The sequence below is a fragment of the Manis pentadactyla genome, chromosome 8, assembly GCF_030020395.1.
Source record: "Manis pentadactyla isolate mManPen7 chromosome 8, mManPen7.hap1, whole genome shotgun sequence".
NCBI lineage: Eukaryota > Metazoa > Chordata > Mammalia > Pholidota > Manidae > Manis > Manis pentadactyla.
The window spans coordinates 81,892,796-81,964,884 of NC_080026.1; the positions used below are offsets into that span (position 1 = coordinate 81,892,796).

The 72,089-nt window shown below is 39.1% G+C and overlaps 1 pseudogene; it reads left to right on the plus strand.

Moving 5' to 3' along the window:
- Window positions 1-39,811: 39,811 nt before the first annotated feature.
- On the plus strand, window positions 39,812-40,387 carry LOC118917377 (60S ribosomal protein L9-like; annotated as a pseudogene).
- Window positions 40,388-72,089: the final 31,702 nt, after the last annotated feature.

Here is a 72,089-nt window from a genome sequence, read left to right on the forward strand (position 1 = left end):
GTCACTCTTTTTATGATTGAGTTCTAAGAGAATATCTTAGAGATAAAGAGTTCAAAGTAACAGTCATAAATATGCTCACATATCTGCAGAAAAGTGTTGAAGCTCTCAGGGTGGACTTCAACAGAGATACAAAAGCTGATAAAGAGTCACTCAGCACTGAAGAATACAGTAACTGAAATGAAATATACAATGGAGGGAATGAATAACAGCTGCAAGTAGAGGGGACAATTGATGAGATGGACATCAGAGAACAGGAAAACAACAAAGCTGAGGAACAGAAAGAAAAAAGAATCTCTAGGAATGAAAAACGCTAAGAGAGCTGTGTGACAACTCCAAATGAAACAATATTTGCTTATTAGTGCCCAGAGGAGGAGAAAGATCCAAAGAGATAGAAACTTTCTTTCCCCAAGTCTGTGGGAACTTGCTTTGTTTTTTGTTTTCCTAACAGTGCTTTTTCAAGAGAAGTTTTTAATTTTTGTTTAATCCAATTTATAGGTTTTCCTATTAGAGTGCATGTATTTCATAGCATATTTAAATCTTTGCAAACCCAAGGTCACTAAGACTTTCTCCTATGTTTTCTTCTATAAGTTTCGCAGTTTTACATTTGAAATTTGGTCTACAATACACTTTGAGTTTATTTTTATATATGGATGAAAGTTCTCTTTTTTTGGCATATGAATATTTGACTATTTCAGCACCATTTCTTGAATCATCCTTTCCCAATTTGATTGTCATGGTATCATTATCAAAAATCAGTTTATATGTATTGATTATTTCTGTATTCTCTTTTGTTCCATTGACCTATTTATCATAACACTCATACCATACTGCTTTGGTTATGGTAGCTATATAATAAGTCTTGAAATCAGGTATTGTCAGCCATTCAATGTTCTTATTTTTCTAATTTGTTTTGATTATTTAAAGTCTTCTGCATCTCCATATAGATTTTCAAATCAGTCTGCTAATGTCTACAAAAAGACTTCTGGGATTTCCATTTGAATGTGTTGGATCTATAGATCATTTTGGTGAGAACTGACAGCTTAACAATATTGAGTTTTTTAATATATAATGATGATTTTCCCCAACTATTTAGGTCTTCTTCAATTTCTCTCAGCAATGTTTTGTAATTTTTAGTGTGCATATCCTGCACATCTTTGTGTCAAGTTTATTCCTAAGTATTTTTTTGTTTTGATATTACTAGAGATGATGTTTTAATTTTCAATATTCATTGCTAGTCTATAGAAATATGATTAATTTTTGATCACTGACCTTTATATCCTGCAACCTTGATAAACTCATTTATTATAGTAGCTTTTTATTAGATTCCTTAGAGTTTTCTACATAAATCACATCATCTGCAGGCATAAAAAAGTTTTACCTTCTTCCTTTCCAGTGTGGCTGCTTTTAATTTATTTACTTTCTAAGCAGCTTTACTCTGAACTGACAAAAATGTATGAAGTATCATGGATCAAGTAGACATCACTCAAGTAGCTAAGCTTGAATCACCTTTCCAGGAGCCACCTGGAAGTCTCCACTACAAAAGGAAATCACGGTAGCAGTAGGATATGAAGGACAAGGAACGGCCGAGAGCAGAGGCTGGGAGCAGAGTGAGGGGAAGAAGGTGAATCAGAGGCACAGAACCAGCACTGGGAGGTTTCCCCCTTGAGGCCTCTTGCAGCATTTATACACCTGCAACGCAACAGAATCAGTGGCCAGGCGGTCGGTGTGGCCAGAAAAGCATCAATAGCTGACAAGAGAGAACACAACCAGGGAGTTAAGCAAGGGACTCTTGTCCTTGTTTTCCCTCCTCCCTGTTCCAGCACAGTGAAGGGTTGGAGCCCAGAAGAGAGAGAGGAGGAAGCTAAGCAAGCTCACTCTGTCCCCCAATGTGAGCATACAGAGTAAAAGATCAGGTCATACCCCCTCACATACACACCACAGTCCTATAATAAGAACTATGATAAGGGAATCACATATGAGACTGAAGTTTCAAAGCAATCAGACTTCTAATAACCAGGATATTGTGGGTTTTTTTCTTAGGGTGCCATTAAGGAGTCTGATATCCAGGAAGGAAGGGAGATTTAACATAGCTTAATGGGGAATGTGACAACCGAAAATTGAGACAGGTCAATAAAGCAGATATACCTGAGTTAAAGATGTTTCTCTATTAAATTCATTGATTGAATATGAATAATGAATTTATCTGGATAAAACCTATTAGAAAAACCTTCCTATTTGATGCTAGAACATCAGAAGTATTCTAGTGGATCCCATCACTTGGGACCCTTTGAGCAGAAGGAAGCCCCTGCAAAAAAGCTCTCAAAGCAAGTGGTCTTACCGAAGGAGGTCCATTTAAATGTATTTGTTGGATCACTCCTTGACAGTAAAGTGAAAAAGACTGAACTAAATTCCTCTGATCCTCTTAGCTACACTTTCTTGGCTTTTCCAAAATGGCTAATTCATATTTTCCTTTTGCTTCTAAATATTTAGGATTTATCTCAGAAAGAATTATCTATCTATTCCTCAAACACACTATGCCTGTGGATGCCTATGAACTTCTAATATGTTGCTCCCTCAGCCTAGAATGCCTCTTTCCCTCTTACACCTGTAAAACACCCCCTCATCCTTCAAGACCAGCTTTTGTGAATCCCTCTCTCTTATTCCCCAGGCAAGAATGATTGCCTGCCCTTCTCTGACTCTTACTAAACTTTATTTATTCCTCCACGAGAAAAATTTTTAAAAAGATACTGAGTTGTATGTGCTTTATTTTCCTTAACCCATCTCTCCTTTAAGGAGAAACCCCATCTTCTGGCCAGTTCCCAGGCAAGTCTTCACACAAAACTTGAGTAATGGAAGAACAAGAAAAGTGAAAGCAATCAGAGGTGAGGCCAATCTATATAAAAAGGAGATGAACCTGAGAAGGAATGGAGAACAACAAGCATGACTTGTGGACACCTTTCTGAGAGTTTGGGGGAGCATGAAGTGAAAGAGAGCAGAGAGCTTTTGACAAGTGGTGCTAGAATAATGCAAAAACAGTACGCATGTGCCTATTGTAGCTATTGAAGGTGCAAGATACGTGGTGAGGGGAGGAAGCAGATGTTTTGTTTTCCTATACAAATGGGATTGCCTTTGGCATTCTTAAAGAATCTTCCATAGAGTTTAAATTGTTTTTTAATCATTCTAGTCAAGCTGTTGTGTCTTTCAACATGACAGTGTAGTGAGGCTAGGGCTTTATGCTAGTGACACCTGTCTTGTAAGTCTTAACAACTCATAATTATATTTTGACGCCTGTTTTTTCTCTCATTTACCCCCAAGCCCCATTGCCATACTCTCCTTGAGAGCAAGGACTGGGCCTTATTTATTCATTTCCTCTGCCCTTATGAATGAATGATTCACCTAGTAAAAGGAGACTGTCTCAAGAACCCTTCACACAGTGCCCAGGCAGATGCATACAAGCAGATACACAGAGAAGGCTTACGAGTTCTGGGATCAGACAGGTTTGGATTTTAATCCCAGCTCCACCACTTACTAACAACCTAAATCTCCATTCCTTCCACTATAAAATGGTGAAGACACTGCACCTGTTACATAGAGGTGTTATGAGGATTAAATGAGATAACATATGTTAAATAGTGTTCAACACATACATATTATAGAGAGATACATAGACACAGCATATCTAAATATATTCAAACATACAGACGTATTCAGCTTCCACTACGAACCTTCCTTTTGAAATATCCTTATCTCTTAGATATGTATATATTAAATCTGGAATTTTCTAAACAGGAAAAACACATCAACACTAACACTATCACAATTATTATATTTAATTGACTGGAAGAGAGAATTGTACACAGGAAACCTGAATGTATATATCACTTTAAACTATTTAATTCATTTTGCACCATACACATATTTGTCAGGCAAAGGTTAATAGAAAGTTTATGAAATGTGGAATGCAATTAAGTCTCACAGGAATCTCAGTTGGAGGCTATGCTAGTTTCTATGGCAACCAAAGGCTCAGGCAAAAAGTGGGGGGAGGGGAGTTAATTTAAAGGCAAGATAAGCACATAAATAGAGCTCTTGTCTACCTTTTCTTCTGAGCTCCAATAAGCAATCCCTGCTGCATTTAAATTATTATACAAATGAAAGTATAAAACAGATTGGTTTTTCATTTCCTAGAATTAATACATTTTTGCAGCATATTTAAAGGTGATACCAGTTTTTTAAATATGTATCATTTCTCTAGATATCTAGTTTATGAAGTGTCGGGTACGAGTCTCAAATTCCCCAGGAAAAAGTAGGAAAGGAGATTAAATGAACAGAACAAGATATCCAGGATGATTAGAATACAATGTGAATACCTTCTCAATACCAACTAATTAGGTTTTTCTTAAGCTCACAGAATTTGCAATCAGGCCAAAGAAGAAATGTGTACTCAGGCAGAACTAGTTTTCCTGTCACAAATTTCACAATGTTGTTGAATTAAAGGAGACTTTACTGATCACCTAGTAAAGAACACTTACCTTGAGAAATGAACATAGCTCCATAATTTAGTGGAGGGAGCTAGATGCTAGCATAGCCATGGCTGGAATCTGAGACCACTGCAGTTCACTCTGCATTCTGTGAACCACTTTCTTCTCCTACATTTTTTTCTTACATGCAAAATTTCCGAACGTTCTTAACCATTTCCTTTCCCAAGTAGTTCCCAACTGTTGAATTTCCGGATTGGTAAGTTACTGCACATGGTCTGATTTGTTTTGTAAAATCAAACCTATTTTGATACACTTCACCTAACCTCTTAATTTGGTTCAAATTTGACAAGCAACTTCAGATTTGCCATGAACATTGCTTTTTATGGAGTTCTGCTATTATTTACCAGGTGAGCAGCTCTAATTTTACTGACAACAATATGCACCCATATGTGTCCTAGGCAGTCTGAGTATGGACAGCCCAAAAGAGGAAGAGGCCAGAGAAATACACACAGGAGCCATGAGATAAACATAAAAAGCAGACATCATGGTTGTTCTAAATCCAAGTCTCTAAAGGGAAATCTTGCAGGTGGACATCTTTTCCATACTTTTAAAACTGTATTTGGACTGTATTTGTTGTGATGTGGTAAAAGCCTCGAAGACTTTGATATATTAAAGGAGATGCTTTCTCAGAATCTCTCCCTGCTGTGTATGGTTGATCAGTGCTGGCGAGGCTGGGATGGCTAAAAAACGTTTTGCTCTTGAGAGACCAGATTAAAGATGGCGGTATGAGATGTGAGACAGAGGCCTCCTCCCAAAATCACATTCAATATGAAAATATAGTTAATACAACTAATTCTGAAAGAGCAACAGGAAAGAAGGCGGCACCATACTACATACAACTGGAGAAAAGAATAGACCTCACAGAACAGGGTAATGTACCAAATTCACAATCTTGTGGGACCCAAGCTCTTCCCCCACCCCAGCTCACTAGTAGGAGGAAGAGAAATGGAGGAGGGAGGGAGTAGAGTCCTAGGACTGCTGAACACCCAGCCCTGGAGATCTGCACTGGGAGCACAAACCTACATTGCATGGTGCTCTGGAGATTAGTGGGGTTGGAAAGCTAAGACAGGAGGAATACTTGGGAGACTGAGATTCAAGCCACTTGTGGAAAACAGGGATCCACATCCAGCTGCTCTGGGATAAAAAACAAAGATGGGAAGTCTGAGAGACTTCCTAACAGTGAGAAGGCTGCTAAAAGGGCAAGGATTTCACAGAGCTTGCTGCTCAGGAGAAATGACAGGTGGATAAAATTGTCCAGATGCACTCTGCGCAGCACGTTGGGAACTTTCAGGAACTGCAGTCACTCCATACTCCCAGCTAGCTACACAGGTCCAAGGCCCCCCACCATGATACGCAGCCTGTTGCACCTTCCTCCCAGCCAGCTGGCACCAGATCACAAACCAGCAGCCCCTGCCCTGGTGTCAGGTCAGCCCAAGGAAGGCCCCACCTATGGCAGCTACAAATGCAAAGCATACAGGCTTACACCTTTGTGCTCAGCCCACTGGTTCTGGCAGAGGAGACACAGCAGCCAGGAAGCAGGAAACAGCTCTTTCCTCCCCCCAGGCACCAGCACAACTCCACTGTGACCCCCAGCATACATCACTCCAGGGGCTGAGCAGCTCCACAGAGTAGAGCTTCTGGCCACTAGAGGGTGCCACATAAAAATATGAAACATCAAAGAAACCTGGTTCAAATCAAAATCCCACAAACACCAGAAAAAGGGCCAAGTGAAACTGAACTGATTAATATTCCTGAAAGAGATTTCAAAATAAAAATCATAAACATGCTCATGGAGGTATAGAAAAATATTCAAGAACTAAGGGACTTATTCAGGACTGAGATTTCAATCATTAAGTTATTCAATATCTGAAATGAAACATACAATGGAGAGATTTAAAAGTAGATTAGTAGAAGAGATGGTAAATGTAAAAGAAATTAGAGAAGAGGAATACAAAGAAGCTGAAGCACAGAGAGAAAAAGGCCATGCTAAGAGGGAAGTATATAGCAATACAGGCCTACCTCACAAATGAAGAACAATCCCAAATGAACAGTATAAACCCACAATTAATGAAACAAGAAAAAGAAGAACAAATGAGGCCAAAAGTCAGTAGAAGGAGGAACATAATAAAGATTAGAGCAGAAATAAATAAAATCTAGAAGAAAAAAACAATAGAAAGAATCAATGAAAGCAGGAGCTGGTTCTTTGAAAAAATAAGCAGAATAGATAAACCCCCTAGCCAGAATTATCAAGAAAAAAAGAGAGTCTACACATACAAACAGAATCAGAAATGAGAAAGGAATAATCACTACAGACACAACAGAAATACAAAGAATTATTAGAGAATATGATGAAAAATTATATGCTAACAAACTCAATAACCTAGAAGAAATGGACAACCTTCTAGAAAAACACAACCTTCCAAGGCTGACCCAGGAAGAAACAGAAAATCTGAACAGACCAAGTACCAACAAAGAAATTGAATTGGTAATCAAAAAACTACCCAAGAACAAAATCACTCAACCAGTGAAAACCTAATACCCACCCTCCTTAAAGTTTTCCAAAAAGTAGAAAAGGAGGGAATACTTCCAAACTCATTCTATGAGGCCATCATCACTCTAATACCAAAACCATCAAAGACACCACAAAAAAAGAATATTACAGACCAAATCCTTGATGAACATAAATGCAAAAATACTCAACAAAATATTAGCAAACCAAATTCAAAAATACATCAAAAAGATCATCCATCATGATCAAGTAGGATTTATTCTAAAGATGCAAGGATGGCACAATATTAGAAAATCCTTCAACATCATCCATCAGATCAACAAAAAGGACAAAAACCACGTGATCATCTCTGTAGATGCTGAAAATGCACTTGACAAAATTCAACATCCATTCATGATAAAAACTCCCAACAAAATGGGTATAGAGGGCAAGTACCTCAACGTAATAAAGGCCAAATATGACAAAACCACAGCCAACACCATACTTAACAGCAAGAAGCTAACTTTTCCTTTAAGATTGGGAACAAGACAAGGATGCCCACTCTCCCCACCTTTATTCCACATAGTTCTGGAGGTCCAAGTCAAGGCAATCAGACAACACAAAGAAATAAAAGTCATCCCGATTGGTAAAGAAGAAGTTAAACTGTCACTGTTTGCATATGACATTAACTTGTACATAAAAAACCATAAAGAATCCACTCCCAAACTACTAGATGTAATATCTGAATTCAACAAAGTTTCAGGATACAAAATTAATATACAGAAATATATTGCATTCCTCTACCCTAACAATGAACTAGAAGAAAGAGAAATCAAGAAAACAATTCCTTCACAATGGCACCAAAAAGAATAAAATATCTAGGAATAAACCTAACAAAGGAAGTAAAAACCTATACCCTGAAAACTACAAGACACTCATGAATGAAAGTAAAGATACCAATAAATGGAAATACATTCTGTGCTCATTGATAGGAAGAATTAATATTGTAAAAAAGGTCATCCTGCCTAAAGCAATCTACAGATTCAATGCAATCCCTGTCAAAATACCAACAGCATTCTTCAACACACTACAGCAAATAGCTCTAAAATTCATATGGAACCACAAAAGACCCTGAATGGCCAAAGCAATCCTGAGAAGGAAGAATAAAGCTGAGGGGATTATGCTACTTGACTTCAAACTCTACTACAAAGCTACAGCAATCAAGACAATTTGGTACTGGCACAAGAACAGACCCATAGACTAATGGAACAGACTAGAGAGCCCAGATATAAACCAAAGCATGTATGGTCAATTAATATATGATAAAGGAGCCATGGATATACAATGGGGAAATGACTGTTCAACAACTGATGTTGGCAAAACTGGACTGCTACATGCAAGAGAATGAAACTGGATTATTATCTAACACCATACACTAATGGATCAAACACCTGAATGTAAGTCATGAAACCATAAAACTCTTAGAAGATAGGCAAAAATCTCTTGAATATAAACATGAGTGACATTTTCCTGAATGCATCTCCTCGGGCAAGGGAAACAAAAGCAAAAATGAACAAATGGGACTACATCAAGCTAAAAGGCTTCTGTACAGCAAAGGACACCATCAGCAGAGCAAAAAGTCATCCTACAGTATGGGAGAATATATTTATAAATGACATATCCAACAAGAGCTTAACATCCAAAATATATAAAGAAATCATATGCCTTAACACCCAAAAAGCAAATAATCCTATTAAAAAATGGGTGGAGGATATGAACAGACAATTCTCCAAAGAAGAAATTCAGATGGCTAACAGGCACATGAAAAGGTGCTCCACATCACTAATTATCAGGAAAATGCAAATTAAAACCACAATGAGATATCACTTCACACCAATTACGATGGCCAACATCCAAAAGACAAACAAATGCTGGCAAGGATGTTGAGAAAGGGGAACCCTCCTACACTGCTGGTGGGAATGTAAATTAGTTCAGCATTGTGGAAAGCAATATGGAGGTTCCTCAAAAGACTAAAAATAGAAATAACATTTGACCTGGGAATTCCACTCCTAGGAATTTACCCTAAGAAAATAGGATCACAGATTTAAAAAGACATATGCACCCCTATGTTTATCACAGCACTATTTACAATAGCCAAGATATGGAAGCAACCTAAGTGTCCATCAGTAGATGATTGGATAAAGACGAGGTGGTACATGTACACAATGGAATACTATGCAACCATAAGAAAGAAATCCTACCATTTGCAACAACATGGGTGGAGCTAGAGGGTGTTATGCTCAGTGAAATAAGCCAGGCAGAGAAAGACAAATACCAAATGATCTCCCTCATTTGTGGAGTACAACACAAAGTGAAACTGAAGGAACAAAACAGCAGCAGACTCACAAACTCCAAGAAGGGACTAGCGGTTACCAAAGGAGAGGGGTTGTGGAGGGCACATGGGGAGGGAGGGAGAAGGGGATTAAGGAGTATTATAATTAGTACCCATGGTATGGGGGGGATCATGGGGAAGACAGTGCAGCGCAAAGACAAGTAGTGACTCCGTGGCATCTTACTACACTGATGGACAATGACTGCGATGGGGTATGCGGGGGACTCAATAATATGGGTGAATGTAGTAACCACATTGTTTTTCATGTGAAAACTTCGTAAGAGTGTATATCAATGATACCTTAATTTAAATAAAGGAGGTTTTGCTCTTTGCATTAGCAGCAACATCACGGAATGTTTCAGATTGCTTTGGGGTCTTGGTTGGGATGAACTAACCACTACCCCCCACCTCCCCTCCCTCCTGTCTCCCACCCAGCTAAACTGAGAGTCTAGAACACATAACAGCTAAAGACTCTTTAGAAACTCAGAAAAATCCTATTGCATAGCCTCAAATTTTCGTTCGGTGAACTCAAGTTATTTATTTGTAAAGGGAAGAGAAAATGGGACAAGGAAAACTAGAATAACATTATAATTCAACCAGCTTTGTTAAAACAGTGAACTCCTGCTACTCTAACAAAGTTTGAATTAAATATAACCTGAAGTTTCTAATTTTGTTTCAAATAAATATAATAGGTAAGTTCCATAGTGTACAGCTCATGGTGACCTCTCTGGGTCTCTGCATACATGTAAAAAGGTGCTTGGTGCAAGTGAAGGGACAGATGGTCAGACTAGGATCTAATTCTCCTCTCTAATATTCTGAGATTGAGAAAGGATATTAAAAGTACAGATAATATACTTTGCTTATCTCTATCAACCACACTCTCTCTGAACTTCTGACTTCTCAATCATAAAATGGAGATAATCCCTGCCAAACTAAATTGCAATATTATTATTGAATAATTAGTGGATAAAATGAGATCATAATTGAAAGTTTTGATTTGCTGTGAAACATTCCTTGGTTGTAGGAGCCACTGTGCTTGCCCTGCCTCCTTCTATGGGCCACTTCCCCACCCACAGCATCTACCAAATAGGCAGCTATGTCTTTTCATGACAACAAAAGATTTTAAAGGCATATACAGAAGGTTACATAGTTGTGAACAAAACTTAGCTCTTTTAATATTGAAAAGACTGGATTTTCTCCAATCAGAGCAATCAGAGACCTGATAAAGACAATGTGAAGCACAATAAGTAATTTTCATAAGACACAAAATGTTTCCTTTCCAGGAAGATAACCAGAAAAGTAAAAAAACACCTTTCACAATCGCATATCAAGATAAGACCAATAGTCCAAGAAATCTTTGTCCTTTTAACAGAGAGAAAACCAAAATTCTAATTTTTCACCAATGTACATTTGATATTAAAACTAATTATTTAAAAACTTAAATCCATGACAGTTTTAGTCAGCTTGACACACACAAAATTCATTTTCCAAGATTTCTTTTTCCACAAACCTTTTACAATGTTTTAAATATTGATTTAGCTTTTATTCTGGTTTTTCCTCTTTGTGGAACAACTGGTAAGCCAACTTTCTTACCTATTTTTCTATATAGTTGTTTCCTTTCACCTTTATTCTTTCTGAATAGTTTTAATTACATATATTGATTAAAACCCTTAACCCTTAAAATGCTTTATTCTTAGTGAAAACTAACAAGTAAGCAATGGTGGACTGTCTGTTACATTAGCATTCTATGGATTGGCAAATTTATAAATACATTTCACAATTTCTAGAAGAATATTTTTCCTCATTGTAATTTTTTCAATGTGACACAAAGTATGTTTACTAATAGACCCCAATATATTTAGCTCCTCTGTAAAAGGAAGTCAAAAGTGGATAAACCTATGTTTAGTAATTAGTGTTTCAATATTTTATCTTACTTGGAAATGATAAGTTAATGGATCTCTGTCACTTAACTTAGTATAATTTTAAGTTTCTGGTTCTCAAAAATATTTTGAAAATTATTTTTAAGCAAACATACCATAATGCAAATTATTATTGAGAAGTTCATTTATAAACTTTTTTCTTAATTTACATTGATTTAATTCACCTATTCTTAGCAATTATGTTTAGATTACTCATGAAAATTTCATGAGACATTTAAAAGCTAATCATCATCTTAAATTATCTTTCTTGCTGACAAATTTTTTAACAGAGATAACATGAGTTTATTTGACTTTTAGTAAACCAAGGTAGAATAAAAGTATTATATGTGATGCTGATAACTCAAAAGACATGCCTAATTTAATTCCATCAACAAACTTAAACTAGCTTTTATTTACCAAAGGTTATCCTAGATCACATGAACTTGAAAAACTTATAGTTTCTATATTCCTAAGAGAATACCTCATTTATAGTAGTGCTTGTTTGTCTTTAAGCTAATTAAGCAGAAGTCTTTACAAATTAATTTTGGCAATACCTTTCAGAGGTAAAAAAAGATCACACATATATACCATAGATGTACATAAACATACAGACCCAGCAATCTTATAGTTTTAGCCATGAAACAGGTATGATAACTGCTCTAGTTTATAAAAGAATAGTTGGGTGCAAATTGTTTCTGGCAGATAGAGTAAGTTAAGGTTACCTGTTCAGATGACTAAAGCTTTTACTAATATTTGTGTTAATGACTTTTAAGATTTTTCATTCGCCTAATGTCCAAAGATCTTCTCTTTTTATTTTTTCTTTTCTGAAAAGAAGTACCTCCCTGAAGTTTGCATTTCAAGGAATGGCTCTGGTTTCCTCAAGAAGGCCAGGTAGAACATTTACATTTCAAAGGTACAGAAAATGGATGTAAGCTTCTCCAAGAAAGACTTCTGTTCACTAAGTCCAGATCTTTTACACTATCTGCAAGCCTTCTGAGATGAATAGGGAAGATTTGGGGATTGGTAAAAAGAATAGGTGGGCTTTCAACTAGAGTTTCATCTCTGTTCTTGTGAAGACTCAATTTGTAAGACAAGTACAGTTGTTTTCAATTTCTCAAAGAGTTTGTTACAAACCTGAATGATATCAAGACAGTGACATAGCCATCCAACTACCTTGTCCTCAGTTTGCTTCTTTATACTGGGGAGAAGATCTTCAACTAATCTTCTAGATTTAGAGCTGCACTTCTTTGGCATGTTTTAGTAAATCCTTCCACAGTGGTTTTCCAGAATGTTTTTCTTTTCCTTTTGCCATAGTTTCATTTTAGCTTAGGAGAGAAGGCCAAAAAAAAAAAAAATTTGCCTATCAGGCTCTGAATATCAACTTCCAATCTGGCCAACTTCTGACCACAGAGCTACTTAAAAAATACCCTTTCAAATACCTTGTCAGGTTTCAGCTAGCACAAACAGTGAATATTTCTGGCAGTAATAAACAACCCTATGGACAAAAGGGGGGTCCCCAAAGAAAGTTCAAAAGATACTACTCTCCCAAGATCCAGAGCCACTCCCAATGATAACCGAAAGAAAAATTAAGACAATTCTCCTGAGAGGTGGCAATAGGTAGTAGGACCCTAGCCACAAATGGAGTGTAGCCTACACTCTGTCCAGCCATATCTAGCTGCAAACGGGGTACAACCATATAACTCTCCAGCCATATTTTGGGGTCCCCCAACCTGATGGTTGCCAAGTCAAGTTCTCAGGACACAAAAGGCTAACAAGAAGGCAACAGCTGTCCCTGGGAAGGATGGATAACCAATATTTTTTCCTGCCAATACAAATTTGTAAAGGAAGGGACAGTGTGAAATTTTACCTTCCTCTCTCAACCAGGCATCATAGATAAAGATCTGGGAAAGTTGCCTTTGGTAAGAATTCCTATCCTTACTGCCACCTTCTGCCAGTTTACCCAAGATGCCATCTGCAGGCTCTGGAGTGAGTGGGGTATCTCAGCAGGTTTCATCCTGGTCACCAGAAACCATAAAGGAGGGAAAGTAATTTTCCCTCTACCCTTTATGGTCGGTACCTGAGAACCCTTTTTCTCTAGGGTACCTCATACATGGATAAGCTTATCTAGGTTAGAAGTTCTCCACTATGACCACTGTAATTCAAGATTACCTTTAGTAAGGCTATACCCTACTTATTAATAAGCCTTAACACAAAATTTTATTCACCTGAGGTCTCACAATGGACACAGTCCAGCTTCTAAGTTGGACCCAGCTATCCATAGACCCACTCTGGCTTCTAAGTCAGAGCCAGTCCAACTACAACTGGTTCTTGGACCCGGATCAGAAAAAAAAAATGCTCAAATAGTCTGAAAGCTCATAACACAAAAGCTGTGGAGCTAGGATCAAGGATCTGAGAGGGATTTATCCATGACCTCCACCCGCAGTAAGAAAGCCCCAGGCTCAAGAGGCTTAACAGGTGGTACCTATGTCTGCTTGTTCGATGACATGCTCCTGAGGCTTGTCAGGGTTTTTCAGTTCCCTCTTCTGATACTAGAACTGTTAAAAGATAAATTGAGGCATATTAAAAATTTTAAGAGTTATTTCTACAAAAATCTATTTGAATTGGGCAGTAGAAAACCAGAAATGGTTAGAAGCATTCCTCAACATCAATTCTTAAACCTCCTTTACATGAGCTAGTTAGAGGGTCTCTGCAACCCGAATCTTACAAGTGCATGATGGTTAACCTTCACCTTTGGCTTGCAAAAAGTGCTTCACTGAAGTGTTTCAGTTCACACTTGATTTGACCACTCAGACTTGTAATTTTGTTCACCTACAAGCAACACACACACAAACGTGTGCACACACATGCACACACACACACACATACCTGTACTATTGCTTGGAATTTCCAGGATTAACATGTCTTATGTTGGACAAGGTATTTTTTTCCCATTTAGGTAGGTGACACATTAGTTGGCTAATCCATTAGAGAGGATTTGCTTATATGAACAGACCTTTTCCTGTCTATTAAAACATAATAGTTATCAAATAGCAACTTGTGGGTGGAGGAGTCACTCGGTGAGGTTAAAGGGAGTTTTGAGAGCAGCTGAACTGCCCAACAACCATACATAAAGACCCCAAGACAGCAGAAGGCTGATTTTTATTTGTGCAAAGATTTTCCCACAAGGCACAGAAGAAAGCATCACCGAATGTTAGAATCAGACAAGACCTCTGAGTCATCTATTCTACCCCATGCCATGGCCAAAAAATGGGCACAACAGGCAGGTCACATGACTTGTCCAAGACATACCACTGTAAGCAGCAGCCTCACAAGTAGAACTCAGGTCCATTTTCTTCCCTGGCTGGGACTTCCTGGTGCCACACAACTCTTGCCAACACCCAGCTCCATTTTGCCGTCTCAACTGACCACTGAGAGGTTCTATCAAAATCCTAAATACCAATACTTTAGAAATAAGCCTTGCTGACATAACTGTGTCTCATTAACATGAGCACAGTGATATTTCCAAAGCAGAAGTTGATTGAGAGACTAATCAAGACTCACAGAGCTTCTGTAATGCCAGGTTTCCCAGCCTGACCTTTCACAAGCAGGGGCACCATCCAGGGTTATTTGCAAGTGTTGACTTATGTTTACATTTCAATAAAGGATAGTGAACAAATATGCTCGTTTATTTTCCAGAGTTTCTACTTCTCTAGCTCTGAGCAAAGCTGCTTCTATCATATCTTATTTTTAGTTTGAAAAAAAAGGAGATGATGAATGTGAACTTTCTGATTTTCTACTACTTGACTTTCTATTTGAACATCCTACTCAGTCTCTATTGATACACTGATATTCTTGGAATTGGGCTTTTTTTTTTTCCTGCTTTCATTCTTCATTACTCACAGGATGGTGACTTTCCCACTGCTACGTCCATTTCCCTGCCTTCTCTGCCTCACATAGCACACAAATAAACACTGGCTTGGCTCTGCAGGTACAGGTTTTCCAGCAATTGGGTCCCTAAGAAAATTTTCTGAGTATTTCAGGATACTTTCCAGATGACTGTAATTCATACTGTTAACTATTAACATTTTTCATTGTTCCAAGCTTCTCTACAAAAATTTTTTAAGAATAATCCTCCAAACTCTGAGTTACAACAGCATAATAATTACAATGATGATGGATAAACTGCAGAATTTCCAAGGCAAATCCCTTCAATGAGTCTTTAATATCATTAAATGTCTTCCGCGTCTCCTAAAAGATTTTAGTCAGCTTTGCAAAGTTAGATAATAACTATCTGGAAAGCACACAAATATTGGAAGGTATTTTGGCTAACACATTGAATTTGGTAGGTTAGTGTTGGGTATGCTTCACTGTAGTCTTGTGGGATTAATGGGATTAATACATAAATCAAGTAATATAGAAATCAAATGTACGTATATATATATATGATCTGATTGCTTCTCCTACAATTCCTGATGCTTGATCAATAACAGAATGAGTAAAGCCAAAACAGTTCCTACAACTCGTGACTGCCCTCACATGGTTTCAGTGTCCTTGAGGAATGTCATGCCCTAGGGCTGGACTCAAGGTCAGATAATGATTGTGTGTTGATCATGCGTTGAGTCCCCTACTCAGAATTCTTTGGATGTTTGGGTTCATTTGCTCAATAAATATGAGGAGTGCCTTTTCGCCATTACCCTTGTGCTGTGATGGCTTGTGTCCCCTGGCTGGCCTATCATATCTTCAGCACTCCATCGTGTTCCCTCCTAATCTGCGGGTTGGAGGCAGTGGGGAGCTGACAAGTCTCTTTCTGTGGAAGCTGGTATTTGATGGAATGAGAAGTCCCAGTTAACTAAAGTGTCCAGTCATTGTGAGGAGCACCAAACCAAGTGCAGCCTGGAAACTAAGCTCTCTTTGCCAGCCTTGACAACCAATGTGCTGTGTGACTTTGGAAAGTTACTTAAGTTCTCTGGGTCTCCATTTTGTCATTTTCCAAATCATGGGGAATTTTAAAAGTCTCTGAAGTTCCTTACAGCTCTATAATTCTACAGTGATAAGATTCAGAAAGCTTTAGGATAATACAGTGCATAAGGATCATCGTTATTCAATGCAATAAATGTTCATTGACGATTTTCTAGGTTAGAATATTAGAAAAGATACCATGAGAGAACAAAGGGCAAGGCAGGACCTCATCTCTGCACTCCCGTTTCCTCAGTCTAGTAGAGAGGAGGATGGCATAGGAATCATCAGCCATAACGCTTTCTCAAAATAAATGCTTTCTCACAGGTGCTTCACTCAAAAAAGTAGTCACGGGGAAGCAGCACAGGCCTGCATCAGTGTCCGCCTGATGCCTCTGCCACTGCACCCCAACCTGAGCCCATGGTCTGGCCCATAAGGGCCAGCAGCAGCTAAGGAGTTGAGGCTCTGGTTGGAAATCACAGGGTATGGAGTGACACAGAGTGACATCTTCCTGACAGATAATCAAGGGCTGCAAATTAATGCATTGGAGAAACTGGTTAACTGAGGGCAGGAATGGGGAGGGGAAACTACTTTCCTGATCTGCAGCTTACCTGGTCCAGGAACATGAATAGCCAGAGATCTAACAGCAATGAAGAAGACTATGACCAAACTGAGAGGAAGATGAGAACAAGGTGGAGGAGGAAGGCATCAACCCCAGGGACACGGAAGACTACTATGTAGGGATAAAGTGTTTTGTAGCAGCAGGGAGCTCATGTCTTTGACCCTGATGCCTACAGGGAGTCCAAGGGTGCCCTCAATGAGCGCAACCAGCCTTGTCTCTGCGCTAAAGGTCATGGATGCTCATCCCCCTCAGCTGCTGCCATCCTCCCAGGGCTGGATAGCTGAAGGCAGGGTTGACTCCTAAAAGAGGAGGAGGAAATACACATCAAATAAAGCACAGAGCAGGGCAGCAGGTCACAAAATAACTAAAGGATAAATCCACAACCACATCACTGCTGGAGTCGCCTTATCTCAGCTGCTGGAAAACCCTGTAGAGAACAGGTCAGTGGCTACACGGGTTCAGAAGTTTCACATTACCAAGGTGATCTCCTTTCCAAGCCAACAGACTGATGTTAACAAAACCTCTATTCTCCAGTCTCTGAAGCCATCAGTTCACTGAAGAAAGCACCACCGGCCTAACTCATGAAACACTGTGGTTGTGGATTTGTGCTGTTGATTACTGCATCAGGTACTGAAGACTGGCAACAGCAGCTAAAACATTTTCGTCTACACTTGGACCCCACTACCTCTCTGAGAAAATCTTACCTTGCCTGGCCTGCATCCTGAATTTCTCCCTCATTCCTGACCCTCACCTCCCATCCCTACTTGTGAATCTGGCATAGAATTGTGTGACACATTTACTATGTTCCTATATGAAAAAATGGGGAGCTTGACTCTCCAGAAGCTCTGGGGAGGTGATATACCACAAATGGTAACTAGCTAACTGTCCTTTAAGGGCCCATATTAAGTGAATGCCTGTGTGTTTCTATAGTGAACACAGACTATGGTAGACAGCCTAGACCTCTGCAGTGTCCTTCTTGGGAATCACTGACGAACATCAGCAAAGTCCTTTTAGACATGCATGTAACTAAGTGCCTCCTGAAGATCTGGAAACCATCTGAGGTGGCAAAACAAAGCCAGATTGGATAGAGGCCTGTAGATCATGTGGGGCTGTGTCTGGTGGGAGGGAAACAGTCCAAAGATCCTGTGAACTGGACTGAGGGCTCCCAGCAGCTTCTCTACAATAGGGTGCAAAGGTTAGATGACACAGGGAAAGAGGAAGGAAAGTCTGGTAAGATGGGCTGCACATGACTCTGACCCCATTTCTGGCTCTGTGAAAGCCCTCCCTGAACCATCTGTAGACTTGAGGGCACCAGCAGTCTCTGATGAACTTGATCTTATCACTTGTCCCCCCTTTCCCACCTTGCTCAGGCATACTTGCTTTCCCATCTCCCTAAAGAGATAAGAGGGGAGCACTTAACCTCAGGGCTTGTGTTTCCACTGATGGAGGCTCAAGCATGAACGTGACTGTTCAGAGACTGGCTGGGAAGTAAGAAGAGGGCAAACCTGGGAGCTGTGCCCAGTGAACCAGCAACACTTAAGGAGCTGGCAGACTAGGAGCAAAGGATCCAGTGGAACACTGATAAAGGTAACAGTGAAAATCTTAAAGTAAGTTCATAGTCACTTTCAGAGGAAACCCCACTCATGCATTCACTCAACTATTTCCTGGGAGCCGACTGTTTGGCATTCTCAGGCTACAGTCATGAACAAACTCCCTCTCCTGTAGAGCTTATATGCTAGTGGGGCCCCCAGAACACAGAGCCAGGGAGGCTCAGAGAGAGCTAAAGGGGGTGCTCTGAAGAGGGAGCAGGTGGTCAGTCACCAGCATTAGCCGCCATGGAGACCCATGTACAAAGTGGGACCCAGTGACTCTATCCCACTTAATGCTGAAATTTACATTAATTACATAATCAGTTAAGCTGTGGTCAAAACTATGCTGAAATTCTAATGGGGTATTTTTCATTTAAGGATTATAGGCAAAAAGGCTAACTGAAATCTTTGATGCAGTAGTGTAAGGGTCAACCTTTTGTATATTGTGACATTTGTTTATACATGTGATTGTCATTGTATTGAATTTGGCAAATGTTTTTACTTCAATATAATATTATGGAAAATTGTAAAACATACAGGAAAGTTTAAAATATTTTGTAATCAACATCCTTGTACCTACTGCTTAAAGTCTGTAACTGCCGATGTTTTGCTACATTTGCTTCATTCACACATTTATCCACTAATCCATTTGTTTAACAGCTTTGTGAAAGTCTAATTTCTATACTATATAATGTTTTTGAGGCTCAACATGTGACTGCAGATTGTATCAGTACTTCATTCCTTTTTATTGCCAAATAATATTCCATGTATAAATATACCATATGTTTACCCTTTCGTTAGCTGACAGATACTTGGGCTACTATGAATAATGTTACAATGAACATTCAAGTCCAAATCTTTATGTGAACATATGTTTTCATTTCTCTGGGATCCCTTATTATAAAGCTAAAAAAAGACTACAGTTTCAGAGATAAAAATATAAATAAATAAATAAATGATAGAGAATATTTTTAAAAACCTAAATATTTTATAAGCCATTTTTACTATCACTAGGAGAGAATCTACCTCAAAATCTGAGACTCATGGCAAGAAATGGAGAGAGAGAGAGAGACAGATTGCTCTAGTGTCATCAATTAAACCCCAGGATCTTGAATCTTGCTATGCCTTAAGCAAGATGCACCCTTGAGTTCCCAGTTATATGAGCTAAAATATTTCCCCTTTAGCTTAGTTTTTAATTAGGTTTCTGTCATAGCAAAAGGTTTCTGACTATGATACATCAATTCAAAATAAGAAAATTGACAAGAAAGAAGAATGTGCTATATATGGCACTAAAATGGTGTTTTAAATCTTATTTTCCTTAACTTCAGTTGAGGATGGTGGAAGTAGAAGGAGGTGGTTTATAGAAAGGGCTATGCAAAAATAAGGATACTGTGACTCTGCATGGCTAAAAGTGTACAGGCTGGAGGCCCGTGTGGTTACCAATGAGTAAAACTGGTCTGGTACTCACCAAAAATGGTTGTTATTCCTCACATCATGTTGCCAAACAAAGATCACCCCAGAAATATCAAGGCCACTGAGGAATGATGACTGCAAGAAACTACCTCTCAATGTCTAGTCAAAGTTCTCAGAACACTTATTAGAAAATACACACATTTCCTGCAGTAGCTGAGATGGGCGATGGTGGTAGGGAGGGAGAAGGAGTAGAGAGCACAACGTGAAAAACCAAGTCTAGTTAAGAAAAGCTACAAAGCATCACTTCTCACATAAAGAAAACAGAAGTACTTGCACTAACACTTCTAAAATGTGTGGAGTAAACAATGCTACTGCTCTTTCTTTAGGCACCTGGGCCTTGTATCAACTTTGATTATGCCGCTCTAGGGATTGCAAATCTCTAGCAAATTCAAAGGGCCAAGGCACCAGAAGCCTCCTCTTAAAAGTTAGTGACTTACCCACCTCCCTACCTCCTGGCCCGGCTCTTGAACCCAGACTAACTTGTTCAGCTTACAGACCCTCCCCTCCCTCCCCTCACAACCAACACTAATCATTCCAGTGATCTCTCTAGCCCTGCCACCTCCCTTGACCACTGGTTTCTCTTGCCTGTTACTAACTGAAATAGTTTCCTAAATCATCTCTCCGTGGGCACTCCTGAGGCCCTAGCAATCTCTTCTTCATGCCAACCAAAATGACTTTTTTGTGATTTTATTTTGAAATACTATCAAACTCAAAGTTGCAAGAATAGTACAAAGAATATATATATATATATATATATATACACACACACACACCCTTCATCAATCACACAATTGTTTACATTTTGCCCCTTTTGCTCATGCCCCCCTCACATGCACATGTGTACATTTTTTCCAAAATCACTTAAAAGTTGATAGCATAAATCATGCTCCATTACCTCTAAACTCCTCAGTATATGTTTCCCAAGACAGAGAAATTTTCTCACATAACCACAGTACAATTATAAAGTGATCATTTTAAAAGGCAGATCTACTCTTGTCACTATCTTCCTACCTTCTGCTCTTAAAACCAAAATCCTTAACCTGGCCTTCAAAATAAGCATGACCTAGTGTGCCTCTTTCTCTAGAGTGCACCCTTTGCTTTTGCTCAAGTCACACTGGTTGTCCTTGGCTGTAAGACCAGCCTTGTTCCTTCTCACCTTCAGGATTTGTCTGTGTAGGCTTTCTGCATAGGAACAAATACACCCTTGGTACCCAACTTCTTTCTCCTAGCTAACCTCTTATTGGTCAGGTATTGGTTTCCTCATCTGTTTACTAAAGTATGCAATTGCTTTCTAAATTGTTTTCACCATCAAATCATGAGCTCCTTAGGACAGGGACTCAATCTTTTTTGTTTGTCCCTGTGTCCCCCAGATCCTACAGCAGTGCTTGGTATATAGTAATATCCGTGCATTTTGACTTTGTGTATTCAGTTATTAGTGCATGCCCTGACATAATAGGTGTTCAATGAAAATGTATTGAGTGAATGAACTAATTACCATGTATTTATTGAATACTTAGTAAGTACCCAGGCTAAGCATGTATCACTAGGCATAATGATGGGTAAAATTTTAAATTTGAAGTTTGAAAATTTGAAGTCTTGAGTTTTTTACATGCAGTATTTTTTGAGAATTCAAGTCAGTTTGTAAACAATACTTCCATCTTGTTTCAAGTTACAATTTTCAAGATGAAGACTTGAACCAAAAGCAGTATCAGTTCAATGACTTTGTGGATATATATATAAACTTGATTTCCATAATTTTAGTATATATATGGATTTGGTTTTTATTAAAGCCAAGCATCTTGTTTTCAAATAAAAAAAGAAACTATACTTAAGGCAGAAAGGAGAGATTATTTAAAAATCCCTAGTTATCTTACATAAAGTTAACTGCAGTAGTTCTCAGAGTTCCAGTGTAGTTTGAATCCTTAATGAGGACAATATTATTTATAAACTTCCCTGTCTTATTTGACCATGAAATTATATTTTGTGGTTGGTATTTTTCCTAAATACTTATTAACATCTTGTGAAACTTGGGGATTTCATGGAACACCCACTAGGAAATTCTACATTAGAGTAGAAATTCTTTATCATTCTCAACTTCCCACGTACCTTGAAGTCATCAGTATGTGTTTCAACTATTTCACACAAAAACACACGTGCCAAATTAGTAGGTGATCCTGTCCCAGCTTGCATGAATGCCCATAACTAAGAATCAGACCTGGAGAATGTGGGGTTTGGTCTCACCTGACTGAGCAACATGGTGTGTGATTCCTTCTGTTTGCTTTATTTTAGGTCATGATAAAGGAGGGCCTACTTCCTGTCTCTGAACAATTTACATATAATAATGAATCAGTCTCCTTCAGTAAAGAAGGGTTTTGAAGTGTACTGAAAATTCACTTTACTGCATATTGCTATGGTCTGAATGCTTGTGTCCCTCTGAAATTCATATGTTAAATCCTAACTCAATGTAATAGGTATTTGGAGGTGGGGCCTTCGGGAGGTGATTAAGGCATGAAGGCAGAGCCCTCATGAATGAGATCGTTGTCTTTATAAGAGACCTCTCTTTCCTTCTGCCTTGGAAAATTATAGCTAGAAGACGCTGTCTATAAACCAAGAAGTGGGTTCTCACCGGACATCAAATCTGTTGGTACCTTGATCTTGGACTTCTCAGCCACCAAAACAATGAAAAATATATTTATGTTGTTTACAAACCACCTAGTCTGTGATACTCTGAAATAGCTGCCCAGACAAAGATACATAAGCTTGTGATTTTTGAAAGGGACCTACATCTTGTGGACTTATGGTGCAACAGGAATAGGATTCACCCTCCCATATGAAACAACTAAAAAAATATAGAGAAAGTGAGAAACAATGGTTCTTAAGATATTCAATATTAGGCAACAAAAGACAGTGACCCCAACTGTCCCTGTTTACTACCTGGGGAAAGTTTTTAGTCCACAGAGCAGGAAGGAGAGACTCAGGCTGAGCCCGGCAATATGTATGAGTTGGGAAGACTGAAGTGGGTCTGAGAAGACCACAGCAGCTACAGTTTGTACGTCAAAGTACAAGACAGAAGAGAGATACACAAGAGAGAATTCTGAATGTAAAGAGGGTTGCTGTGAAGTAGTCACTGAATACTGATAAGTGCATGAATGTGGAAAATTCTCTGAAGCTGGAGAAAAAACCACCCAAATGGATGACAGGGAATAATCTCTGGCACTCACATAGGGCCAGAAATAGTGGCTGTTACTAACAGTCAGAGTAGAAAACTTCAATATCTATGAAGCACTGGGCATTGCACTCAAAAGTGTACGTTGCTTCAGTTAGAAAAAAAAAAATTAACCCTAGAAAAAATGTTGCTCTGATTCCACCTAAACATCTTGAAAAGCAAAACCTAAGAGGTTCAAACCATTTCCAAGTAACTTAACTACATCCTAGTGAGGTACAGCAGGAACATGGCACAGGTATTAGGATTAATTTTTCCTGCCTATGATGAAAAATGCCAAGATATAAATAGTATAGTAAGAACAGGAAGGACTCCATCTTAAGACTAAGATTCCATTTTAAAAACCAGGGAGTTAAGAGGTAAGATTCCAAACGTATTTTATGGTTCTTAGCCAACAACTGACCCTACATTAAGGCAGGGCAAGCACCTTAAATGGTATGTTTCCATTATGTTTCCACTGCTTGAAGGTAACCACTCTCTTGGAGAAGAACAGGATCAAGAAACTCCTTGTGTTAAGTTTATCTTACAGAATATCTAGAGGACTGACTATGGATGGTGACATGATGTCTCTCACAAGAGACAGACATCATGAGACCATATGTCAAGCCTACACCTGCCCAGCCCTTTGCCCCATTCTTGAAATCTTTAAAAGACAGAATCCTAAGCCTTTAAGTGTACCTCTTCTCTGAGGTTGCACACAGTCCCCTTTCTTCAAGCGTGTACTTTGCCTTAAATAAAGCCATCTTTCTGCTCAACTTACTGCACTTTGCCTCTGCACTCTTCCAAGCTTCTTGGGAAGTTCCTGAGAGACCTTTTCCCCAGTGATAAGTGTCTTTGTGACTTTACTATTTCATTCAGTTTTCTAGACTTAAGCACAGTCTTCATTCTCTCTGTCCTACTTCAGACAAGCAGGGCAGGGCTACTGAGATGTCTGACCTGGGTTTGCAAGTTCCTGTCACCTGGGTGACCCAGATGAGATTGCAGCTATATGATCATGCTCTTTAGTATCCTGCCCCAAAATCTCCTTTCTTTGCCTTTGGGAAGTTCTCAGAACATAATCCCACTCCATGCAGTGCTCTGTGGCTCCCCAAGATCCTGGGATGGTGGGGGCCTAGTTCCCATGCTGTGCATATTAAACCCCGGCTTCAGTAGGTGGCCAGGGATCTGCTCTATGCCGAGCAGGAGTTCAATGTACTTTCCTTTTCTCCCTCTGTTCTTCCTTGCTCTCTACTGCATGTGTGGCTGCTGCCATTCACTATCACTCTCGCTTTAATGAATTCCTTCCTTATCTACACTCATTCCATTTGAGAATTTTTTCTCAGAGTCAAAAAATCCTCCCCATCCAGGTTGAGGTTTCACATAATACACCGGGAAAGATCTCCCCAAATGAAGCTGCCAGGCAACACTAGCAAATATAAAATTCACTATGTCTGCATCTAATAAAAAAATTACTGGGCATGCAAAGAGAAAGGACAACATGACCCATAATGAGGAGAAAAGTCAATCAATCAAAATGGACCCAGATGATGGAATTGGCAGACAGGACATTAAAACTTATTATTAGAACTCTATTCCATATATTCAAGAATACAGAGGAAACACTAAACAAGCAGAGACATGGAAAATATAGCAAGAGACCCAAATTTAACTTCTAGTGATGAAAACTAAATTTAAAGTCTGAGATGAAAAAAAAAAAACACTGGATAGAAGTAAGAACTACCTAGACAGTGCAGAAAAAAAAGAAATCTTAAAGATATAACAATATAAACTATCCAAATAAAATACATACCAAAAAAAAAAGACTAAAAAATAAAAATACAGAGGATCACTGAGTTGTGGGAGAGTTTCAAGACACCTAATATATATACAAGTATTTGGAGTCCCCAAAGAAGGAAAGAGAACAACAACAAAAAAAAAAAAAATTCAAGAAATAATGGGTTGAAATTTTTCCAAATTCAGTGAGAATTATAAACCCACAAACTGAAGCTCAATTAAGTCCAAGAGAAACATGAAGGACACAACACCAAGGCACATCATAAGCAAACTACTTAAAACTGTAAATATTTGGATGCTAAAAACCATGTTTCTAAAAAACTCATGAGTCAAAGAAGAAATAATAGAGAAATAATAAACTATTTTGAACAGAATTAAAATGATAACATATCAAAATTTGTGACATACAGATAAAACAGTACTTGTAAGTGAATTTATGGTACTAAATGCTTATATTAAAAAACAAGGGTTTCAAATCAATAACTTCAGTTTCCACCTTAAAAACTAGTAATGGAAGAGCAAATAAAATGCAAATTAAACAGAGAAAAGGAAATAATAACAAAAATCAATGAAATTGAGAAAACAAGCACAATACAGAAACTTAATGAAACTAAAAGCTTGATCTCTGCAGAGATCAATTAAATGAATAAATGTCTAGCCAAAGTGATCAGGAAAAAAAGTACAGAAGGGACAGATGACCAATATCAGAAAATTGAAAGGTGATATCACTTCAGATTCTATAGATATGAAAGGGAGAATAAGAGAATAATATGAATAACATTATGCCAGTATATCCAACAGCTTAGATGAAACTGACAGACTCTGAAAGACACAAATTGCCAAAGGTGACTCAAGAGCTAGATTACCTAAATTGCCTTATATCCATTAAATAAACAGAATTTTCGGTTAAAAAATATTCTAAGAAAACTACAGGTCCAGATGGCTTCACTAGTAAATTCTACAAAGGAAGATATCATATTAATTTTACACAAAGTCTTCCAGAAAATTACAAAGGAAAGAACACTTATCAACTTATTCTATGAGGACACTATTACTTTGATAGCAAAACTAGCAAAGACATTACAAGAAAGAAAAACTACAGATCCATATCTCTCATAACATACACTGCAAAAATTCTTAACAAAATGTTAGCAAGTCAAATAAATATATTTAAGGGATAATACATCATAATTAAGTGGGGTAATTATGTAAAAAATATTATAACTTGAAAATCAATGAAAATCACATTGTCTAAAAACAGAAAAATCACGTGATCACTTCAACAGAAACACAAATTCAATTGACAAAACCCAACATTCATTCTTCATTAAAACTTTCAGCAAACTAGGAATGGAAAAGAACTTCCTTAGCCTGGAAAAAGTACATTTTTGAAAACTCTACAGATCATGCTTAATGGTGAAGTACTGGATATTTTCCCCCTAAACCCAAAACAAGGCAAGGATGTTCACTTTTGCTGCTTCTATTCAGTATTGCACTGGAGATCCTATCCAGTACAATAAGGTAAGAAAAAACAATTCAAGGCATCAAAATTGAAATTGATAAAATGAAATTTGCTTTATTCATTAACATATGATTATCTATGTAGAAAAATTTGGTGGAATCCACAAAACCTTATTAGTACTAATGAGTGAATTTAGCAAGATTGCATGATTCAAGGCAGTACAAAAATATTGATTGTATTTCTATACACCAGCAACAACCAAAAATTGAAATTTTTATATTACCGTTTATAATAGCATCAAAAAAATATCTAATACTTAGGAATGAACCTGACAAAAGGGTATATAAGATCTTATCCTGAAAACTATAAAATATTGCTGAAATAAATGAAAAACAACCTAAATAAATTGAGAGATACATTAATCTGTCGTAACCAAAAACAAGTTAGTGTGTGGCGGGGAGCAAGGAGGTATGGAAGATAGGAATTATCAAGGTGCAAAAGGAAAAATTTGGTTCATTATCATAAGAAAATATAGAGAAACCAGAAAAAAAAAAAGCTTCAACTCCATTGCTTACTCTTCTCCTTCCTAAACCCTATCTGCTCTGTTAGCAGATTAGGCTTTTGCCAAAAATGACAACAATATGAACAAGGTCAGCAATCAACTCGCTGTACTCAACTTACTGAATAGAGTCTGGTGGAGGAACATTATCATTATAGGATTGACCTGATGCCCAACTTCCTCTCTGGAAAATCAACCATTCCTTATTGGAGAATAGGTGATGGTCCAGAGAATTTCGGACAACAGAACAGTGGTCTCAGGAATCATCATGGGGCTTGGCAAGACTAAAAACAATCCTGCTTTTGTTTGAACAACATTTTGCAGCCTAAAACTGATTACTTGATAGGAAGCAATGCTCCCCTATTATCCCTGGGGGGTCACATAAATCTGATAAGGTAGGAAATTCAGAAGGTTCAGAATATGAGGTACCTAAGTGGTAACTTGGCCTGGGTACATCAGCAAATGTTAATGCTTCTAGATGACTTCCCACTTTTCCCTTGGAAGGGCAGGAAGGAGCCTTTTCATTCACAGGTACTATGGGTTTCTGAGAAGACAACGGAACAGTGACTTTGCTCCTAATTGGAAAGGGGGAGGTTTTGAGGCATTGTGACAGGATTTCCCCTTTCTTCCCAACTATAGTCCATTTGGGCTTCTAAAAAAACTCTATTTTAATGTTATCAATGGCAGGAAACTCAAGGGGAGCTTGCACCCATCTTTCTTCTCTTACAGGATCCTAAAGATGAAGGAGGCCAGATGACATGTTTATTAGTGAGACTTATGTTCAAATGGGTTAATAATATTGATTTATGTTTCAAAAGAAAACAGACTTAAGCTTTTTTGGGCATTTTATTGCAGCAGTTTGGGACTTTTGAGAAAAGTAGCTGGATGGGGTCTGAGGTGGGAGTGGTGGGGAGCTGCTAAGGAGCATTCTGTTGGAGTGCCCACGGAAAGTGATAGAAGTGGAAAGGGAAAGAAGGCCACCAAATCTCCTCATTCTTTCCCATTTTTTACCAACTGCCATGAAAATGACTGCCACTGAATCCCCACTAAACTCTCCTAAACTGACATTGGAGTAAAGCAGTAAGCAGAAGATGAAGGGGCTGTGAGAACTGCAGTGAATATAAGGGAAGTGATGGTCCCTATTAAGAGATTTAGCTTAACTCAGATATGAGTTAGTCAGGGCTGCACAACTGGATTCTGGGCCTGCAAAGGGATGCTGCTTCTTGGTTCCTTAAACCGTTAGCTGTAAAGACCAACAAGGTTGAGTACTTCATTTGCTACTGTTTAATCTAAAAGGGTTAAATGATACTGCCAAAAAATAAGTTGGAGGCACTCAAGAGATTATTGAAGCAGGCGTAGGCCCTCACAGATATGTTCAGAGCTTAAGAAACAAAGACCTAGTCGGCCAGCTGCCTCATCTCTTCAAAGCCTACAAACACTGGGATGGACAAACATCACCTTAACAGTTTGTTTTCATTTGTTTCAGGTAACTTCATGAATGCACATTCAAGCATTTCTAAGATGTTTGATTTAAAATACTTACCAGACAACTCTAACATCTGTGTCATCTTCTATTGGAGTCCATTGATTTTCTTCTCTCATTCAAGTTGAGATGATGAATGATTTTTTATATTGTATTCTGAACATTTTGAGTGTTATGTTTTAAGAGTCTAGATCTTAACTGAAAGCTTTGTTTCAGTTGACCTACACTGAAACTGGACTAGTGATGGAAGGAACACACCAACTCTCTTCATTTTTACCACTGGGAGGAGATCGAAGTCCAGACACCTCCACTCAGTCTCCACTCACACCACATGGTGGAGCGGTCAGGGGATACTCATTAACACTAAGCTGTAAGTAGAAACTCAAGCTTCTTGGGTGGCCTCCACTGAGCTGTGAGGGTAGGAGTACAAGGAGGGATGTCTTATCACCACGAGATGGGATAGAAATACAGGCTTCCTACTTGGCTTCCTCAAACACCACCTCAGCATGACAAGGGGAAAGCACCTCATTACCTCTAGTCTGGGGTAGAGGTCTAGATGCTCTGCCTGGACATCTCAAACTTTTCCACAAAGTAAGGGTGTGACATGGTTTCTTCCATATTGTTTTCCTAGAGTGGAGCATTTATTGTCAAACAGTTTCTGTCTTGACAGACTATACCTTTCACAGTCATTTGATAAGAGAAAGCAGGCTTTTCTGGGGACTTTATTTGTGCTTATTGAAGTTTCTGGGTGGTAGGCTTCTCTAGCAATGTGTCTAGGATATGAAGGTGGCAACAACAACAAAAAATCCTAGAGAATTATCAAGTCATTTCTTAAATCCTGGGGTCCCTAAGCAGTCTACCTTCTTCTCCCCACCTTTCAGAGCCTTCTGTTTGTTTTATATGCAATGTCTAAAGTTTTTAGCTGTATTTAGTGGGAAGGCTAAGGAGAAATGTATTTACTCCATTTGTCCAGACTTGGAAGTCCTACAGTTTGTTTTTAAAAATACAGATTTCTGCCTTGAACCCATCTAGGAAATTCTGCTTCTACTGCATCAGCATGAAGCCCAGAACATACTGAAAAGGTTAAATCCAGAAAGAGGGAAGAGGACACTGTTTAAACTCCATGAATACAATAAAACTGAATGATATGGTTATAAAAATGACCACAATAATAAAAAGTGAAGCAAAGTCTCTTTTCAAATGATTGTCACATCCTATGACCTTTAGTTCTTACACCAGTTACAGAACAGAATCTAAGGTAAATGATGTGACTTGTCCAAAGTTATTTTGATAATCAACAAAATAGAAGGAACTAGAAACCAGCTTTTCTGTTATCTGGCTCATTTTTAGCCTATTTTAACTCTGGAATTCTTCTGTATTCACAGGTAGCTCAAGCACTCCAAATTTTCCTTTAGGTCAGTGGTCCTCCATCTGGCTATACATCAAAGTTGCCTGGAGAGCTTTAAAAAGAATGCTTATAACTGAGTTCCCTTCTGCACCCAGAGATTTCCATCTCTGTTCTAGGTAATGGCCTAGGCACCAGGATCTTATTTAATCTCCCTAGATGATCCTAATGTGCAGCCAAGGATGAGAACCACTGTATACATGTCTTTTACCTCAAACAATTGTAATCTCTTTCAAAGAAAAATCCAATGGACTGTGCTAATAGCAACAAGGAGAAACAGCTGAATTTAAAATGTCTTCCAGGCCCCCCTTTTGCTAACCCTCTGTCACTATTATGTGATGCTAAGTTGACAAGTCCTGTCTCAAAAGCATTTCTAAGGATGAAAAGGTTCAGAGGGTATTAATATTAAAAGGAGATGACAAGACAAAGGAGTTGTAATGAGTATGCCACCGAGTTTGCTGCAAAATGAATTTGCAGCTGGCAAATCAAGGGGGTGTCTGGAGCAGGGCTGGACTGTCCTGGCATCTTCCAATTTTGTTACTATATGAATGTTTCCACTGAGAGTCTCAAATTAACATTTTAAGTTACAAAAACAGGAACACAGCAGCGATTGGGAGCACAATACTGACATCAAGTGGAATGAAACCTAAATGGCACTTTAATGTCCCTGCAGTGGTGAGAGCCACAGGTTCCAATGGAAAAGAATGCCGCGTTCAAAACACAGCTGTTCAGCTTCGAAGATGCTTAGAAGAAACAAGTGTACTGAGCTCTTTATCTGTAATAAGTTTTGATGTAAAAGATAGTGGTGACTAATGAGAGAATACTTATTTTCAGGTCAATGTCCTACAAGGTCATCATGTCCATAAATTTCCAACTCTAAGTGTATAAGTGTGAAGTTAATAATCTTTAGGTTATAATCTGAATTTTCTCCTGAAAAACAAGTTCTGAAGAAACTGTCAATAATATGCTTTAAATGGAAATAAATTTTTACCAAAATATTTAAAAGAGAGTTTTATAATTTGGTTTCCCAAAATTTGGGAACTCATTTCTGGGTTCAGTGTTTCTAAATAGATGCTGAAGAGCAGAAAATAAAAGTTCTCTGAAGGGGAAGATGAGCTCAGGTGCTTCTAAGGCAAACACTGAAGGCTGCAAGCCCTCCCCAGCATGTTTCCCCAGATCCTTCATTTGTCATCCCGACGTGCTCATTTACCTGCATGTGCTAAGAGAAGGATGGAAATGGTGGGAGACTTGAAAAGTGATTGTATGAGCTTTTAAAATCACTCTAAAAGGCTGTCTCTATCTCTCTGCATCAGATTTATCCCAGACTATTGCTTGGTGCCCATTGCATGGGAAATATTCTATGGCCAATACAGTCTCCCAAAATTCTTTTAACCAAAGCCCTGTATGAATTTTTACCCTAGGACAACTTGAGTGCACAACACAGAAGTGGGGGAAATGTGGTCACAGCCATAACAAACTTTATAGGCAAAGAGGGTGCCTAAGAGCACAACTTGGAAAGCCAGGAAGGGAACAGCAGGTAGAACAGGAATGACCAAGGCCCTCAATAAGAAAAGGCTGCTGCTAGGAGCTCTCCTTACCCAGAAGTTGGATACTCTCATCAGTCTGGATCAAAAAAGCAACGTATTATGAAAAAAGGGCAAGGCTTCTTACAAAAAACATGACACTAAACAGAAACTGAACACGGAAAATAGTCTGTTCTCACAATCTGCTAAGGCCTTGCTCCAGACCAGTTGAATCTGTCTCTGAGGACCTACAGACCAGGTGAGTCTGAGTCTCCGGGGACTTACAGCAATGTCTGACAACTTCTCATAATAAGAATCACCTGGGTCCTTGCTAAATATAGAAATTCCCAGGCCAGCTAGGGCCTTCCTAGACCTGCTGAATCAGAATCTCCAGGGCCTGGGAGACTGTATGTTTCCTATTGCCCCAGCTGGTCTAGAGTGGAAGACAGACATTTACTGTATAATTATATAAATATCTAGGGCACAACAAAAAGAACAAGGAACTATGGGGGCACCTAACAGTCTGAGGACTCCAGGAAGGCTCCCCAAAAAAGGATCTTTTGAACAATCATCTAAAGATGAGCAAAATTTAATTAGGTACAGGATGGGGAGGGAGGACATATATATTTCAGATATGCAGGGGAAAAAATATTTAAAAAACACTAGGTAGCTTACAGTCTAACAGTAAAAGTAGAACACATATCTCAAACATTGGAAAACAGGGTAATGTGTTTTAAGCATCATGGAGCAAGAGGCTGTGCAAAATGCAAGAACAATTCAGTCAGAACAGAAATTGGGAAAGCTGAGGGTGTGGGTGCTGACAGACTGTCTTGTCAGTGGGTTTCAAGCCCAGACAAGTTCAATATGGATTCAGTGTGAACAAAGAAATTAACAGCAAAACATTCTTGGGGTGAAAGGGTGATACCCAACTTTATTTCCAGGTGGCAGTTCAGTCACTAGAATCCTGTTCACTCAGAGCAAGTCTGCATGCAGCAAGCTGGTCTCTGCCTCTGGGCCCCTCTGTCCGCACAGCCATCCTCTGGGCCTCTGTCCTCGGTGCTGCCACCACTCCAGCCTCTGCTCTGCTCTCCCACAGCCTTGCAGCCCTGCCACCATGTCGTGCCCAGAGCACTGGACAGAGCTCTTTATATAGAGTCAACGGCCATGTATTGCCCACAGGTGTGCAGTGAGCTAGACAACCAGGGCCAGGTGAGAATCCTGGTCACAGGAACTCTCATTTTATCCACATGGATTCATCAGAGATTTAGACTTTGTGAGTAGACGGGAAAGGGAGGTAAGACAGGTGAGCCCCAGGTCTGCCTATGAGAGGGAGGCACAAAGTGTGAAGGAAAGAGGGCAAAGAAGTATTAGGGCTTCAAAAATTAAGCTAAGGGGTTTTTTTTCTCCTGAGTATTGTATCACCTTGACTCTCCTTTTCTGGTGTAGCCCTTGGAATAGTTTTGCCTATTATCAATATCCCTACTTAAAGTCTTTGTATGTCAGTACATTTTATGGTCACTTGAAAAGATTCAGTTATGACAGATCTCTCACCAACTGTCTTCAGTTTCCCAAGAAGCAATAAATTATAGATAGACTATATAGGTGTATGTGCACCCATAGAAAAGCAGTGATACAAATGGCATTTGCTAGTTATTTTCCATTGTTCCTTGTATTTAATTTAGCTTAAATTAAATATGATGTTATTTTCAAGTTAGTATTCTCAAAGGCAAACTGTATTAGATTGAGGCTTTTCATTTAGAAAACCATAATATTCTCATTACCATTTCAATGTCCATTTGGTTATTAAAAGTGGTAATTCATGCTCAGGGTCAGCCCTGAATCAAGGCCAATAATGAGAGAGGAAAGCATTCTTCAGCCTTCTAGGCCTCAGCTGCTAACCTCATCTAACCTTGACACAGTGAGTGTCTATCTGCTCATGTGCTTGGGCCAGACACATAGATGCTACCCAAGTTACCCAGAGTATGGTGCTGCTTGCAATAGATTTTATGACTTTAATGGTTCTCTTGTTGCAGTTTAATTTAAGCAGAATGAATAACTATTGGCTTGAAACCATACTGACTTGTCTGGCTTTTATTTCAAGAACAGATTCATTCAGGAAAAAGGGGTTCGGTTTAGGCACTGATACCACGTCTCGTGTAACTAGAAAATACCCAGTGACTGATGTGGATCTTAGGACCAACTGCTCCCTCTGTTCCTCTTTGGGCCATCTGCTCTCTCTCATGGTGTCACTGTTTCTATTTATGTGACCTATCTCCACTCTGCCTCCTCCAGCCTTTGCAGCTCACTGACTTTCAGCTTCCTCAGCTCAGCCATGCTCAGAGCCCACCCTGGCCACAACCTCTTCACAATCCTTTTGAAGTTCCAGCTCCTGGTTAAAGGTTCCACTGTCCTGTCTTCTAGGTACAAATTGTTGAGAGAGAGAATATGATTGACTCAGCTCAGCTCATCATACCAAAGAAGTGAATGCCAGACTTGACTAATAATCAAATTACTGAATTTAGCAATTAGCTCTGCACTTGCACAGAACACTCAGAGGCCTAGAACAGGGTGCTCTAAACCCTTTAGGCTGCCAGAGGTTAACTCTTCAATTGCTGGCTTGTGGGAATTTGAGGGGTGAGAGAGGGCTTCAGACAGTTCAGTTGAAGGGCACTAAGTAGGTTCAAGGAAGTCATGATTTCCAACTGACACAGAAAGATTTCAGTATTTTAATAGTTAATATGGCCATACCCTTATATACCACTGAAAACTGTGAATCCCTGGGGGTGAGGAGGGACAGAGACATGATATATACAATATCACCACCTTAGAAAATGGTCTGAATTTAGCAGGCATTTAAGGCTCTTGAAAGGGTTATGAACCTTGAGGGCAGTAAAAGTGTTTATTTCTCATTCAACTTCCCAAAGAACTAGTCTTGCTTTCCTAGAGAGGGGAACAATCAGTCGTGCAATACTGTCAACTGACTGGTAAGTGAGGGCTTCCCTGGGTACAAGCCCTGGCTTTGCACACACCTAACTACGGGGTTGGACCCAGGGTCTTACTTTCTTCAACTTTGAAATGATGAGTTTGTACAGGGTAAACTCTGGAATCCGCTTCCTACTTCAGAATCTTCTCACATTCAGGAGCTTATTTTACAATTTGTGAGCACACAGACACTGCCAACTTCAGGAGGCGAAGGAGCGGCAGGAAACTATCCTTATTCAGCACAGCAATGAAGGAAATAGGCTCTGGGATCAATCTTAACCCGGCCAGCTGCAGTTTCTACAAACTTGGACACATTACTCATAGCCTCTCTGCCTCCATTTTCTCATCTATAAAATGGGAATAATAAGAAAACGTCACAGAATTGTAGGAAAGAGTAAATAAGAAAATCCACGTAAACTGTTTAAATCAGTGCCTAGCACACAAAACACAATAAATGTTAGCCAATATCATTATTGGAAGCTATACTAGGAATTTTTCATTATGTATCATTTTGATTATTTCAACATCTGTGTAAATACTATTAATCCCATATTATCAATGGGAAAATTTAAAGTTGAGACAGACTTTAGTTCACCTAAATCAAGGATCAGTAAACTTTTTCTTAAAGGGCCTACCTACTAGTAAACATTTCAGGCTTGGCAGGCTATACATCTCTGTCACAACTACTCAGCTCAGCCATGAGAGCTGAAAATAGCAATGGACAATAGCAAATGAATGGGCAAGCCTGCTTCAATAAAACTTTGTTTACCAAAACAGGCTGGCTTGACCTTGGCAGTCAGCAGTCATTTGCCAGAGAGCCTAAAGTCACATGGCAAACAATTGGCAGTCAGGATTTAAACCCAAGAAAACCCAGTCTCTACCCACTACACCACAGATGTTCTAATTCTTCCTTTAGTCATGGAAACATGTTTTGCAAATAAAATTTTATGTAGACTCCAACAGATAAATTACAGCTAGAAATACATTCATAGTCTCCTCTTAACCATTCCAACTATTGTCCTTGAATAAGTCAGTAGTTCCCAAACCATGTGGGTTTATTAAAAATGCAGACCTTAATGTCCCTACTTCCAAAGCCTCTAGTTCAGGTGGATTGGGTGGTGCCAAATGATATGCATTATTTATAAGCTAACCAGCTGATCTGACTTAGGGAGTCCTCAGAAGGCTCTTTGAAAAACATGGATATAGGATATTCCAATAAAGGAAAAGGTATTTAATTCTTAAGGCTGATTTTATTGAAGATAGGAGCATGAAACTCAGAACCTGAGTTTCACTGATTTCCTAATTTTGCATTGGATTTCAGTCAGAGATTAATCTGTTTCTGTATAATCAGTGCACTTGCCTAAACACTTGTCAACTGCCTTGAAAAGCAATGAGTCTCTCATATCTATTGTCACAGATTTCCCTGGTACCTGAACTTACTAGTGTGAAATATAGAATTTATCCTTAATCCTGCTGTGACTCTAACAGGAAGCTAGAACAGTAGAGTAATAATTACATTAGGACATTAGGATAAAAGATTGATGATAGGAAATTATTCCATAAACTGGCTCTTGAAAGGAACGTCCAAGTGTCTGGCACACCTGCAGAGAGTAAAGGCTATATTAAGCCATATGACAAAGATACCAAATGAGTGTCTGCTCCACACAGTCATTGACAGCTCAGTGCAAGAAGGGCTTAAACAGGAGGCCAGGCAAGCAGATACCTGAGAAGCCTAAGCTGGTATCTAGTTCTGTTTCTAAAAGACTACTGTTAGCTAATAAGCAAAGCATAGACATTAAATTTTAATATCACTGTAAGTAGTGGAATGTCTCATAAAACTTGAAAATTATGTGCATGCTGGGCCCACAGAGAACAGTCTGCACATTTCTGAGCTGTAAATTTGCCTACTTGGAACACCAGTAAGAAGGGCTGGACTTTACTTTGGCTGGCCTTCCTCTTCCTTGGCTTCTGTGAAGCCACCTTCAGGAAAGATTCTCCAACAGCACTGAGTGCCCACAGCTGGCTTTTCCCCTACATCTGGAGCTGCTAAAGACAGACCCATTAAATAACCACTCCCCAGAAACTAAAAGCTAGGAACGGCCTGGGGATCCTGCCTGCGAAAGTCTCAGCCAATGTCCTTTGCTGAACCTTCCCACCCTGCTTGAACTTAAAGAGGGACAGCTCCACACTTGGTTAAAAGGCTCTTGGCTCTCCCAGAAAGCTCTCAGGTTACCTTTAGGGCTGCTTCAGGTGATCAAATGGAAGCACACTTGTTTGGAAGTTGGCCTAAATTGATAATGCCAGCAACTACAATTTACTGGAGGCCTGCCATATGTCAGGCTATCAAGCTCCTCACACAATTTTTGTGCACTTGACAGCTGGAGCACTGATGTAGCTCACAAACCAGTACACAGTCACTTACCTTCCTTAGCACTGGTTTTCTTTCCTGAAAACACAAGGGAGTTACTAGTAATCACTTCTACTTTCTGAGCACATACTGTCTCTAATCCTCACAACAGCTCTGAAAGGCAGATACTCAGATTGCCATTGTACAGATCAGGAAACCAAGGCCAGAACATTAAGAGAGCTTCCCCGTTTCTAAGTCAGTAAGCAGTCCATCCAGGAAGCAGATCTTTCCTGCATGGGAGTAAGATAATACCTTTTCCTCTCCACCATCTTGCCTCCCTCAGGTGAGCTCAGGGATCTTTCAGTTCTTAGTCAACAAATGGCTTGACCCAATTGCTTACTGTATGGACATACTAACCAGCAGCGTTGCATGACCTACTCCCAGTCACCCGGGAGACTCCCTTGTTCTTGCTCAGCATGTCACCTGCCTCAGCGCATCCATCTGTCCACCTCTGTGAGGTGCCAGACTCTTCAGACCTCAGACCAGCTGCTTGTTAGCTGACCTACGACATGCTCTCTGGAGCTTCACCATGACCAGCGCAGCACTGATTACTGGTCACATCTGCTCCTCTGCAGGAAGACCCACCCTCCCTTGAAAACTCCCCAGGAAGAGGCCTGCCCTTTCCCATCCCTCTTTAGATGCCAGGGCACTCATAAAGTATTAAGATGGTCAGAGCCAGCTCCATACAATTTATCACATCTGATTCATTTCTAGTGATGGGAAAACACTGGCACATTTGAAGCTCTGGCACATGTCATCTACCTCAAATTTTCATATTACAGTGGGTCATTTTCAAGTCCAGAAAGGGAAAGTCCATTTGTTTTCCTCTCATGGTCAGAATATCTCTGCAACGGTTGCCCTGTTTCTTGAAATTAAATGTTATCCCACTGTATTATATTCTACATTATCATTTATTATTTACACTCAACAACAACAAAAACCTACATCATGTCCTATATCTCTAGAAAGCCTAATAGAATTATAAAGGCTTAAAGAGAAGATGAGATTTAAGAGGGAGAAAAACAGACAGAAAGGAAGATGAAAAGCAGAAAGGAGAAAATACAGGAAGACTCTTGAATCAGTTTTCCTCAATTTACGAATAGAGTTAATAAAAATTCTTCAATAGTAACAGTAAAATAACTACCACTTATTGTGAATATATTATGCATTAGGCACTCTTCTCCATTCTCCAGCTCTGGCTTTATTAAATCCTTCCAACTCTAATGAGGTCAGCCCCAAAAGAAGGAAGGTGAGAGAGACTTAGTGAATGAACAACTTATCCAAGTCAGTAAGTGATAAGACTAAGATCCAAACTCTGACCTAGAGCCTACACACATCAGCCTGACGTGACAGGAACCAGGAACTTTGTCTTCCTTGACCATGAATTTCCATAGGTGCCCAAGGTGTCAGTTTTGACATGCCCATGCTGGGCCCAAAGCCCAGAAACAGCAGTGAGACTCTCAGCAGGAGAGATCTGATCTGGCATAGCTTAACTAAAAAGGTGACACTCCCTTGCCTCTTGGATTCTCCTGTTACCGTGGATGCTTTGGAAACAGTGAACACTGTTAACTCCTGCCCTCCCCCCCTAGAAAAACCCCTTCTCTAGTTCCACATTAGCTGGTTTCTCATTATGTAAACAGCCTGAGCCATCTTCATTCAATTTATTGCTACATTAGTCCCAAACCTGGCTAGAGAAATACATTAACGTTTAATAGCATGCCTTTGACAATTTGTAGAAGTCAGTCCCTGCTCCCTTCTTAAATTTATCCTTGTGAATCAGAGAGCAGTGGGGGGAAACAGCAAATTAAACCTAGTGTCCTTCTGCAGCTGAGAGAAAGAATGGAATGTGAAATTCTTGGGAGAACTTTAAAAATATATTTAATGTCTAATCATCTGCTGGAAGTATATAGTAATAAACAGTAACTTGTTGGCAGTGTCCTGGTACTGCCCATGCCTTTTCTCAAAATCCTGGCAATGGTAATAACTACATCAGAGAAGAGGAGAGACTTAACTTACATTATTTGGGAGTTACTCTTCCTGATCACAGCCCTGCTTTCTAAATAGTCACTTCTATTATAATAGAGATTTTTTTAGTGTAATTCTCCACTTCTTTGATAAAAATCCACTTCTAAATAATAGAGAGCAATTTAGGTTTTATTCATTGCTGTAATAGATCTGAAAATTCAGAATATAATCACAAGGAGAACCTTGAGAACCAATCTGATTTTTAGTCAACATCATTATCATCACCATCAACAAATATTTACTGAGCATATAGGACACTAGATGCTGGGAATGCAAAGAATCCTGCTTCCTGCTTCCATGGGGCTTTAATAGAGAGAAAAATAATAACACATTAGAATTCGCTCAAAATAAAAGGTGTTATAGAAGAGAGAGGCCGGGACAGCAAAGGAAGCCAGGAAGAGGAGGCAGCATGGGCAAGCACGCAGAGGGCAGAACTCAGAGAATGAAGTAGAACAGAGACGTGCGACACGCATCATGATTAACCTTCCCTGCCTGTGATGAAAATGCCAAGATATAAATAGTATATTAACAGGAGGGACTCCATCTTTAGGCTAAGATTCCATTTAAAAAAACAGGGAATTAGGAGGTAAGATTCCTAATATATTTTATGGTGATTAGCCAACAATTGACCAGCAACAGTCTTCAAGATGCTTAGGCAAAAAACTCTGGAGTCATTCTTCTCTCAGTGAAAAAGAGCTAAAGACTTACAGGGAGGATCACAGCCTCAGCAAAAGTCACAGGATAGGACTGTGCATGATATGGGGAGCAGATAGGGAAAAACATGTTTAGAATGTGGTGGAAAGTTTACATTAATACACAATTGGAACTGGTTGAGTTTTAAAGCACTGAAGAGCTATTTTGAGATAAATACTGTCTAGATTATCAGGGAAGATTATCACAAGATAAGAATCCTAAACAGAAAGAATAGTATATGATATCGATGATTGTACACAAAAAGAGCAAGAGACTAGCTCTTCATCTCATCAGCAAGAATGAAGACCATTCTCAGCAACCAGACTATCGACATTCCAGAAAATGTCAACATCACTCTGAAGGGACACACAGTTATTATGAAGGACCCCAGGGGAACCCTGCAGAGGGACTTCAATCAGATCACTGTAGAACTCAATCTCCTTGGAAATAAAAAGAAGAGGCTCCAGTTGACAAAGGGTGGTGAAATAGGAAGGAACTGGCTTCCGTTTGCACTATCTGTAGTCACACACAGAACACAATCAAGGGTGTTACACTGGGCTTCCCTTACAAGATGAGTTCTGTGTATGCTTACTTCCCCAGCAATGTCATTACTCAGGAGAATGATTCTCTTGCTGAAATCAGAAATTTCTTGGGCTAAAAATACATCTTTAGGGTGTGGATGAGGCCAGGCATTGCATTCAGTATCTCAAGCTGAGAAAGATGAGTTGAGTCTTAAAGGATATGACATTGAATTTGTATCAAATTCAGCTGCTTTGACTGAGCAAGCCACAACAGTTGAAAATAAAGATACCAGAAAATTTGGGGATGGTATCTATGCCTCTGAAAAACAAACAGTTCAGCAGGCTGAAGACTGAGATCTAAGTTGTATAGCTACAGAAACTGCAAGATGCCAGATGATTCCTTAGACTTATTTGTGGTATTTTAAAAATATAATAAAAACCTTATTGATTTGGGGGGCAAAGAGAAAGACTAGCAGAATATGAATAATAGTTACCTCTGGTAGATTGAATTACAGGTGATTTTAGTTATCTTCCTTTACTTTTCTGTTTCTCAAATTCCTTTAATAAGCATGAACTAATTTTACAACTGGAAAAAAAATGGTTTTTCAAGTTGCTTTTGATTTCTAAAGTACTGAAAGATAAAGTCCTCTTTATTCTCTGTATGAAATGACTCTTGAATGAATGCCATATATATTTATAAATAAGCAAAGATGGGAGAAGAGTTGCAAGAGAAAAAAATGATTTCAGGACCTCTCCAAGAAGTGACTTTTGAGCTAGACCTAAATAACTGTATGAGCTGGCCATAGAAGGGGAAGCATTTTCTAAATTTTCCAGGAAGAAGGAATAACAAGTACAAGGCTCCACAGAGGAAAAAACGTAAAGTGTTTGATGCTCAGTGAGCATACACAATCCGATATACAATCTCCTTCTGCTGTGTGGAAAGCCACCACCTAAGCCACCAATAGCTTCTGGAAGCACACAGACTCATGTATGACAAAGATTGAATATGGATTAGAGCACGACGTCAAAACTCCAACATTACTTCTCTGAAAACAGTTACACACCAAAGAGAGAAGTAGAAGCTATTCAATGCTATCAAGTGTCCTTTGGGTGCTAAAGCACTGCTGGGGGCAGACACTGTGAAACATGGCATAAAAGAAACAGAAAGGATGAATAAACTTTTCCTCTTAAAGTTTATGAATTTACAGGTAAGGGAGGACAAAAACAAAGGTATATATAAATGTGTCTGCTCACAGGCTTAAGCACTGACATGAACACACACTCTGATTAATCAGAGGCTGATGTACTTACTGCAACTTCATCAAGAATTATAGCTCTAGTAAATTATACTCAAAAATCCAAATCTGTGGTTGTATAATTACAAGATCAGGAAATGATCACAGTTAAATATATTAATGCAAAAATGGAAGCCAGTTTCACATGCCCACCTTTAGCCTTCATATTTATATAATGGCATGTCACTCTGAATGATAGGATCATTGGTATATTTTATTCTAGAGTTGGATTTACCCAGCACCAAAAAGAAAAGGCCATCTAAACGATAGGCTAAATTTTCACTTGTCACACATCTATTCTGAATGACAGAAAAGAGGCAAATACAAGAAACTTGCTTTCTAGGGAGCTATTAAAGACAAATTTGACATCAGAATAAACCAAAGACAGAATTGAAAGAATTTCAAATTATTAGGTGTCACCTGCAAGCTTGTTAAATGTAAACCTAAACTCTTAGAATACAGCAAATGAAAAAACTTAGGTAATTATGGCATTGTTTCTAAATTTAAGAACTATTTAGTACCAATAATTCATTAGATTCTCAAAAATTTTACTTATTCCTTAATAAAACCAAAGAATGAAAGTAATAACCAAATTTGGTAGATCTTTTATTCTATATGATTTATACTTATTGAATTTCAACATTTTCAACAAATGAATAATCAGTTAATAACTTTTCTTTCTCATGATCAAGCTATGATTGCTAATTTTACTTTTCATGTTTTCACTCATTATCAGGAAGAATAAGAATTTATCAACTTATCCAATTGCCAAAAACCTGCAGCTAATGTATTAATGGTACTGGGAAGATTTCCTTCCTTCCTGAAAAATGAGTGCCACACAGATTTCAAGGGCTGGAAGATCTAAATAGTCCATTCTTCTCTCGTGTGGGAGCTGCTAACGAAGAAATCGATGCAGGGTAATGGTTAAGAACCCAAGGACTGGAGTCAGATATTGAATTTTAAGCCCAGCTATTCTGTGTACTTGGAGCGGAACCCTGGTGCATTACTTAAATTCCCTCAGATATAAAATGGGAATTCTAAAACTCAATGCATAGAAATGAAGTGAAATAAAGTATCTTGAGTTGTGGGCACTGTTCCAGACATAGAGCACATGTTCTAAATTGGCTATGAGGATTATTCAAGAAACTCTCGTATTCTCTGTATAGTTTACCATTACTACTGCCTTCTCTAGGCTACCCAACTCTTAAAATGTACTCATTACTTGTTTCTTTGAGTATGCCTTCATTTATTCAACAATTGTTTATTGAACAATTATTCACAGTAGATGTTCACCCAAGTGTTAAAGATATAGCTATAAACAAGATAAATGAATTCTCTGCCCTTATGGGTTTATAGCCTACTTAGGGTTAAAGACAATATGATATCTGTCTTGGTGTGAGACATTTAGGTTACAATTGTATCCTTTAGCACAGGGTAAGTTGAAACCTGGACTTGAGGGCCAGAGAAGGCTTTCTTGTGGGCAATATATTTAAGTTGCAAATAAAAGAGGAAACAGCAATAACTAGGAGAAGAAAAGAAGAATAGCATTTCAGGAGTAAAAAATCAGTATCAGCAAAAGCCTATGGATGAAAGACATTGATGCAGCATTCACAATGGTGAAAGTACAAGGATGTGGGAGATAGCAGGGCCCAATCATAAAAACACCTATTGCTTTTCTACCCAGTAAACCACCCACCTACCTCCCACTCTACCTGAATCATCTCCATAGGAACTGCCACGTTTTTACCAGCTCCCACCCCTTCTCTACAGTTGATTGGTTCAGGAGTGGGCACCTGACCTAAGCTGCATTAACCACCACCTTGCCTAGGATTGTTGGCCTTTGAGGTGACAAGAGTGGTGTTATTCTTTCTCTGCTGAATGGAGCAGTAAGATAAAAACTCAGAAGCCACCAGCTCTTGTTTTATGCCATGTGGAGAAAGTCAGTCTATGGAAAGAGAAAAGGATGAGAACTCAGAATCAGAGATGGGAGGCAGAACTCAAGTTCTGACTGTGTTCTAGTCTGTGTTTCCAGCTATTACTCCCTAAAAGGAGTTACTTTCTAAGGGATGTATTTCCTACATCCACATGGCTTGCTTTTCCCATGAGTGTCCCAGTATCCTACCAATAAATTCCTCTTTTTTACTTAACCTAGTTTGAATTGGGTTTTTATCAGAAACATTTTTTTTTAATCTTAACAGTTGATTTCAGTCTTTTTAGATCTAGTTTTTTCATTCAGTTCTCTATTTCATCTTGTCGCATTTTGTGTTAAGTTCATGGATACTTCTTGTTCAATAATGGAAGTAAAATAATAGACAATAGAAGAAACCTTCCATCCAGCCTGACTTAAAAGAGTAATAGAGATCAGAACCAATCTCCACTCCCCATCCCCTGAGAAAATTTCTTAGGGTGCAGCATATTAGTTTATGTAGAGCTGGCAATTAAAGCTATTTCCATAATTCTCTGAGTTTTTGATATATGAATTGGTTACAAGAAACTACACATTGATTAGAAGGATCTCTGACAGACTGTACAGTATTGATATCAGTCACCATAAATTACAAACTTTGACAAATGAATCTTGTTGGGAAAAGACTGAGAAATACACCTTGAGAGCTTGAAGTCCTGATAGGTTTGGGGTTTTAAGTATTCAGAACCTTGATTAATGAATTTGCCTTACTTTTATGGCCTTAATTTTGCAGATAAAGATCTGTAAAAATTAATTTTGCATAATGCTTCACAACTAATTGCTTCAATCCCATCACAATTCATTTAGAGAAGTAAGGGGAAGGTGAAAGTTTACAGATTCCCTATCATGTGGCAGGTACCCCATTTAAGGCCTTCAAACATATTATTTTTAATCCTAATAGTTCATTTTTTGAGGAGGAAACTGAAGTTCAAAGATGCTGATGTGCTTGCTAAAGGTCATTGAAGTATTTAAGTGGGAACATAAAGTCTTTTAGATTCCAAAGCCAACACTTGGAAGTAATAAAGTCCTAGTCATTCTGCAATTTCAATTTACCAATCATCATTCAAAATAAATGGTTCAGCAGCAGGCCTTGAAAATACTAAAAATAAAGATGGTATAGTATTCTTCAGTAGAATAGAAAGACTAAAATTGTATAATTTGGGGTGGCTTATTAAAAGCCATCAACAAATCAGAACAGATAGACCCAAAATGAAGTAAATATTAAATTAGCTAATGTGACTTTTTAAAATGGAGATGTTGGGGTAGAGGGAGAAATATTGTTGATGATAGTGTTTTGATTTTTACTTTTTTATTTTTGTTACTTGCTTTGTTTTAGGTTTTAAGTTGTATTACATCTGCTTTAGGGACAAAGATTTGATACTAACAAACTACAAGAACAAATGTGTTCATTCAGCTTCTATTTTACTTCCATCTGTTCTGTCTAAAAGCATTGTTGTCACACTAAGAAAGGCGAAACTAATATTGCTACAAGGGGATTGAAACCATAGATAGATAAGGAGGTTGTAAATGGGAATCTAGGTGCTCTAAATGAATTTCAAGCTGGACAAAGAACAAGTTCAGGGGATTGCAGACAGTATTGCTTTTGGTAATCATTGTGGAATCAGAGAGAAGGAAAGTGTAATTATAATCCCAATTCTCACAAATTACAAGAAGAAAGTAGATTCTATAAAGCTCTAAGTTTAGATATTCAAAGAGATATAGAAGCTTAATGCAATCTACCAGTGGTTCTATAGGACATGTGACCGACTGGGACGTGACAGAAGAAGTCGAACCCATTCCTTTTCCTCCAATTAACTTCACTTCTGTGCTTCATTAGGGTAAAGAGGGCAAGGATTGGATGTTCACTCGCTGTCTGAACAAAGAGCAGGGATTTGGAGTAAAAATTCATAAAATAGCCCGGACGGGGCACCCGAAACTCTGGGAATTTAAATGATTACAATCATTTATTCCCAATCCTTTATCTTTAAGTACAGAGTAGATGAAGCCCTTGAAAAATCAAGTTTTTATTCATGTATGTATCCCCTCCACTATAGATAGATAGTTGGTAGGTAGATAGAGATAGATAGGTATACACACACATACACATACACATATATAGGCAGCTTTTGCTGAACTACTTTGGATACTGAGAATAAAGCTTTGGCACTTACAATACACAAATCTCCCAGCATTCTACACGGGAATATCATTGGAGTATGTTATAGGGCCATTTGATGTAAAATACTCCTAGAAGGGAAATTTCAGTAACAACAAACTGGATAGAAACATAATTTACAGGAATATATTACTGTCAGGCTACATGGCTTTTGGGTTCACTCCTCCAACAAGAGGTCCCACGTTCCATGTGTCACTTGTGGTGGTGGGTGCAAGACATTTAAAATGTGTGAGACGAATTCTATTGTTCCTGCTTAATGCTGGAGAACTGTCAACTCCATTTCAAGAGAGTCCTGGCACATGGAGTGTGACTCATGCTAAGAGAGTTGAAAATTATAACCTGTCAGTAGCACATTAGTCTTCATTTCCCAATTTATTTGTAGCATTTTCAGACTGCAAGGCATTTTTACAGCATACATATATTACTGTAGTTACATAAATGTCACATTTCATTCTAAAGCAAAGCTGGATGATAGATAGCCTGTCATTCTCCATTCCCCTAGAGAAAACAGATTGTGGAGTACGAGCTTACCAATATAATTTGAGATAGCAACCGAAGTGAGATAAAGAGTAGTTTAGCAAGTATCAGAATATTAACCTGGGAATCAAGAAGCACAGTTTTATTCCTAGAAGTCATGATGTAACCTTGAGTGTGTTAATTTTTTTATTATTCATCTTTCTTTTTGAAAAAGTTAGAATGATATTCGAATCTCATCTGTCTCATGGGGACGGTCTGAGACTGGAGACAAGGGAATCAGCATAGGTGCTCGAGGCCTCTGCCTATTTCCTTCTCTTAACCTGATATACCAAGTTTCTCTTTGGTGCTCCTACAACTCTTACTCCATGCCTTGTATCACAGTATTTTCTCAATGATAATATGCGTGGCTTTTATAATGATTTGTATTAATGAGCTTTGTTAATTCAGAGGGAAAAAGATAGATCCTAGCCACAGTTTATAAAGACTGTAGGGAAAAATAAATGCTAGAGTTAGCTGACACAGAAATCCAGTGAACTCTGATACCAGGGGGCTAATACATGGCCCAAGTTGTTCCAAAATAGTGTATTTGTCAACGTGGCCCGTGCCCCACATCTGGCGAGCCCTCTGCACTTACCGTTTCTGTGCACACCTACCATAATTCCCACCACCAAAACCTGCAACTCTCTGCCTACAGGTGTTCTCTGACCACAGGAGCCCACTCTTCTTCTGTTGGGCAGACCAGGAATGCCAGAGAACTCGTGCTCCTTGGGACAGCCTTTAACCAGTGACTGATGGGAGTTGGTGAATAAACACTCCAACTCTGGCCTGGTTTCTAAGCTAGAATCAGCTCCCAGATCCAGAGCTAATCAACTGAAGCCACTGAAGGCGCTTTCCCAGCAGCACCAGAGCAGGTAGAGAGGAGTCCCTAATCCTACCCCAAATGACTTAGAGCCATTTACCTATGTAACTGTTACCTATGTAACTGCACACTGAGGAGAAGGGAATGACCAGAGCCCTTGAGGACTGTGTGGTACAGCGTCTGAGCAAATCGCCATAAGGCCCCTCTTACAGAGCAGGAGTGAAGTGGGGATTGGATGGTAAACAGAAAGCTGGCCCAAGTCTGACTCTCAGAGGGTCATTTTCTCAGTTCCTAGGCACATAATTAAGATGATATCATTATCCCAGGTAAATTCCCATATTCGTTGAGGTCTAGGGAATAAGAATATGGATAAGCCTATGGGAAGGTAAATGCCACCACCAGAGAGGACAGTAAGGGTTCTGGCAAAATCAGTCATCATGGGCAGGTAAAGAAAGGAGTTCTAGAGTGCCAGAGGCCACTATCTTTGATAATTATAAGTAGATAGGATCACTGCTATATAATGGAGCAAGAAGGAACAGATCTGGAACCCAGAGAATTCTTTGGATCCATTCTTGATGCTGCCATGCTTTCTCGTAAACATAAATGAGCAATTGTAACAATTACAGCTTCATTGAATTACTAAGCAGGGGCCCAGGCCCCTCAGAAATGAAGGTGTGGTTTACCCAACTGTGTAAGTAACTCCCACGTGCTCAAGTGCTGGCTGAGAGTGAGAGGGATTTAGAATGGATGATGGAGGAAGGAGATGATAAATGTCTATTATGTCCTTGACATTTGCAATTGCAACAGTGGGGGCTATAGCTTGTCCACTAACTCTTTGTAACTGGCCATAGACTTGAAGAAATTGTATGAGACAGAGTGAAGTTGACATGAGGCATAAGTGGATGTGTGAGAGGCCAGGAACAGACTGTAGCAGAAACCACCAGAGCCTTGCCCCCATGCAACTGACACATTTTTGTGGCTCAATTTCCAAATGCCAATACTTCTAATGGCTTGCCTGAGGGCTCTCTCTGTCCTGGAGCTGATGGGAAGTGCCAGAAAATTAATCCACACCCACCCTGGCACACCTACCCACCAATGTCAAGGGGAACTGGTAGGTAAATACCCAGTTTCTCACTCCTTCAGTGGGATAACTCTGAGTCACATCTCTGAGTCACATCTACACTGTCACAGGACTCCTCAGAGGAATTAAATTCCTTTTGTCTACTGTGGTATCTCATTGATAACACATCCTCTTATGTCTGCTTTTCCTTTCATTTAATTTGCCAACTCCTCTACAGTGTTTTATCTGATCACCTTCCAAATAACTTGAATCCTTGTCTCTGGTTTACTTTTGAGGAGACAACTTGTTAGCGATGTATATTCTGTTATACAGTTGCAAAGGAAGACATATCTACTGGATAACATCTCTTCTGTAAATAAGCAAAGATCTGCTTCTCTCCCATGCACAAGCCCATTGTTTTCACCCCCTTAGGGGACCAAAGACAGCCAGTGCTTTTTCCTTTAGACCTCCGTGTCTCCTTAAAGACCTTGAAAAAAGGATGGGAATAGCTATGGAACTCTGAAACTCTTCACTACAGACAGAAATAATTTGGAAATGAATGCATACAGAAAGAAAAGGTTATGATCATAGGAGGCAATATTTATTCGGCATACCTGTATATGATCCTTTATAAAGTGCCTTGAATGCATTATTTCCTTTTATTCTCACAGCAACATTATGAAGTAGTTAGGATTGTTATCCCCACTTTACTGGTGAGAAAGCAGAAATATGGAATGTTCATATAGCTTGGAAGATTCAAGTCTGGGCATGGCTGCCTTGGAATTCCATGCATGCACTTTCCACTATGCTACATAGACTCCCTATAATAAAATAAAATAAAAGCCTTTATACATTTCCTAGGCTTGCAGCTTGGAGCACATACCAACTAGTGCAATCCCCAAAACTAGAACCATTAAAAAGCCCAAGAAAGAAAAATTATGAGCACAAGGAGGAAAATATCTTAATAAATGCAGTTTGTGCTTACCAGGACTCTAGTCATTATCTGCACTGCTGAACTGGCTGTAAAGGAAACAATCCAAGTTCATCCAACATGAAAAATAGCTGAAAGTATGAAAACATGGGGAACTTACAACAATGCTCTACTTCAAGTTTTCCTTTTAGCTGAAAATCTGCATACCTCAAAAACATAGGACAGAATTTTATTGTTGTTAACAACCATTTGATCAATAAATATGAGAGATGCCCTCACAAAAAAAAATATATATATATAGCATAAGGAATATAGTCAAAATATTGTAACAACTTGGTATGGTGATAGCTGGTACCTAGAATTATCATGTATATAAATGTTGAATCACTGTGTTGTACACCTGAAACTAATGTAATACTGTGTGTCAACTACCCTTCAATAAAAAATAATTATCTAAAAAAAAAAAACATAGGGATAAAAATAAAATGAGACACCAAAAGCATGATCCATAGAGGAAAGATTAGTAAGAAACTGAAAAATGGACTTCATCCAAGAAAAAAAACAAATATTTTTCTCTGTGAACTCTCTTGTGAAGGGGATGAAAAGACACGCTATAGACTATGAGAAAAGATTTGCAACCCAAATATCTAAAACTTGTATCTAGAATATATATAAAGAACACTAAAAACCCAACAGTAAAAAAATAAAATTTTAAATAAAAATTAGCAAATAAGGAAAAGACATGAACTGACAGTTCACCGAAGAGGATATACAGATGTCAAATAAGCACATGAAACAATGTCCAACTTCATTAGTCACTAGGTAAATGCAAATTAGAACCCCAATGTTCATTACATACCTATCAAAAGGGCTACAGTAAAAAATAGTGATAACCCAAAATGCTGACCAGACTTTGGAGAAATTAGATCACCCATACCAGGGGAGCTATAAAATAGTACAGCCACTCTGGAAGACTATGACAGCTTCTTACAAAAATAAACATGCTCCTACCATGATATCCAGCAATTACTCTTGGGCATTTATCCCACAGTAATGAAAACTCATGTTCACACAAAAGGCTGTACACAAATGTCCACAGAAACATTATTCATTATCTCCAGAAACTGGAAGCAATCCAAATGCCTTTCAACCAGTACATGGCTAAGCGAGCATCATGTGGTTAAACGAGCCCCATGATGGAATAGCAGTAATAAAGCTGAATGGATTTCAAGGAAATTATACTGAGTGAAAAAAATCTCAAATATTTATATACTGTATGAGTCCATTTATATTGCATATGAGTCCATTATCTTGAAATGACAAAATTATAGCGATGAAGAACAGATTAGTGGTTGCCATGAGCTAGGGAGGGGGGCAGGGAGGCAAGTTTAAGCCATAAAACAGTAGCATGAGTGCTCCTTGTGGTGCAGCTGTCCTGCATCCTAAATGTGGTGGTAGTCTCAACTATGTACACAGGTGATAAAACTAAACTAGAGACACAGTGCCTGTAGGACTGTTGAAATCCGAATCAGGTAAGCGGAATGTATCACTGCTAATTTCCTGGCTGTGATATCCCACTGTAATTATGAAAAATATTACCATTGCCAGAGCTGGGTGAGGGTATATGAAATCCCTCTGTAGTATTTCTTAAAGGCACATATGAATGCACAATAATCTCAAAATTAAAAGTTTAACAATTTTTTTAAATACAGTGGACCTGGATCATACAATATAGCAATTTTTATGTTTGCTTATATTGATTAAAATGTACTTTTATCTTCACAAGATGATGGTTAGGGAGGTTTATTTACATTTTTTATACCAAAGTTGGCTACTTACTTCTTTTAAGTAAAAAGAACATGGAGCTCTAGCAGTAAATTAAGATATATTTGAGGCTCCAAAATGAGCCCGGAGACCTTCATACCTCACACACCAACAGCGTAGTGGACACAGTTCCAAAGAGTTTCGTTGGAAGCGTCTTTGATGCAAAACTAATTGCCATAAGGCAATTGTGCTGTAAAAGGTAACATCACGAAAAATAAGACATTGGTTTAAAAGGATGTAATGAAACATGAAAAATGAATAACAAAATTACAACAACTTTATGTAAAATACTTGAATACATTCAAAGTGTATAGTGTAGATTCATGGCAACACTGTGCAAATAACTGATCTAATTTTGTGGACAAACCTAACTAAGCACTTGTCTTAAAACCTTTAATATTATCCTTTTTTCTTTTTTGGTTGTTGATTCATATCCTCTTTCAGGATGACACTTTTTTTCTCACTAAAAAAATTTGTTCTTGAGAGGGGCAGAAGATGGCGGCGTGAGTAGAGCAGCGGAAATCTCCTCCCAAAACAACATATATCTATGAAAATATAACAAAGACAACCCTTCCTAGAATAAAGACCAGAGGACACAGGACAATATCCAGACCACATCCGCACCTGAGAGAACCCAGCGCCTCGCGAAGGGGGTAAGATACAAGCCCCGGCCCCGTGGGAGTCGAGCGCCCCTCCCCCCCAGCTCCCGGAGGGAGAAGAGCAGGCAGAGCGGGAGGGAGACGGAGCCCAGGACTGCCAAGCACCCAGCCCCAGGCATCCGGGCCAGAGTGCAGGGCCCTGGATACTAGGAAAACAGGGCAGCAAGAACAGTGAGCAGGCACTGGAGGCTGGGCGACAGAGGGCATAAGAAAAGCGCGCGACCATTTCTTTTTTTTTTTGCTTTTTTGCTGTTTTGTTTTGGCGAGCGCTTTTTGGAAGTCTTAAAGGGATAGGGACCCCAATACTAGGGAAACAGGGCAGCAAGACCGGTGAGCAGAGGCCTGAGGCTGGCACCGGAGAATAAAGAAAAACGAACGACCACCTTTTTTTTTTTTTTTTTTTTTTAATTAAAAACTTTTTTTTTTTGTTTTAATTAAAAAAATTTTTTTTCTTTTTTTTTGGTGGGCGTTGTTTTGTTTTGGCGGGTGCTTTTTGAAAGTCTTAAAGGGGCAGGGCGGGTCACTTAATCCAGAGGTAGGGAATCCGGGATCTCTGGGCACCCTAACCCCTGGGCTGCAGGGAGCAGGGAGGCCCCTTACGGAGATAAATAGCCTCCCAGCCGCTCCTGCTCCAACGCGACTCCACCATTTTGGAGTAGCTGCCCGAGCCAGGCCACGCCCACAGCGACAGCGGAGATTAACTCCATAGCAGCCGGGCAGGAAGCAGAAACCCTGTCTGCGCGCAGCTGCGCAGCACAAGCCACTAGAGGCCGCTGTTCTCCCAGGAGAGGAGGGCCACAAACCAACAAGAAAGGAAGTCCTTCCAGCCGTCACTCGTCCCAGTTCTGCAGACTATTCCTATCACCATGAAAAGGCAAAGCTACAGGCAGACAAAGATCACAGAGACAACACCAGAGAAGGAGACAGACCTAACCAGTCTCCCTGAAAAAGAATTCAAAATAAGAATCATAAACATGCTGACAGAGATGCAGAGAAATACGCAAGAGAAATGGGATGAAGTCCGGAGGGAGATCACAGATGCCAGAAAGGAGATCGCAGAAATGAAACAAACTCAGGAAGGGTTTATAAGCAGAATGGATAGAATGCGAGAGGCCATTGATGGAATTGAAATCAGAGAACAGGAACGCATAGAAGCTGACATAGAGAGAGACAAAAGGATCTCCAGGAATGAAACAATATTAAGAGAACTGTGTGACCAATCCAAAAGGAACAATATCCGTATTATAGGGGTCCCAGAAGAAGAAGAGAAAGGAAAAGAGATGGAAAGTATCTTAGAAGAAATAATTGCTGAAAACTTCCCCACACTGGGGGAGGAAGTAATCGAACAGACCACGGAAATACACAGAACCCCCAACAGAAAGGATCCAAGAAGGGCAACACCAAGACACATAATAATTAAAATGGCAAAGATCAAGGACAAGGAAAGAGTGTTAAAGGCAGCTAGAGAGAAAAAGGTCACCTATAAAGGGAAACCCATCAGGCTAACGTCAGATTTCTCAACAGAAACCCTACAGGCCAGAAGAGAATGGCATGATATATTTAATACAATGAAACAGAAGGGCCTTGAACCAAGGATACTGTATCCAGCACGACTATCATTCAAATATGATGGTGGGATTAAACAATTCCCAGACAAACAAAAGCTGAGGGAATTTGCTTTCCACAAACCACCTCTACAGAACATCTTACAGGGACTGCTCTAGATGGGAGCCCTCCTAGAAAGACCACAGCACAAAACACCCAACATGTGAAGAATCGAGGAGGAGGAACAAGAAGGGAGAGAAGAAAAGAATCTCCAGACAGTGTATATAACAGCTCAATAAGCGAGCTAAGTTAGGCAGTAAGATACTAAAGATGCTAACCTTGAACCTTTGGTAACCACGAATTTAAAGCCTGCAATGGCAATAAGTACATATCTTTCAATAGTCACCCTAAATGTTAATGGGTTGAATGCACCAATCAAAAGACACAGAGTAACAGAATGGATTAAAAAGCAAGACCCATCTATATGCTGCTTACAAGAAACTCACCTCAAACCCAAAGACATGTACAGACTAAAAGTCAAGGGATGGAAAAACATATTTCAAGCAAACAACAGTGAGAAGAAAGCAGGGGTTGCAGTACTAATATCAGACAAAATAGACTTCAAAACAAAGAAAGTAACAAGAGATAAAGAAGGACACTACATAATGATAAAGGGCTCAGTCAAACAAGAGGATATAACCATTCTAAATATATATGCACCCAACACAGGAGCACCAGCATATGTGAAACAAATACTAACAGAACTAAAGGGGGAAATAGACTGCAATGCATTCATTCTAGGAGACTTCAACACACCACTCACCCCAAAGGATAGATCCACTGGGCAGAAAATAAGTAACGACACGGAAGCACTGAACAACACAGTAGAGCAGATGGACCTAATAGACATCTATAGAACTCTACATCCAAAAGCAACAGGATATACATTCTTCTCAAGTGCACATGGAACATTCTCCAGAATAGACCACATACTAGGCCACAAAAAGAGCCTCAGAAAATTCCAAAAGATTGAAATCCTACCAACCAACTTTTCAGACCACAAAGGCATAAAACTAGAAATAAACTGTACAAAGAAAGCAAAGAGGCTCACAAACACATTGAGGCTTAACAACACGCTCCTGAATAATCAATGGATCAATGACCAAATCAAAATGGAGATCCAGCAATATATGGAAACAAATGACAACAACAACACTAAGCCCCAACTTGTGTGGGACAGAGCAAAAGCAGTCTTAAGAGGAAAGTATATAGCAATCCAAGTATATTTAAAAAAGGAAGAGCAATCCCAAATGAATGGTCTAATGTCACAATTATCGAAATTGGAAAAAGAAGAACAGATGAGGCCTAAGGTCAGCAGAAGGAGGGACATAATAAAGATCAGAGAAGAAATAAATAAAATTGAGAAGAATAAAACAATAGCAAAAATCAATGAAACCAAGAGCTGGTTCTTCCAGAAAATAAACAAAATAGATAAGCCTCTAGCCAGACTTATTAAGAAGAAAAGAGAGTCAACAGAAATCAACAGTATCAGAAACGAGAAAGGAAAAATCACGACGGACCCCACGGAAATGCAAAGAATTATTGGAGAATACTATGAAAACCTATATGCTAACAAGCTGGGAAACCTAGGAGAAATGGACAACTTCCTAGAAAAATATAATCTTCCAAGATTGACCCAGGAAGAAACAGAAAATCTAAACAGACCAATTACCAGCAACGAAATTGAAGCGGTAATCAAAAAACTACCAAAGAACAAAACCCCCGGGCCAGATGGATTTAACTCGGAATTTTATCAGACATACAGGGAAGACATAATACCCATTCTCCTTAAAGTTTTCCAAAAAATAGAGGAGAAGGGGATACTCCCAAACTCATTCTATGAAGCTAACATCACCCTAATACCAAAACCAGGCAAAGACCCCACCAAAAAAGAAAACTACAGACCAATATCCCTGATGAACGTAGATGCAAAAATACTCAACAAAATATTAGCAAACCGAATTCAAAAATACATCAAAAGGATCATACACCATGACCAAGTGGGATTCATCCCAGGGATGCAAGGATGGTACAACATTCGAAAGTCCATCAACATCATCCACCACATCAACTAAAAGAAAGACAAAAACCACATGATCATCTCCATAGATGCTGAAAAAGCATTTGACAAAGTTCAACATCCATTCATGTTAAAAACTCTCAGCAAAATGGGAATAGAGGGCAAGTACCTCAACATAATAAAGGCCATCTATGATAAACCCACAGCCAACATTATATTGAACAGCGAGAAGCTGAAAGCATTTCCTCTGAGATCGGGAACTAGACAGGGATGCCCACTCTCTCCACTGTTATTTAACATAGTACTGGAGGTCCTAGCCACAGCAATCAGACAAAATAAAGAAATACAAGGAATCCAGATTGGTAAAGAAGAAGTTAAACTGTCACTATTTGCAGATGACATGATACTGTACATAAAAAACCCTAAAGACTCCACCCCAAAACTACTAGAACTGATATCGGAATACAGTAAAGTTGCAGGATACAAAATCAACATACGGAAATCTGTGGCTTTCCTATATACTAACAATGAACCAACAGAAAGAGAAATCAGGAAAACAACTCCATTCACAATTGCATCAAAAAAAATAAAATACCTAGGAATAAACCTAACCAAAGAAGTGAAAGACTTATACTCTGAAAACTACAAGTCACTCTTAAGAGAAATTAAAGGGGACACTAACAGATGGAAACTCATCCCATGCTCGTGGCTAGGAAGAATTAATATCGTTAAAATGGATATCCTGCCCAAAGCAATATACAGATTTGATGCAATCCCTATGAAACTACCAGCAACATTCTTCAATGAACTGGAACAAATAATTCAAAAATTCATATGGAAACACAAAAGACCCCGAATAGCCAAAGCAATCCTGAGAAAGAAGAATAAAGTAGGGGGGATCTCACTCCCCAACTTCAAGCTCTACTATAAAGCCATAGTAATCAAGACAATTTGGTACTGGCACAAGAGCAGAGCCACAGACCAATGGAACAGACTAGAGAATCCAGACATTAACCCAGACATATATGGTCAATTAATATTTGATAAAGGAGCCATGGACATACAATGGCGAAATGACAGTCTCTTCAACAGGTGGTGCTGGCAAAACTGGACAGCTACATGTAGGAGAATGAAACTGGACCATTGTCTAACCCCATATACAAAAGTAAACTCAAAATGGATCAAAGACCTGAATGTAAGCCATGAAACCATTAAACTCTTGGAAGAAAACATAGGCAAAAACCTCTTAGACATAAACATGAGTGACCTCTTCTTGAACATATCTCCCCGGGCAAGGAAAACAACAGCAAAAATGAGTAAGTGGGACTATATTAAGCTGAAAAGCTTCTGTACAGCAAAAGACACCATCAATAGAACAAGAAGGATCCCTACAGTATGGGAGAATATATTTGAAAATGACACATCCGATAAAGGCTTGACGTCCAGAATATATAAGGAGCTCACACGCCTCAACAAACAAAAAACAAATAACCCAATTAAAAAATGGGCAGAAGAACTGAACACACAGTTCTCCAAAAAAGAAATACAGATGGCCAACAGACACATGAAAAGATGCTCCACATCGCTAATTATCAGAGAAATGCAAATTAAAACTACAATGAGGTATCACCTCACACCAGTAAGGATGGCTGCCATCCAAAAGACAAACAACAACAAATGTTGGCGAGGCTGTGGAGAAAGGGGAACCCTCCTACACTGCTGGTGGGAATGTAAGTTAGTTCAACCATTGTGGAAAGCAGTATGGAGGTATATCAAAATGCTCAAAACAGACTTACCATTTGACCCAGGAATTGCACTCCTAGGAATTTACCCTAAGAACGCAGCAATCAAGTTTGAGAAAGACAGATGCACCCCTATGTTTATTGCAGCACTATTTACAATAGCCAAGAATTGGAAGCAACCTAAATGTCCATCAATAGATGAATGGATAAAGAAGAAGTGGTACATATACACAATGGAATACTACTCAGCCATAAGAAAAGGGCAAATCCAATCATTTGCAGCAACATGGATGGAGCTGGAGGGTATTATGCTCAGTGAAACAAGCCAAGCGGAGAAAGAGAAATACCAAATGATTTCACTTATCTGTGGAATATAAGAACAAAGGAAAAACTGAAGGAACAAAACAGCAGCAGAATCACAGAACTCAAGAATGGACTAACAGGTACCAAAGGGAAAGGGACTGGGGAGGATGGGTGGGTAGGGAGGGATAAGGGGGGGAGAAGTAGGGGGGTATTAAGATTAACATACATGGGGGGGTAGGAGAAAAGGGAGGGCTGTAAAACACAGAGAAGGCAAGTAGTGACTCTACAACATTTTGCTATGCTGATGGACAGTGACTGTAAAGGGGTTTATAGGGGAGACCTGGTATAGGGGAGAGCCTAGTAAACATAATATTCATCATGTAAGTATAGATTAGTGATACCAAAAACAAAGCAAAAAAAAAAAAAAAAGGGCAGTTCCTGTGTGTTAACCTCCAACGAGTTCTACACAAGGGTATAAAGGGCATATAAAAGTGTAGGCAAAGGGTCTGTTTGTGTTTATACAGAGGATCAAAGCCTAATTGGGCTACCCCGAAAATGAACTAAGATACGATATGAAAAAGAACTTCCAACATCTGCACTCTCTGGAAGACTCATGCCAGAAGATGATCATCAAAAAACCCCAACAAAGATCCACGCACTGCTACAGCTGTAGATGCACTCATCCCACCAGTTCCTGGACTTGCCATGGGAATGAGGAAGGAGATATCTAAGCTGGCCTGTGCATACAGTAAAACAACAAAATTGGACTGGATCTATACTGTTGGAACTCAACCAAGAATTTGGAGAAGTGCAAATTGTAGCGCTCCAAAGTCTTACAACTACAAACTATTTATTGTTAAAAGAACATATGGCATGTGAACAGTCCCCAGGAATGGGTTGTTTTAATTTGTCTGATTTCTCTCAGACTGTTCAAGTTCATTTGGACAATATCCACCATATCATAGATAAGTTTTCACAAATGCCTAAGGTGCCTAACTGGTTTTCTTGGTTTCACTGCAGATGGCTGGTAATTACAGATATGCTTTGGTTATGTAACTATACTCCTATTATGTTAATGTGTGTGTGCAATTTAAGTAGTAGCTTAAAACCTATACATGCTGAAGTTACTCTACAAGAAGATATATCAAAGAAATAATCAATCTTCCCATGTTTTCTTCCGCCTGCTACTTCTATAGCTTTTCTTCTTCCTTCCTAATTACAACCCTTAAATAGAATTTGTGCCTCATATCAAATTTACCGAGTATCATAATTCTTCCAAGTGGTAAAGATACCTCAAGACAAATGCTGGGCATAGAAGCCACAGGGCATAAATATGCAAAGAAGTAAAAAGCTAACTTTTTCAAACAATAAGGCTTCTCTCTCACTTACCAACTTCACATTTCCCTGTATGGCCCCGGAAGATGACTGGTTAGCCAGAGACGGGTAAGATTCCTCAAGGGAGGAACAACCTAAGACAGGCACAGTCGCAGGGGGGCCATCAGGTGAGAAATTGGGGATCAACAGAGGTGAGGCTTAGAACCTCACCCCCCCGTTCTGAGAGAAATCTTCTGCATACGTGGATGTTTTATTGCCCTGGTCTAGCTTGGATTAACACATAGTCTACAGGCACACACCTGATCATCTACATTTGCTCTCTTACAACACTAAACTCTGTTTTCTACCTTTATCTTGTATCTACCTACCACTTCAGCATTTTATTAAAAATAATAATAATAAAGAGAGAAATGTGGTATCCACATATAAATCAAGTATAAAAACCAAATCAGTATTCATATTTGAACTGACTGTTTATAGTTCATAATGCATGAGCAAAACCGAAAGTTTCTGTGATGACTGCCCTTGTACTGTTCACTATGTAACTTATTCATTATGTAAGAATTTGTTCTACATGTAAGAACTTGTTTGTTATGCCTCAGAAGATTGGAGACTGACAAAAATTAGGCTTGGGGTGGAATAATGATTGTGCATTGAGCATTGACTCCCCTATACAGAATTTTATTGTCGTTAACAACCATTTGATCAATAAATATGAGAGATGCCCTCACAAAAAAAAAAAAAAAAAAGGACAGACTTCCAATGGTAATATAAATTAGTAACCGGGATGTAATGTATAGCATAAGGAATATAGTCAAGATATTGTAACAGCCTGGTAGGGTGATAGCTGGAACCTAGAATTATGTATATAAATGTTCTACCACTGTGTTGTACACTTGAAACTCATGTAATGTAATACTGTGTGTCAACTACCCTTCAATAAAAAATAATTATTAAAAAAAAAAAAAAAAAAAAAAAAAAAAAAAGAACATATGGCATGTGAACAGTCCCCAGGAATGGGTTGTTTTAATTTGTCTGATTTCTCTCAGACTGTTCAAGTTCAGTTGGACAATATCCACCATATCATAGATAAGTTTTCACAAATGCCTAAGGTGCCTTAATGGTTTTCTTGGTTTCACTGGAGATGGCTGGTAATTACAGATATGCTTTGGTTATGTAACTACACTCCTATTATGTTAATCTGTGTGCGCAATTTAAGTAGTAGCTTAAAACCTATATATGCTGAAGTTACTCTACAAGAAGATATGTCAAAGAAATAATCAATCTTCCCAAGTTTTCTTCCGTCTGCTACTTCTATAGATTTTCTTCTTCCTTCCTAATTACAACCCTTAAATAGAATTCGTGCCTCATATCAAATTTACCGAGTATCATAACTCCTCCAAGTGGTAAAGATACCTCAAGACAAATGCTGGGCATAGAAGCTACAGGGCATAAATATGCAAAGAAGTAAAAAGCTAACCTTTTCAAACAATAAGGCTTCCCTCTCACTTACCAACTTCACATTTACCTGTATGGCCCCGGAAGATGACTGGTTAGCCAGAGACGGGTAAGATTCCTCAAGGGAGGAACAACCTAAGACAGGCACAGTCGCAGGGGGGCCATCAGGTGAGAAATTGGGGATCAACAGAGGTGAGGCTTAGAACCTCACCCCCCCTGTTCTGAGAGAAATCTTCTGCATACGTGGATGTTTTATTGCCCTTGTCTAGCTTGGATTAACACATAGTCTACAGGCACACACCTGATCATCTACATTTGCTCTCTTACAACACTAAACTATGTTTTCTACCTTTATCTTGTATCTACCTACCACTTCAGCATTTTATTAAAAATAATAATAATAAAGAGAGAAATGTGGTATCCACATATAAATCAAGTATAAAAACCAAATGAGTATTCATATTTGAACTGACTGTTTAGAGTTCATAATGCATGAGCAAAACCGAAAGTTTCTGTGATGACTGCCCTTGTACTGTTCACTATGTAACTTATTCATTATGTAAGAATTTGTTCTTCATGTAAGAACTTGTTTGTTATGCCTCAGAAGATTGGAGACTGACGAAAATTAGGCTTGGGGTGGATTAATGATTGTGCATTGAGCATTGACTCCCCTATACAGAATTTTATTGTCGTTAACAACCATTTGATCAATAAATATGAGAGATGCCCTCACAAAAAAAAAAAAAAAAAAAAAGGACAGACTTCCAATGGTAAAATAAATAAGTAACCAGGATGTAATGTATAGCATAAGGAATATAGTCAAGATATTGTAACAGCTTGGTAGGGTGATAGCTGAAACCTAGAATTATGTATATAAATGTTCTACCACTGTGTTGTACACTTGAAACTAATGTAATGTAATACTATGCGTCAACTACCCTTCAATAAAAAATAATTATTTAAAAAAAAAAATTTGTTCTTTCATTAAGAGCAGTATCAGTTTTCATATTCCGGTTCCAATATGCAGAGTTGTAACTGAGCTTTGCATTGCATTCTGAAGCCTTTTACACCATTCCTAGCCTACTGCCATACATCCCTAGATAGGCATTCCACAGTTCTTTGGGAATTGTGGGTTCAAACTCTGTGCCACTTATAGACCACTATATGGGCCAAGATTTATAGAGGGTAAAAATGGAAATAGTGTGTGAATGGAGAAATGAAAACAAACTGTCGAACAGTTGATGAAACCAAGTCACTGAGTTGTGTTTTTTTTATCTTTTTTTTAAAGCCAATTAGTTATGTAGCAAAAATGCTTGCAGCAAAAAAGTCTGCAGAAAAGGTATTTAAAGCAAAAATACTGGATGTGGTGGAAATGATCCTCTCACGGTAGTTAGCAGCCCTACATTGTAGGTCTGCTTTTGCCTCTGTCTAGCATAGGCCAGGTTCGGCCTTATATGCAACACAAATATAATTTCCTTTAAAACATCAATATTTGGAATGTCTCTTCTTACTGAATATTCTTAAAGAATCTTATTTAACTTATAGCAGGCAAGAATAATTTTTCTCATATTACTCCTATTGAGTTCATATACCAAGACCCAATCTTTTTTTAACAAGTGGGTGGAAGACCTCAATCATACTAATAACAATTTAGACATCTGTTCAAATAGCAAACGTCCCCAAGACAGAAACTCTCAAACCTCATAGCAGACTTCATCCCTTATATACACTGCTGATATCATAGTACAGCACACTCTTCCCAAGAACTCACTCCTCTTCAGCCAAAATAAAACTCGAATTCATTCCAAATGACTGCGTCAGTAGAGAAACATTTGTTAGTTGTATGCATTGATCTAACTCTACCTTCCAACAAGAACATAGCATAGTTAAAATAGCCAAAGAAGCACGCGCTGATATGCTCTCAGAATTTGTCTTTGTCTTTGGTTTAAATCTGAACAAAAATGTTATGAGGTTTAAAAATGCCAAACTGTGACTTTATCTTGCAATTAATGTTGCTGTGTTTATGTTCAAGTACATATCCAACTGATACTATTTTTTTCTCTCTCGAATGTTGTCACAATATTGGAATGTCTGGGGACACCTTATAATGTGGGGACCCCTACCCCAATACATCTTATTTATGATTGTAAATCAGGTAGGCTGTAAAGAATCTTTGGAAAAAGGGATGCTCATCCCCAACAAATACAGGCATTGAAAAGAGAATCTCTTTGCATTGTTGTTCCAAGAGAAGGTTTTAATGAAACAGTTTGTAGCAAATATTCTTTAAGGTAAGAAAAGCTTTGGATTTGGGCAGATATCATTTGAACTTGTAAGAAAAGATGTGGTATATACACAGTGATCTTAAATTCTGAAGATCGAACCAGAACAAAGATTGTGCAGGACTGTACAAACAGGACATTTTAAAGCTACCATCATAAAAGGAATCAAACTTTTAAGTCTCCATATAGGGTCTAACGGGTGTACATGTATCCACCAGGGTCAGGCAAACTATGACCTTCTGGCCCTATCTGGCCCACCACCTGGTTTTATCAATAAAGTTTTATTGGAATACTGCCATGTCCCTTTGTTATTTTCTGTGACTGATTTCTTACTACAGAGTTGAGTAGTTTTAACAAAGACCACATGACCCACAAAGCCTAAAATATTTACTATCTGATGTTTATAGAAAAATTTTGGTGGCCCTTCTTATAGGTAGTAAAAATAAGAAAATAGAAAGAAACATACCTTTGTACTGTGCTTTTTAAAGATCCTTTCATATACACAATCCCATTTCAATCTCTCAATATACTCTCTTCGGCTTTCCCACAATAACTTCGAATAAGGAAAAAACACTTTTTAGGAAAATACCCAAATAGGGACAGGAGTTTAGTATAATGTATGGTAATAATCTATTTACTGTAATTTTTACACATTCCACTTGCTGGAAAGAGAAAAGACCTATCATGTTATTAATTCCTAACTTTTTCAGGTCTGGAGTAAAATTACAGATAATTTAACTAGCAATTCTCCTCCCAATGCTAGGGATGTGGCAAAGAGAGAAGGAGGATGGAAGGAACCAGAGCCTTCTCTCACACGGGCAGCTGCAGGCCCTCCTGGCAGCCCCAGCCTTTGAGAAAAGACATAAGGAGCAGCTGCTTCACATGGAAATTGTCTATAGAAAGAGATGCAGCTTTCTTCAATGTCTTGTGCATTAAGACTTCTTTCTTTGAGATGGCTTTAATTGTTCATCTTTGTGTTTTTTATATTTTTCAAACTTTCCAAGAAATATCTATTACCTTTGTAATCAGGAAAAAAAGCTATTTGAAAATAAGTTATACAAAAGCCCGTTGTTTTCATATGCACTATTTAGAGTATGTATATGTCATCCCATAAAGCTAATCTTTTAAAGAAATTGCTCTTAAAAAGTGAGTGTGTTGCCATATACAGTGTTCGAGGGCCATCAAAGTATTTAGTTCTACCCCAGGACACTAGTCTCCAGGGCTCATCTATAAGATTTACTACAAGATCTCCCCAGACCTCCTTGGTAGAGAATTCATTTTTTTAAAATACAGTTTATTATTTAGAACAGTTTTAAATTTACACACAAAAAAATTGAGAAGATAATACAGAGTTCTCATATACTCGCCTCACAGTTTCCTCTGTGAACATCTTACATTAAGAGGGTGCATTTGTTGCAGTTAACAAACCAATATTGATGCATTATTAACTGAAGTCAATAACATATTCAGGCTTTTTTAGTTGTTACCTAATGTCCTTTTCCCATTCCAGAATCTCATTTAGGATGCCACATTACATTCAGTTATTATGCCTCCTCAATCTCCTCTTGGCTCTGATAGTGTCTCATACTTTCCTTGTTTTTGATGACCTTTTCAGTTTTGAGGACTCCTAGTCAGGCATATTGTAGGATGTCCCACTATTGGGATATGTCTGATGTTTTTTTCATGATTCAACCAGAGTTGCAGGTTTTTTGAGGAGGAGGATCACGAAGGTAAAGGAACATTTCGGTCACATCATACCAAGGTTATATACTATTACCATGATATGTAACTAACTATTGATGTTGACTTTGATCAACTGGCTAAAGCAGAAACCTAGTAGTAGGTTCCTCTATTGCCCATTTCCTCTTTTCTTCCCACTCCCTTCCCACACTGTAGTCTTTGGAAGGAAGTCTTTGGAAGGAAGTCCCTACATGCAGCCCACATTTAAGGAATGGTATGTTATGCTTCACCTCATTGAAGGTCGTAGTAGCTACATAAATTATTTGGAATCCTTTTGCATGGGAGATTTTCCTCTTCTCCCCCATTTCTTAATTTGTTCAAACATTCACACATATCAGTACGGGCTCATGGATATTTATCTTTATACTTTAGGCTATTAGAGAATGCAGAGAATGTATTTTACAGAGTTATAAAATACAGTGTTCCAGAGAAAAACAGGCCCTGCCTGTGCAGCTGAATCAATCAATAGTGTTTATTGGAACAATCTGTTTCCATGTCCGGCTCCATTCCTCTGGGGACGGTTCTCCCACTATGGAAAATAGAAAGGATTAAAAATTAAATGCTGAGCTCAGCCTTTCTCATTCCAGCCACATCTGACTTCTGTTGTGCCTGCAATACTCATTTAAGAAGTACTTGCAAAAAGATTAATTGATAAAAGGGTGAGTCCCTGAATCTCTTAAGAGGGCTGTTTGAGTGTCAAGGAACACAATAAAGAACATTCTCCCTGGGATGCACTGTGCTTCAGACAGAGTCCTGATTTTGCATAGAACACTTTCTCTTTCATTTTTCATCACGTAACCACTGGATTATTGACTTTCCCAGCAAAGAGCAGGAAGGCACACTTTGATGTTTAACTAAGAATCCTTCATCTATCATATGAAAATTCATACAAGTACATTTGGATGTTTGGTTCCTTACAAAAAGACAAGGGTCTCAGAGAAACAAAGCACTCCTCTAAGAGGGGTTCAGGATTGTGGGCAGGCACAGTGCCTGCTTCACCGTTTCCCCTAGGTACCCACATAGAATAAGTGATAAATATATGATAAATTAATTCTTTAATCGAGAGAAAGAAAATCAGGAGACTTGTGTTCTGTCTTCCAGCTAGCTGTCATCCGTCCTTGAGTAATCACTTCCTGAGTCTGAGTCTCAGCTTTTCTTGGGCGGGAATAGGGAGAGGCTATTCATTCCAACTATTAAAAAGAAAAGCATTCTACATACTTTGTACTGGCAGTTCTTAGGCTTTAAAATCTGTTCCAGGAACCCTCCTGAGAAAATGCCTTTGCTGGATGGAAGTAACTGGATTGATTACAACTGTGTGACAGTCCAGCAAACATTTCAGGCAGCCACTTCCAGCCGCTTCAGCAATTGCTCCTGAGATGAAAAGGGGTGTGAGAATAAACAATACAGCTACGCTTCATAGCTATTTTTCTACATCAAGCCAGCTTTCAGAAAAATTGAGAATTAAGTAGTTTGTGCTTTTCCATTCTCTCCCCTCTGTTCATTAGGTTTAATAATTTTAAAACAATCTTTTAAAAAACTATTATTAAAGATACAGAACATATGCATTATAGAAAACAATAAAATGCAAACAAGTAAGACTTAAAAAATAAAAACATCACATTCTTACAATGCAGAGATCACCACTATTAACTTTGTACGTCATTCTGGATCATTTTCTATGTATATTTGTACCTATAAGTGTGTTTAACTGAAATGAGATCATATACTATTTTATTATCTATATTTTTAGGCAATGATCTCAACATTACTATTTCCACTAATATCCAGACAGATTCAGATTTTCCCAGTTGACCCCAAATGTCCTTTAGCTGGTTTGTTCAAACCAATACCCAGCCCAGGACAGCGGTCACATTGCTTCTTTTCTTCCTTTTGGTCTCTTTTAACCTGCTTTGACACCCCCTTGCCTCATGGAATAGGTGGCCCCAAGTATCCGGAGAATGTCCCACCTTCTGAATTTAGATTTGTTTGCTCCCTTGCAGTGTTGTTTAGCTATTCTTGTGCAATAGAAGTTTAATCTAAAAGCTTAACAGATTCAAGTTACATCACATCAGACATAGTAACTTCATACACCCTTGGTAGCAAAACCTAACCCCTGGACGGGGATGGTGACGGTCTGCCATCACATTGGCCTGTGAGTTTTCACCTGCACCTAAGTGCATATCTGTGTGATAGCACTCTGGCACTACGGGAATGTTCAGCTGTCCTTCAACCATCCATCTAAAGATTTCTAACACAAGTTGATCTGGATCAATATTTATATTTTGGTTTCTGAAACAGTATTTCCTATTTCTTTCCTTTTTTGTATATTAAGTTTCTATCCCTCCTCAAGAATCAAAACTGTCCTTGCCATTTCTGGATTCTCAGGGCACTATATCCATGGCCCTTATACCCTCCTTCCAGGGAGACTGTACATGTATGTATACATACATGACTATATGTGTCTGTATTTTTCTTGTGCTGTGTTTAACATGGGGAAAGTTAACCCTGGTCATTTCTTTATGAAACAGAGCCAGCTATGGAGGCTGGAAGTCTGAGATCAGGATTCCAGAAGGGTCAGGTTTGATGATGGCCCTTTTCCTGGCTATGCAGATTGCTGACTTCTCCTAATCACCTTCTGAAGGCCTCCCCTCCTGATACAATCACATTGGGGATTAAGTTTCAACATATGAAACTTTCAGGGTGACACAAACATTCAGACTATATAAGAACATATTTCTGAAATACCAATTTCTGGATGAAGAAACTTAGGATAGAGATATTACAGTTTTTGCCCTGTGTTTCAGACATTTAGTTGCCTATCTGACCACAGGACCTTCATTCCTTCCCTGCTGGCAGAGTCCACCACCCATTCTATAGGCTAAAAATGTCACAGGCAGGGCTAGGCCAGTGATATCAGGAAAAGTCTTCAAGGGGCTTCAGAGATAGGTTTCCCTTCTGCATAAAAAGGAGTACATGAGAAGAAACTGTCCCTCTCTACTTTTTTCCCTTTAATTATAATTGTGTGACAATGTGATGCCTGGAGTTATGGTAACCATCTTGCCACCATGAGAGAATATTTTTGAGGACAGAAGCTAACAAGCATACTGATGATGGCCAAGCAGAAAGATAGACAGAACTGAGTACCTGAGAGAATCAGCTGAGCTGCGTTACCAGCCTGGAATGCCCTAGATCCCAACCTCCTGTTATATGAGACAATATTACCCATACATCCTAGTTAATACACCTAAGAAAGTAAAAAGTTAGAGTTTGAGCCCCACTCTGTCTCCTATAAAGAGAAAAGTTTGAATTTCCTGGTTCTCCTGGTTTGTTTGTAAACCCTAGAATTCAAAGGAGACTCAGAGGCTGTTCCCTCTGCCAAGTTCCACCCAGCTACAGGCAAACACGTGGCCTGATGCTCAGCTCTTCACATATCTTTGGTCTTTTCCTGAACTAGGTCTTGCTTTCCAATGATTTGGTCTGTGATTTCCTGGCCAACATTGACCGCAAGTTGGCCCCTCCACTGAGGTTTGAACACGCCCTTAGGACCCAGCTCTGGGAAAGACATGGCAAGCATTAAACCTCCTCATCACGCTACAAGGGCCAACAGAAGAGCTTGGTTGCTGCCAGGTAGTCCAAACTAAATAAATGCTTGGCAAATAGTCTCAGTCTTCAGAGTACACTGCCCATGTAGCAGTGATTTCTGCTCATAACTCATTACCTGTTCTCTATAACATATATGTCTATATGTCATCTATATATATATGTATCTCAGCTGAGAAGGAATGTTCCTACCCTCTGCACTATCACATTTTGGCATTTTCCATCTGGGAGCATACTACTTACCCCCATCAAAACTCATCTTCCATAAGTCCTTGTAATATGCACTTTTATACTAAGGTTAAACTGTCAGATAAAAGTTTAAATTGCTCCCTTAGCAGAATTATACTTTTAAGGACTTCCAATGCTTTAACTGAAAGGAGAGATTCACACAGGAACTATAGGTGCTGAGACCACCTGGAGAGAAGGCATTTTGAGTTCTGAGGTTATTTTCCTGCCACTCTCATCCTCCACAAACAGATGTGACTGGCATGGCAATCCACAAGCCTTAGCAAAAATGTGACCACTGAGGCCAAGAGCAGGCAGGACTCCACAGTGCTGGCTCCAAACCAGGAGCCTTCAAAGTCAGAGCTGTTTCTGTTTTTATGTAGTATCTGGAATTGCAAGTACCATCTGACCCTGGTTGGTAGGTGGCTACAACACAGGAAACCATTAATTTGGGGGACTTGGTGCAGGAGCACAGACTGTTTGGTCCTGTTAAGTACAGTCGTTCTCTTGTCGAAATATGTAGTGAGAGTCCTGTAGATAGATGTGTATTTTTTAACATGGAAGGATCTCCACTGGGGGTCAGGGGACCTCCAGCTCACTTGTCAGACATGAAAGGGTCAGCAAAGCTATGCACGGCCAAAAGTCATGAGTCTTGTGTGCAGGACTCTGCAGGGTACACCTTTTCACTCTCTCTTCTCAATTCCAAGCCTATCTATCTTTGTGAGCCTCTTGCACTCCGTTTTCCTCCTCAGTAGTCTCAGCTGAAACTTCCTCTCAACTAAATCTTGGGAAAATGTTATGGACAGGTTAAGAGCTGACTGTGTTATTCTCCTGGGGTCTCATGCTTATTGTAGGAATGAAGCCTCTATGGTAGAATCTCAGGTGAGAACATAGATGATGAGGTCAGAGCTGCCCAGCTGTTTTTCAGAATGTCTCCTCAGCCCCCGTTGGCCACAACAATGCATTAACACTCCAGATGATGCTATTATGGACTGAATGTTTGTGTCTCCCACCAAAAATGTATATGTTAAATCCTACACCCCCACGTGATGGTGTTTGGAGGTGGAGTCTTTGGGAGATGATAGGTCATGGGAGTGGGGCCTCCATGCTGGAATTAGCATCCTTATGAGAAGAGGAAGAGACCCTCTCAGCTCTGTGCCATGAGAGGATACAATGGGAAGAAAGCCATTGGCAAACCGGATGGTCCTCAGCAAAACCCAACCATGAAGACACTCTGATCTTGGACTTCTAGCCTCCAGAACCATGAGAAATAAATTTCTGTTGCTTATAAACCACCCAGTCCATGGTACTTTGTTATGGCCGCCAAAACTAAGGCAAATGCTACATAAACACTAGCTTCATCATCATCAGGCCCAGGACTAGAGTAAGGCCAGTGGGATACTCCCTTTCAGAGTCATTTTGTAGCCTCCCAGCCTAGATTATCATCATCACTGAATCCTTAACAGGTCCCAGCCCTACTTAAAGCCTTTACATGTTATTAATCGATCAAATCAGAAGAGGAAACTAAGGCACAGAAATATTACCAATAGACATTGTGACCAAGATACCCAGCTAATAAAGGGTAGAGCTTGGATTTGAACTGGTGACATTAGTTGACGAGTCCCTTAAGGTTCTCTCCCCACCCCACCCCCAGATTTAATGAGATATAATTGAGAAGTAAAAATTATACATACTTAAGTTGTAAAATGTGCTGAATTCATATGCACGTGCATTGCAAACAGATTACCACAATCAAGCTAAGTTTCTGATGTTAGGAGACTGAGACCCCCAGGATAACAACATTATTCATCACTCTGTGTCCAAGCATATGTAGGCAAAAACCTGGTGACTTATTCTTATTAGGAAATTTGTGGGATGCAGCAGTCAATCTTAAAACAAGAGTGGCAAGTTAATCAAAAGGGCTGTGCCGGGGAACAAAGGTGTGACCACAGGCAAATCGAGCAGTCTCTGGACCAGGTAGAAAATTGCAAGCTCATATACCTTCCCAGAAGCAAATGATGAAGGGATTCCGGAATATATGTGCAAGAAAATAAGAAAGTGTGTGAATTTATGGACATCAGGAATGCTGCTGCTGCATCGATTGGTTTTCTAATGCCATTTATTTTCAGCCTCTGTGGCCACGCTGCTCTGTCTATTGGTGAAATTCAGCTGCAGGTTGGTTGGTTGCAGATCCACGAAGTGAGTAAGTTTCCAGGGTGTACCATCAAATGGTCAGGAGCTAACTCCTAACTTAGAGCAACTGAATACATTAGCTCAACATTTTACAGTAACAACTGACAGAGATGCCAAGTTCGCTGGCTGAGCCAAGTCATCTGTGAAATGTGGACACAATTCAATTTAAATAATACAACAGTAGCAGCCTGGATTTATGTCTCTGCATGACTCTCTGTTCAGTTCATACTGGACCCACCACACTGCCTGATTTCTCAGCAGGCAGTTTAGCCTGTAGGAGGCATTCCATATTCAGTAACAAATCTCATTTCCTCTTAGACTGAAGGAGACAGCATAAGCCAGATGGCCCTTCAAGGCTGTTAATTATGTTCAATGATCCCAAGATGGATGCAGCCTACTTCTGGACTTTTTCTCCTAACCCACGAGGTGGTGCTGAAGCACAGAAAATCTTAAACTTGCGGGTGTCTCCTGCTACGAGGAGGGTAAAAAAGAAGGCAAAGATCCATTATCTCAGTACCTGAATATAAAAGGAAAATGTGGCCTAGGAAGGACCTAGTGAGGAAGGCCTCAGCCTCCACAAATCCCACTTAAACTAGCAAACCCACAGGTGCAGGAGTTTCAGGAGCCTGAGGCTGCAGGTAAATTAGGTATGAAAATTCAAAGGCGCTTAAGGAGCAATTAAGTTGTGCTTTGGTTTGGTAATGAAGCCAGCACAAAGCAATGAGCCAGGTAATTAATGTAATTGAGCTCAAAGCTGAAAAAGCCACTATGTCTCTGTTGCAAATCTACACCTGTTAAGGGCTCTGTGTGTTTACAGGTGGGCTAAGCAGTGAAAGAAACTTGAGAAAGATTCTGTATGAAATTCTAGACAACTGGGAGGTCACCGCCCCCAAAAGCCAGGGTGCAGAGAGGGAAAGAGCCATTCCCACAATCTTTCAAGAACTGTGCTGTCCAATATAGTCCCCACATGTGGCTGATGAGTACTTCCTGAACTGCAACAGACTTTAAGCTTAAAATACACACAGGATTTCAAAAAACTGTAAATTTTCTCAGTAATCATGTGTATGGATTACATTCTGACATGATAACATTTTGGATCCAATGAGTGAAATAAATTATTTAATTTCCTGTTTCTTTTTATTTTGGTTCTTAAAATTTTTTTAAATTACATATGTGGCTCACATTGTATTTCTGTTGGACTGTAGAGCAAGGTGTGGGCCCAACCATGTCTATTGCAGAATACTGAAATATTTTCATACCCAGTAGGTTGACTGGGTAAAACTCATGGTAAGCCCCTCATTCCCTCCACCACCCTAGGCAACAGGAACTAGCAAGCTCAAATCAGAGGTCTTAGTAGCCCTTCCCTACTTGTCTGAGGCAGAAGAGAGAGAGAGAAGACTTGTGCTTAAGTCTAGAAAATAGAATGAAATAGTGAAATAACAAAGACACTTACCATGGGGAAAAGGGGTCTCTTATTAACCTCTAAAGAGGCTTGGAGGAGTGCAGAGCCAAATGCAGTAAGTTGAGCAGTGAGAAGTCTTTATTTAAGGTAAAAGTACTACACACTTGAAGAAAGGGGAGTGTGGGCAATCTCCAAGAGGAGGCGCACTTAAGGGCTTGCTTAGCATTTGGTCTTTTAAGGCTTTCAAGAATGGGGCAAAGGACCGTGGGGGCCGTATAGGCTTGATATGTGGTCTCAAGATGTCTGTCTCCAGTGAAAGACATTATGTCACCATCCATAGTCTGTCCTGTAGATTTTCTGTAAGAAACCTAACACAAGGAATTTCTTGATCCTGTTCTTTTCCAAGATAGTGGTTACCCTCAAGCAGTGAAGACATATCATTTGGGACTACTTGCCCTGCCTCAAGATAGGGTAGGTTATTAGCTGATTACCATAAAATATGTTAGCAATCTTGCCTCCAAACTCCCTGGTTTTACAAATGCAATCTCAGCCTTAAGCTGGAGTCCCTCCTGTTCTTACTATACTATTTATAGCTCACCATTTTCATCACAGGCAGGACAAATTAATGATGATGCTTGTCCCATGTCCCTGCCCCACCTCACTACCATGGTTGTTGGTGAGAAATAGACTTTGTAGTGACTCTGCCAGTTATCAAATACTTTGCATCTTACTCACACCTATAAACCTTGCTTTTGTCTATCATGACATTTATCAATTTGTGTTCTAATTGTGTGGCAATCTCTCCAAGAAGAATATAAGTTCAAGGGTACAGGACAAATTTTACCCAGGTTTTCAGTCACTGCTCCCAGTACACATATGTGTACATATGTTTTGTTGTGCATGTGTC